Raw genomic sequence first — 72,089 nt, forward strand, 5'->3', positions numbered from 1 at the left:
GTTTATATTTTAAATTAGCTCTAAAATCGATGATTTAATAATCAAATCTATTTTGGTTATTTTATTTAAACTGCATTTAGATTATAACACCTACAACTAAAATGGCATGAAACACATTTTTTTTCTTAAAGGGGCAGTAAAGTCATAATTAGACAGCATACAATTTTAAACAACTTTCCAATTTACTTCTATTATTTAATTTGCTTTCTTTTCTTGTTATCCTTTGCCGAAAGGTTTAGCTAGGTAATTTTAGGAGCAGCAAAGAACCTAGGTTCTAGCTGCTGATTGGTGGTTGCATATATATATACACCGATTATCATTGGCTTACCCATGTGTTCAGTTATAAACCAATAGTGCATTGCTGCACCTTCCACAAATGATACCAAGGGAATGATGCAATTTTGATAATAGAAATAAACTGGAAAGTTGTTTAAAGTTGTATGTTCTACCTAAATCATTACGAAAATAATTTGGGCTTCATGTCCCTTTAATGATTCAGATAATTTTACACAATGTTCCAATTTACTTCTTTTATCAATTTAGCCTAATTTTCTTGGTATCTTTTGTTGAAGGAACAGCAAACCACTACTGGGAGCTAGCTGAACACGTTAGTAAACCAATGCAAAGAGGCATATATGTACAGCCACAGATCAGCTGCTAGCTCCCAGCTCCTGAGCCTACCTAGGTAAGATTTTCAACAAATGATACCAAAGGAACTGAACAAATTAGATAATAGAAGTAATTTACAAATTTGTTGAAAATAGCATACTCTATCTTAATCACAAAATATTTTTTTTGCATTTCATGTCCCTTTAACTAAGATGGTAGCAGTTGTTTTGGTGAGAAAGCAGCCTAAATACTCATTGTTTTGAAAAGTACTACTTTGTAACAAAGTAGACTGCAAAAAAATTGTCATATTCAAAAAGTGCATTAATAAAGTATTTTTTAAATCATCTGTTAATATGGCAACATTTACTTAGATTTCATAAAAAAAATGTAATAGAAATCTGTAAAAATATGCTTAAAAAATGGTATTGGAGTTACTAAACCATTGTTTTCATCAGTACATTAAATCAATTGCACCTAAACTTGTATCCAGTTCTTTAGATTTTGAGAAAGGAAATTCAAATCCAGCGAGCCGAATAAGGAAAACATTTGAAAAGTGAACAAGTGTGCAAACCAAAATAATCCAAAAGGAGTTTGTAAAGTGTTCTTCTTGAGTTTTAAATGTAAAACTTCCTTCTTTATAATTAGCAATTTTCTCCGAAAGATTGTGCATTTTCACTTCTGAAGCAAAGAGGATTAATACAAGGCAGCCACAGGAACCTAAAAGATAGGAAACATATTAAAATCTCATCTGCCCACCGTAGGAACTGTTGTTGCTAATTCTGGTAAATTTATGATCTTTATAAATTAAACTGAGAAAAAAGGTTATTTTTTTGCATCAACATTTAATTTTCACTGCTTGAAAAAAAGCGTTTGTCTAAGTGGAACAACATTTTTAATACTTTCAGGCTCAATATTATTTATCATCACTTTAATATAATTTATTTAAAGGCATTCAAGCCGTAACGCACCTTTTGGCTTAATGTACCTTCAGCTTAGAGTCTTCAGTTTGGTGTAGTTTCTGCTTAGTGCTCAAATGATAGGCAACATCAGTTTTTCAGCATGCCCCCATAGAAATCTATTATGTGCGGGATTTAGTGCACCTGCGCAATCTGACATCCAGATGTTAGAGCACCCTAGGCTTTTGCTTAAGCGCTAATTTATTACTTTGAACTTGTAATAAAAGCGCTATTGATTTAGAGATGTTAGTGCAAAATTACGCTTATATTTTTGTGCTCCACTTGTAGTCTAGGCCTTAATCAGCAAAAGCCTCAGTAAGCAGGCAGTTGATCTCTGCAGTAAAGGATATTTTCCTTCTATAACAGTTTTAGCTACTAGAGTATAAACAACTAAAACTCTAGTACAAATACACAGTCTGGGTGAATCTTCCTGGACTAAGAAAAGATCAATAGAGCTAATATTTGTGTGCGCTCCACTTGTAAGGCCATTATGTATAAACTAAAGGAAGATAAATTACTGCAATTTATTCCTATAAAGTATTCTTTCATTCAAATATGTGTGTGTACATTACAGGTAGTTAACTAAAACAGAAAACAAATAAAGTGGTCCAAAATTTAAAACACGGAATGCATAAAAACATATTCCAAAATATATTTTAAACTGATTCCAATTGAATAAGCCCTGAAATCACTGTAAAATATGTGTCTTAAATATACTCTTTCTGAGCCAAGCTTATCTAAATTAGTTTTCTGCATTATTATCAGACTACAGGATTTTTGCAGACGTATTTTGTTAGCTGGAGTAGAATTTAGCTTCTATACATGTGTTGATATATTAACCACACCTACTAAAGAAGTCTCTAGAGATAGTATGTTTAAATGAATGCAATTCTGAATTAATTTAAACAAAGCTCGGTGTTATATTGTATGCACTTGTTAATGCTTTCCCTTTTTTAAGTAGTTTCATGGCAGAGCTATATCTGAACACGTGCTGGTGTATTGAGTAATGAAGATCTTATTAAAAAAAGTCGTTCAATACTCACATGATATGAAGCTCCATAGATAGAGACCTACTGGACCATGTAATGTTTCATATGGATTCCCAAAGGCATTGAACATGAAGAATCCAGTTCCCACCAGAGCAAACACTATAAGTGCTGCAGAGAATATGACAACACTGACGTGCATACTTGCTGGGATAACATTTAACATATCCGGAAAAACTATGGGGGAAAACACGACATTTATCAGACATAATGTACTTTTTATGATTACTCAATAACTATAGTATTCATTAAAATTAATAAACTATTGTCATAGCCCAGCAATTTAATTTAACATATTAGTGACAATACATTTAAACAGCCTTAAAAAAAAAGAAAAATAGAAATTGACTGTAACTATGCATTGATCAAATGTAAATCCTATGTAAATCTCAGGAGGGCAATGAAAAGAGTCATAAAAATGGGGGACTTTGGAGCTTTTAAAATAATTTTCAGGGAGATAAGAAACTATTTCATTTAAAAAAGAATATTGGTTAACAGGCTCAGTTTTTATACTTTTGACAAAGTTATCTCTCTTATGGCACTTTTCTAAGGGTTTCTGGCCTTGTGAGATTAATTAAAGGGACATGAAACCATGATTCAGATAAAGCATGGAATGTTAAACAACTTTCCAATTTATTTCTATTATCTTTGTTCACTGACAAGAATTCTTTATTCTCTGACAAGATTTTCTCAGCATGCTCCCAAAGAAGTCTATTATGTGAGCGATTTAGCGCATCCACACTATTTGACATGCAGATGTAAGCGCGCCCTAGACTCGCGCTCAAGTGCAAATATGTAACTTTCTACTTGTAACATGAGCACAAATATAAAAGCGCTATTGATTTAACTCAAGCTATGTTAGTACACTATAGCACTAATATTTTTGCTATTCATGTGTAATCTACCTCTGTATTGGCTGCAGTATCATTCTTAAAGTGAGCAAATACACTATGGGCTCCATTTATCAAATGTAGAGTGAGCATGATTTGCTGTAGCTAATCATATTTGCTGGACATGTGCTGTTCGCATTTAGAGTGAATTTCAACTTTCACGAATAAAAGCCCTGTTATTAAAAATACTATTAAAAACAGAGGCACTTTTATTCATGAAAGTTTACATTGAAGCCGTTCTTGTAAAATACCTTTTATTCCTAGCTAGCGTGGAACACCGGAGCAGCAATTCCTCTCTTTTCTTACTTCAGAAATGATGAATACGTCTTCCTCCAATCACGGCCTGGCCTCAGGCAATGCTTACTCTGGGGGGGAAGCCGTTATTGGAGGAAGCCGGATGCGTAATTTCTGATGTAAGAAGAGACGACCTGGGGGGGGGGGGGGGGGGGAATAGGAATTGCTGCTCCGGTGCCGGTGTTCCACGCTTGCTAGGAATAAAAGGTATTTTAAAAGAACGGCTTCAATGTAAACTTTAATGAATGAAAGTGCCCTTGTTTTTAATAGTATTTTTAAAAACAGGGCTTTCATTCGTGAAAGTTGACATTCACTTTAACATTGCACAAGCATTTTACTAGAGATGCTTGTGTAATGCCACCCCTTGCTCGCTGGGGCTGTCAATCGTACCTTTTAGATGGAGAACAGGTTAAAAAGCAGCAGTGTTACGACAGGCCCCTAAAGCAGCAACCACTGAAAAATGGATCCCTATGTCTACTTACAAATATTATCAGAACCTGCACCCTTGGAAATAGCAAGGGTTCAAATGTGTCAAATTAATGACAGGCTGACTTTATCTTAACTTTCCAATTTACTTCTACTATCTAAGTTGCCTCATTCTCTTGATATCCTTTGTTAAAAAGGACTCAGTAGCTGCTGGTTGGTGGCTGCTCATAGATGCCTCATGTGATTGGCTCACCCATAAACCAAAAAGTAACAAAGTAAACAATACCTGCACACTCTATCTACATGGACCAAACAACAGTTAAAGGGACAATGAACCTACATTTTTTCTTTCATGATTCAGATAGAACAACAAATATATTAGGGTATATTGAGGATTTAGGGCTTTAAGTCCAGTGTAGAATTATACACTAATAATATCAAAATAAGAGAATTTAAAATTTACACTTTATTGAAAAAAGGACAACAACAACATTAATCTATTGTTGGGTAAAAGGAAGGGGAATGTCACATCCAATCCTTCTATTCAATGTGAACCCAACATTAATTTCAAAACAAGACAAAGAAGGGGCCAGGGGGCTAATGCGGAGCAAGTGGGTGTTGAGGTGTATTTAATATAGGGTTAACTTTGCTAAGTAAGTATTCAATACTGGCATTCCTATGCGCTCACAGGCGTCCTCCTGCCTACAAACTTCATGGGAGTTACCCAGTCAGCCGATTCCTGGCTAGAAACCCTAATTGAGTGTCAACAACACATCTTACACACACACAGTATACTCATTCGTTATATATCATTATAGTTACGGACCATAATCATGTCTTATTGAAATCTATGTCACCTATGGGACTTAATGAGGCTTTGTCTTTTAAATGCTTTCTATGAGACTACATGAGATAAAGTATCATAGAAATGTGGCTTCCTCACTAACCAAAAAACAGTTTCTTCCTCCTCCTAGATTTTTGGATATAAAGACTTTTTACTATGTTAATAATGCTGTAATTCTCTTCTGACAGTAAAAACATAAGAGCTATATAATACACTAAATTTTACTTAGGATGGATCTGAGACACCTATCTTTTGGTGATAATAAATAAGGTATTCTTAAGGTTTATGATGGCTGAAAGATTCCTTTTGTACAATCAAAATACTGTATACAAATAAACAACGTTTTTTTGAATACACTGAAAACTATGTCTTTATAGGAACTTTATAGTCAGAAAACTACTAATAGATGGTGACTGTTACATTCAAATTAGACATAGTTTTTGAAAATGATGTGTACATCATAATGTGTAATATTCATTTTTCTCTTGTTGCAATATGACATTAATGAGTATATAAGATAATTTTACTAACCCGTACCCTGATGTTGAGATGGGAAAAGTTATTAAAATTGTAAATCTAAACTGTATTTCTTGAGACAATTAATGAGTATTTTTAGATTGTTTGGGTACTTTTTGCAACCTTAAAGATCGCTGATTGAAACAAACGTATTGGAATTTCTTTTGCTACTTTTGCAATAATATGCATAATATCACAATAATCACTCTATGCTTCCAATGATGTTGATATAATTAATAAGCCGGAATATGTGGTTGACACTTCTGCAAACATCTAACGGTTACCATAACAACTAAGTGTATATAAGCCGTGTCCTTCGGCTTGGCCAGCCCTAAACCCTGATGAAGTCACGTTTGTTAGTGACGGAACGTGTCGGTGGGCAGGGCTAATGGGGCAGCATGTGTGACTATTGTTTGGTGCAATACACACAGTGATAATACCGATACTAAATATCTTTACCAGAAACAAAGTTGCTAACTTTTAAACAGATATTTTGACTACTGTTGATGTAAAAGACATATGAAACTGTGATAACAGCATATGAGATAAATAACCGAGCCTGATAAACAGTGGATCTTTATTAATGTTAGCGTTTGTTGGTGTAATATACACAGCGGGTTAGCACAATATTACTATCAAATTATAAAGTTTTGCAACTAATAGGGCATGATTATGGTCCGTAGCTATAACAATATCTAATGAATGATTTTATTGGTATTGTGTGATATGTGTCGCTGAAACTTATATAGGTTCTTTAGCCAGGAATCGGCTGACTGGTTAACCCCCACGAAGTTTGCAGGCAGGAGGACCTTTGAACGCATAGGAACGCCTGTATTGAATGTTTGATAAATTATGTTAACCCTATAATTTTCAATACACATTGATAAGACTAACACCCAATATCTTTATTAGAAACTAAGTTGCTAAGCTCTCACAGGTAGTTTAAACTGTGGTTGATGTGACATTCATATGAAACTGTGATTACAGCATATGAGGAAAATAATTGAGCCTCATCAGCAGTGTTTTTTAACTAATGATAACGTCTGTTGGTATAATAGATTTAGCGATCTAGCATAATATCACTATTAAAAGAACTGCATCTATTTTCTGTTACAATAGGACATGATTATGGTCAATAACTATAATGATATATAACGAATGAGTATACTGTGTGTGTGTAAAATCTTTTGTTGACACTCAATTAGAGTTTCTAGCCAGGAATTGGCTGACTGGGAACCTCCCACGAAGTTTGCAGGCAGGAGGACGCCTTTGAGCGCATAGGAATGCCAGTATTTAATACTTACTAAGCAAAGTAAACCCTATATTAAATACACCTCAACACCCATACGCTCCGCATTAGCCACCTGGCCCCTTCTTTGTCTTGTTTTTAAATTAGTGTTGGGTTCACATTGAATAGAAGGATTGGATGTGACATTCCCCGTCCTTTTACTCAAAAATAGATTAATGTTGTTGTCCTTTTTTCAATAAAGTGTAAATTTAAATTCTCTTATTTTGATGATTCAGAAAGAGCATGACATTTTAAGCAACTTTCTAATTTACTCCTATTATCAAATGTTCTTTGTTCTCTTGCTATCTTTATTTTAGAAGCAGGAATGTAAATCTTAGCAGCCAGCCCATTTTAGGTTCCGCACCATAGATAGCGCTTGCTTATTGGAGGCTACATTTACCCACCAATAAGCAAGCAGAACCCAAGTTCTTAACCAAAAATGGGCTGGCTCCTATGCATCACATTCCTGTTTTTTAAATAAAGATAACAAGAGAACGAAGAAAATTTGATAATAGGAGTATAATAGAAAGTTGCTTAAAATTGCAAATTGCAAAATTGTTAATGCCAAAAGTCCTTAAAAAATTATTTTAATTTTTAATTTTTTTAAAAAAGAAAATATGTGCATACACACTAATAAGCGCTTATCAGTATATACATATATTCAATAAAAATAACAAAACATTTAATACAAATATAAGAGGGTAAAAAATAATAATAGTAATAAGTCCCCGAAACAGAAAAGTCCAGAATCCTCTTGTTCACGTATTTTCCTAAGGGGATCCTCTCAAAGAAGTTGTAAAGACCCTTCAACATAAAGTACCTAGAAGAAAAATAAACACAGAGACCCCTCATGTGCAGGACGAATATATACAACAAACCAGCCTCCTGCGTATTAGATAAGTTGTTTAAAATTGCATGTTCTTGCTAAATCATGAAATAAAAAAATTGAGGTTTCATGTTCTTTTTATTTATATTAATTAATATTATCTCAATAACTGTATGTCATTGCTAGTTTGATTGAATAGGAAAAGCCACAGAGTAATTCTTCTCCACACAAAAGAATGTCCACACTATCAAACCTCCCAACATCTGCTGGATGATTTCTGGGATGTGAGAGGTTAAGAGCTTGTGGTATTTTGCAGGCAAGTTAGGTGTGGATGAATAGGTTTAAAGGTGGTCTATAGGGGTGTCTGGGTGGGTTATGGGTGTGTTTGGGAGGGCTGTGTATTACATGGCCAGTCCCTTAAACCTGGGACACATAGGGGCTCTTGGAGGGAAGTGTGTTACTTATAGCAAGCAATAGATTAATATTTAACCAAATAAGGGTTGGATTACAAGTGGCATGCAAACGTTAGCAAGTGTGCGGTATTAAAATATGGCGCCCGCGTTAACTTGTGCTTATTACAAGTTGAAAGTAAATGGGACCGCACAAGCTCAAACTAAATTTTCACTCGGGTTAGCATGAAACCTAAAACAAAAGTTGCATCAACTACAATATAAATACATTAAAATAAAGTGTTTCACTTTAATATAAATATAAAAAAAGTTATAAGGGCTAAAAGGTATATAACAAAGTACATATACACACACACATATATATATAACTCTGCTTGAAGTAATCTTTTTGCCCGTGTCACGTGGCGCTTGTATTGCAAGTTAAAAGTTTTTGCTTGCACGATAACCTGATGCACGCAAAAAGCCGAAGTTAGAATATTGCGACCGTGTTAATGTATTCACCCATAGAAGTCACTGGAGCAAGAAAAGTGAGCAATCCCGATTTCATATTCTCAAGTACACTAACCCGACATTAAAATATTAATATTTTACATTCCAATCTACTTCACATAGCAGAATATGTTCTATTTATTCATAAATACATATTTCTACTATATCTAATGATATGTTGGTACAATATCTATCTAAACATATATATATAACTATATATATATATTATATATAGGTATAGATATATACATAAATATTTACAGTAAATACCCAGTATAACACTTTATTAAAAATTAATATTACATAAATATACTTTAAATGAATATGAAACACAATTGTTTTTCATTCATGATTCAGATAGAGCATTCAATTTTAAGCAACTTTCTAATTTACTCCTATTATGAATTTTTCTTCATTCTCTTGGTATCTTTATTTGAAAAAGCAGGAATGTAAGCTTAGGAGCCGGCCAATTTTTGGTTCAGCACTTGGGTAGTGCTTGCTGATTGGTGGCAAGAGAACAAAGAAAAATTTATAATAGGAGTAAATTAGAAAGTTGCTTAAAATTGCATGCCCTATCTGAATCATGAAAGAAAAAAAAAATGTGGGTTTCATATCCCTTTAACATGTTTTCATCTACTTGACTTCAAAGATCTCCAATGCACTGTATACATATGTATTTATGTGTTTATATCTATGTGTATATGTCTGTAAATGCACATATACACATTTGAATACATATGTGCAGGGCTTTTTTTGTGGGGGTACTCACCGGTACTGAGTACCACCACGTCTGCAAACTCTGATCCAATCAGCCAATTGGATTGAGCTCACATTCTATTGGCTGATTGGATCAGCCAATAGGATGAAAGATCAATCCTATTGGCTGATTGCAACAGCTAATATGATTTTTTTCCCCTTTAATTCCTATTGGCTGATAAAATTCTATCAGCCAATCGGAATGTGAGGGACGCCATCTTGGATGACGTACCTTAAAGTTAAACTTCATTCTACGTTGACCATCAGAAGAAGAGGATGCTTCGCGCCGGATGTCTTGAAGATGGACCTGCTCTGCGCCGGATGAATGAAGATAGAAGATGCCGTCTGGATGAAGACCTGCTGGCTTCGATAAGGACTTCTGCCTGCTTGGATGAAGACTTCTGCTGCCTGGATGAGGATGCATGTCCGGTGTTTGAAAACTGTAAGTGGATCGTCGGGGGCTAGTGTTAGGTTTTTTTATGGGTTTATTGGGTGGGTTTTATTTTTAGCTTAGGGTTTGGGCAGTAAAAAAACTAAATGCCCTTTTAAGGGCAATGCCCATCCAAATGCCCTTTTCAGGGCAATGGTTAGCTTAGGTTTATTTAGATTGGTTTTTATTTGGGGGGTTTGGTTGTGTGGGTGGTGGGTTTTACTGTTGGGGGGTTGTTTGTATTTTTTTTTCCTGTAAAAGAGCTGATTTCTTTGGGGCAATGCCCTGCAAAAGGCCCTTTTAAGGGCCATTGGCAGTTTAGTGTAGGCTAGGGTTTTTTTATTTTGGGGGGGGCTTTTTTATTTTGATAGGGCTATAAGATTAGGAGTAATTCATTTTTATTTTTGATAATTTGTTTTTTTATTTTGTGTAATTTAGTGTTTATTTTGTTTGTAATTTAGATAATTGTATTTGATTAATTTAATTTAATTTATTTTATTGTAATGTTAGCTTTTAGTGTAAGGCAGGTTAGGTTTTATTTTACAGGTAACTTTGTATTTATTTTAGCTAGGTAGTTATTAAATAGTTAATCACTATTTACTAACTAGTCTACCTAATAGTTTTATGTACGTGGCGACGATGTTAGGGGCAGCAGATTAGGGGTGTTTAGACGTGGTTTTTATGTTAGGGTGTTAGGTTTAAACATAACTTTTTCATTCCCCATAGACATCAATGGGGCTGCGTTACGAAGCTTTTGTTTCCTTGATCGCAGGTGTTAAGCTTTTTTTTGGATGGCTCTCCCCATTGATGTCTATGGGGAAATCGTGCACGAGCACGTCAAAGCAGCGCTTGTATTTGGGGGAAGCATGGAGCTCAACGCCACCATATCGCCCACGCTAGCCTGCTTTTTGTAAACTTGTAATAGCAGCGCTATAGGGAGGTTAAATACCGCCGCTTTTGTGGCGGTCATTAATTTCCCTATAGCGCTCAAAACTCGTAATCTGGCTGTTTTTTACTGCTACAAGCATTGCTCCAGACTGCATAGTTAGCTTTCATATGAGATTTTTGTAAAACTTAACTATAGTTCTCAAATCTTTGTTCAAAGCTGCAAACCCTCATCCAGATTACGAGTTTTGCGTTATGAGCGGCTCGGTAATAACTTGCAAGTTATTTCCACCGCTCAGCTTTAATAGCTCTGCTATTACAGGTTTTCCAAAAACCTGCGTTAGCAGGCAATATGGTTGCGTTGAGCTCCATACTGCACACAAATACCAGCGCTGCTTTGAGCTGGTTTTACGTGCTCGTGCACGATTTCTCCATAGACATCAATGGGGAGAGCCGGCTAAAAAAAAGCCAAACACCTGCAATAAAGGAGCGTAAAGCTCCGTAACGCAGCCCCATTGATTCCTATGGGGAAAGAAAAGTTATGTTTACACCTAACACCCTAACATAAACCCTGAGTCTAAACACCCCTAATCTGCCGCCCCAACATCGCCGACACCTACATTACACTTATTAACCCCTAATCTGCTGCCCCCAATGTCGTCGCTACCTACATTACACTTATTAACCCCTAATCTGCCGCCAACAATGTTGCCGCAACCTACATAAATTTAACTCCTAATCTGCCGCCCCCAACGTTGCCGCCGCCACTATACTAAAGTTATTAACTGCTAAACTTCTGGCCTCCCACATCACTAACACTAAATAAATATATTAACCCCTAAACCTAACCCTAAGTCTAACCCTAACCCTAACTTTAATATAATTAAAATAAATCTAAATAAAACTTACTATCATTACCTAACTAATTCCTATTTAAAACTAAATGCTTACGTATAAAATAAACCCTAAGCTAGCTACAATATAACTAATAGTTACATTGTATCTAGCTTAGGGTTTATTTTTATTTTACAGGCAAGTTTGTATTTATTTTAACTAGGTAAAATAGTTAGTAAATAGTTATTAACTATTTACTAACTACCTAGTTAAAATAAATACAAATTTACCTGTAAAATAAAACCTAACCTGTCTTACACTAACACCTAACATTACACTACAAATAAATAAATTTCATTAATTAAATACAATTAACTAAATTACACAAAAAATAAACACTAAATTACACAAAATAAAAAAGAAATGATCAAATATTTAAACTAATTACACCTAATCTAATAGCCCTATCAAAATAAAAAAGCCCCCCCAAAATAAAAAAACCCTAGCCTAAACTAAACTGCCAATAGCCCTTAAAGGGCCTTTTGCGGGGCATTGCCCCAAAGAAATCAGCTCTTTTACCTGTAAAAAAAAAATACAAACAACCCCCCAACAGTAAAACCCACCACCCACACAACCAAACCCCCTAAATAAAATCCTATCTAAAAAACCTAAGCTCCCCATTGCCCTGGAAAGGGCATTTGGATGGGCATTGCCCTTAAAAGGGCATTTAGCTCTTTTTCTTTGCCCAAACCCTTAATCTAAAAATAAAACCTACCCTATAAACCCTTAAAAAAACCTAACACTAGCCCCCGAAGATCCACTTACAGTTTTTGAAGACCGGACATCCATCCTCATCAAGCCAGGAGAAGTCTTCATCCATCTTAGCGGGCAGAAGTCCTTAGCGAAGACGGGAGAAGTCTTCATCCAAGCGGCAAGAAGTCGTCCTCCAGGCGGGCAGAAGTCTTCATCCAGACGGCATCTTCTATCTTCATCCTTCCGACGCGGAGCAGCTACATCTTCAAGACATCCAGCGCGGAGCATCCTCTTCATATGGTCCCAGCCGTACACTGAAGGTTCCTTTAAATGATGTCATCCAAGATGGCGTCCCTTGAATTCCGATTGGCTGATAGAATTCTATCAGCCAATCAGCCAATAGGATTGAGCTTGCATTCTATTGGCTGATTGGAAAAGCCAATAGAATGCAAGCTCAATCCTGTTGGCTGATTGGATCAGCAAATAGGATTTTTTCACCTTTAATTCCGATTGGCTGATAGAATTTATTGCATCAACCAATCGGAATTCAAGGGACGCTCCACATCAGAAGGATGAAGATAGAAGATGCCGTCTGGATGAAGACTTCTGCCCGCCTGGAGGATGACTTCTTGCCACCTGGATGAAGACTTCTCCCAGCTTCGTTGAGGACTTCTGCCCGCTTGGATGAAGACTTCTCCCGGCTTGATGAGAATGGATGTCCGGTCTTCAAAAACTGTAAGTAGATCTTCGGGGGTTAGTGTTAGGTTTTATTAAGGGTTTATTGGGTGGGTTTTATTTTTAGATTAGGGGTTTGGGTAAATAAAAAGAGCTAAATGCCCTTTTAAGGTCAATGTTCATCCAAATGCCCTTTTCAGGGCAATGGGGAGCTTATGTTTTTTAGATAGGATTTTATTTGGGGGGTTTGGTTGTGTGGGTGGTGGGTTTTATTGTTGGGGGGTTGTTTGTATTTTTTGTTTTACAGGTAAAAGAGCTGAGGGTTTTTTTTATTTTGGGGGGCTTTTTTATTTTGATAGGGCTATTAGATTAGGTGTAATTAGTTTAAATATTTGATTATTTCTTTTTTATTTGGTGTAATTTAGTGTTTATTTTTTTTGTAATTTAGTTAATTGTATTTCATTAATGTAATTTATTTAATTGTAGTGTAATGTTAGGTGTTAGTGTAAGACAGGTTAGGTTTTATTTTACAAGTAAATTTGTATTTATTTTAACTAGGTAGTTAGTAAATAGTTAATAACTATTTACTAACTAGTCTACCTAGTTAAAATAAATACAAACTTAGCTGTGAAATAAAAATAAAACCTAAGATAGCTACAATGTAACTATTAGTTATATTGTAGCTAGATTAGGGTTTATTTTTATAGGTAAGTATTTAGTTTTAAATAGGAATTATTTAGTTAATGATAGTAATTTTTTTTAGATTTATTTTAATTAAAGTTAGGGGTGTTAGGGTTAGGGTTAGGTTTAGGGGTTAATAACTTTAGTATAGTGTCGGCGGTCACGTTGGGGGCAGCAGATTAGGGGTTAATTTAACTAGTGTTTGCAATGCGGGAGTGTGGCGGTTTAGGGGTTAATATGTTTATTTTAGTGGCGGCGATGTCTGGAGCGGCAGATTAGGGGTTAATCATTTTATTATAGTGTTTGCGACGCGGGAGGGCCTCGGTTTAGGGGTTAATAGGTAGTTTATGGGTGTTAGTGTACTTTGTAACACTTTAGTTATGAGTTTTATGCTACAGCTTTGTAGCGCAAAACCCATAACTACTGACTTTAGATGGCGGTACGTATAGGCTGTACCGCTCAGACAAAACTCGTAATACCGGCGCTATGGAAGTCCTCCGCCATCTCTGGCAATATTATGGACTAGGAAAGCAGAACATTTTGAGGGGTAGTTCTATGATATGACACCTTCCCATTCTTATGCTCTTCAAACATTTTCTTTCATTGTCATGATCCCTCAATTCTTACTGGGTGTAGAAAGTTCTCTACCACAAAAAATGTTCAGATGGAGTCGTTATTTCCTCAGAAATTCATAAATCTGCTGAGGAGATTACTTTGAGAATAGGATACTCTGAATGCTGAATGCCGGTCTTCATATTTAAATATAGAATATTGTACTCATGAAGGGAACAAGCTACTTTATTTAGAAAACCACTACTGGTCCATGCTAATAAGGAGCATACAAAATCCTCCCTGAAGCCTAAATGAGTTAAAGGAGCTCATGGTCTTGAGAACCTGTTAAGAGTTTAAGAATAGGCTTAGCCTTGGCAACTGGACTTTAAATCAGGACCTCTAAAATGTATTAACATTTGTATTTATCTAAATATGTATTTATCTAAAAAATAAATAAATACATTGTATAACTCCAAAATGATCTTACTGTAATATGTTATATTAGGAAGTACTAGTGATAAAAAAAATGTATTATGCACAGAATCTGTAAATGAATAACTTTTTAACATGACAAACTGAAATGCAAACATAATACTAAAATAAAAAATATAATAATAATTCAATAATAAAATATGTGTTAACTTTTCACACTCAGATTGTTCTCATAAATGTTGCCCAGATTCTGAATGACATTTTATTGGCACTGTTACACAGCAATTTCATTCACTGACAACATCAATAAATTGTCTTTATTAGGAATTCTGTACTCTACTGTGATGTTTGCAATAAAAACACAATGCACAATAAAGCATAATTGTGTGTTGTGTGTGAGATTGCCAGTGACCTTTAATAAAATTAACGGCTGACCTAGATATTGATGGGAATCAGATGGAGAAGTTGAGGCAGATTGATTTTACCACAACAAAACAGTTTGCAGGCTAAGCAAATTCCTGTATTAATTAAAAGCTAGTGGCCACTTGGGAACAAGTCTAGACCTGCTGTAAACTGTGAAATCCATTTTACAACCAATAACAGTTTGTATTGATATATTTTCAATGTATAATAAGCAGGGCTAAACATTATATAGAACAGAGGGCCAACAGAACTGAATTGGTTTCTTAAAAGCTGTGGACTTGGTTATAAAATGGGATGCACCCTTCCTTCCTGCAGCTTTGCCCTAAAGCAACCTGATTTGCTTTGCAGTTTTGAAAGGACAGATTGCTATTTACATGTATTTATAAATAATTTTATTGTACTCCATGTAATGACAATCAGAAAAAATAGTGATAACAGTATGGCGAGAATAAGTCCTGTAGAGCTCTCCACTGCCACTATTCTCCAGTATGTAAGTAAATTTTGCCTGTGCCTAGGGCAGCAGAATTTAGGAGGTGGTAGCAAATTTTGAGCTCTAGTTTTGTGACATAATACCTTCCCACTCAAAGGGCTAGTTTACAAGTGGCACGCTAATGTTAGTGTGGGACGAGATAACAGCACGACTACGCTAATGTGCATATTACATGTTGAAAGTAAACGGTTTTGCTCAATTTGCGTTCAAAATATTAGCGCGCCTTAAGATTTTGCGTGTAAAGTTTAAAAAAAATTGTTCACCAAACACACAATAAACATATAAAAATAAACAATTTCACTCATATATACACTTTCTGATACAATTTTTTTTATATAAATCAATATTTTAAAGGTATATTGTACATGGCAAGGTATTTTACTGGAAAGTGCTATTATGTATATTTACATATAATCACATATACACACATGTTTGTATGTATATATATATATATATATATATATATATATATATATATATATATATATATATATATATATATAACTTTTATGCCATTTCCAGTCAAATACCTTGGAACAGGAAATATTTTGAACAATTTTTAGCCCCTTAATGACCTGTATATCGTTGGTTGCTAAGAGGTTTTCAGGTCATAGTAGCACGGGTCACGCCGAGAGTGGCAGGACGGCACTATTATGACCTTCCTTTCCGGTGGCAGTATTCCGAGAATAGCGTGGCCAAAATAGCAATCCCCATTAAGGGGTTAATATGTTAAAATATGTTTTACTGTGTTTTGAATAGAAATATTTTTGACATTCATTTCTTTGTATTTTTAAATAGATATTTCTATATATATTAGTAGGTGCGCTAGGTCCTTTATCTTGTCTGACGGCATGAGATTGACGTACAAAAAGAAAGAAGATGATCCGGTAAGAGTCCCAAGGTGCAATAAAACATAAATTTTATTCAATTGTTAAGATCCAAGATACAGGAATAAGACCAGCAGACAGGTCTTTTCGGCTGTGTGCCGTATTCATAGACCTACAGAATAGTGTGTCTGCAACCTTTAAAAAGAGGCTGCCAAGCAGCCATTGGGCAAGCAATTAGTAATTAATTATTTTAAAGTATCAACACTCTTGTTTAAAGCATTACCAATACAATTGGATAAATGTAATGATACATGGTAGGCATTGACATATACCTATAAATGTAATGAGACAGAGGTATAAACAAACATTTCAAACGAAAAGCCATAATAGTGACAACATCACCTCATCAAAAGAAATACCAATGTGTCTAAAATATTATAATTAATGTTTTAAGATTTGCAGAAAATTCCTTTTCTAAGTGCCACGTTGAAATGCTATACCATATATTATGAGGTTAGCTAAAAATGTATGTTAACATAAGTACAAAGTTACACTACTGTTACTTACTTAACAACATTACATACAACTCTCATAACCACTAACCTAAAAACAAATCATAAACTTAAAAATATATGTGTAATATAGACTTTTTGGTGGATATTGGTGAGTTTTTAATGCTTATTATTATTACCTGTAAGAACTAATATACTGGAATAAGAATCTTGATTCTCTATTATTATTTATTTATGTATTAATAGTTCTTAGGCTGCAAACTATATGCCCGTTTGCAAATTGTAATAACAATAAACAACAGCAAAAATCACTGTTAAGGCTTTTTATATGGTACCTATCTCTCTCTCAATACTCCTAGGTACTATTGAATGATTGGTTAGACATATAAATACTCTGGAGTGTTAGGTTGTGATGAAACTAAATGTATGTATCCCCATGTAATTACAAATAGTTGATGACATCAAATTCCGAATTAAAGCCTTTGGGTACTTGAGTATCCAATTTGAAAATCCAATAAATCTCCTGTTTGTAGAGGAGTCTATCTCTATCGCCTCCTCTGCTAGGATTTTTCACATGTTCAATTGCTCTCCATCTGAACGTGTTGGTATTTTGATTGTGTACATCTAAGAAATGCCTTGATAGAGCTGAACATCTCTTTTCATTGGTGATATAACCCAGATGTTCTCTTATGCGGGTTCTGACATCACGACTAGTCATTCCAACATATTGTAATTTATGTTCGGTGCATTCAATCAAATAAATTACATATGATGTGGAACAAATGACACAACCCTTAGTAGGAAAAATATGTCCTGTGACACAAGAGTAGAATTCTTTACCTGTTGAAAGAAATTCACAGGATTTGCAACGTGCATGGCCACAACGATATGTGCCATTTACTGATAGCCAAGAGCTATCTCTGTTAGTAGTTTTTAGATAGCTTGGTGAGAGAATGTTACCCATGGTTAGGTTTATCGAGAAGACACATTTACAGCCATCTTCAACTACTGCCTTTAGTTTCTTATCTCCATATAGAATTGGGAAGTACTTTTTAATAATACTGCAAACCTCAGAGAACTGGGATGAGTATTTAGTGATGAAGATTGGCTGTTTAGTTTGCGTTTTCTTAGGCTTATTGAACAAAGTATCTTCCCTATCAATATTGTCCACTTCTTTAGAAATTTTGTTCACTTGGTTTTTGCAATAACCTCTGGCTTTAAATCTTTTCTTAAGATCTGTACTTTGTACATCATAGTCAGCTCTATCAGAGCAAATTCTCTTTGCTCTGATGAACTGGCTTTTGACAATCCCTTTAAAAACATGTTTTGGGTGTGCACTTTTAGCGTGCAATAAAGAGTTGCCAGCAATCTTCTTGCAGTACAAATTTGTTTTAATCTCTTTAGTCAAAGGTGACTCCAAAAGTTCAACATCCAAAAAACATGTTTTTTCTTTGTTCCATTCATATGTAAAGCTGACTCCTGTGTCTTGTTCATTGAGGTACTGAACAAATTGTTCAGCATCTCGTTCACCTGATCTCCAAATGATCAAAAGATCATCTATAAATCTTTTATAAAAGGTAATATTGTCTCTCATTGGGTTAGTGTCTGAGTATACATACCTGGACTCAAGCAAGCCCATAAAGATGTTCGCATACGAACATGAGATTGAGACTCCCTTTGGAGCCTATGTAAGCGCGCTCTTATGATCGCAATGCTTCCAGGCAAGGCAAACGCGACGTCACATTGCGCCTAATTTGTAATACCAGCGCACATTTACGTGTGCTGCCATTACTGAGTGGAATACAAATAACCCGCTCACGAAAGCACATTATTGCGCCCCACTCATAATCTAGGCCATAGTGAGGAAAATTACACAAAGAATTGTCATTTGCTGTAGAGTATTTTTTCTGAAAGTGTGTGAGCGACCCAGGATCTAAATCTCAATTTTCCTTGAGTAGGAAAACGTATGCTTTTGCTGGATTGTGGGTAGAGCGTATAAACTTTCTGTTGTAAATTTTTTTCTTCTAAAAATTGTATTGCAATTTGAATCTTTGTATGTTTTTCTGTAATCTTGTTAATGTTTATGCACTGACATTTTTATCATAATAAATATTACTTATTATAGTTTGGCATTCGTCTTAACATTTGAATTCACGTTACCAAAGAGACTTGTAATAACAGTACTGTGTTTTTTAGACTGATTTTTGTCAAATTGTGTCTTAGGGTTTTTAATCAATTAGTCTGGGACTTTCCTTAGCGATATTTGCGCTCCACTTTGTAATACCAGTGCACACAAATGTGCGCTGGTATTACAAGTTAGGTGCAATTCGATTGCAAATGAGAGCACACTTCCATAGGCTTCAATGGGAACCTAGCGCAGTGAAGGGGGTAAGTCATACAGCGATGGGCAGCAAAATGTAAATATACAGTATATGAATATATATATAATTATGTGTTATATTTACAGGGAGCACAGTCCCCATAGACCGCTATGTACAGGGACTTTTCAGTGCCGTTTTTTGTCTAACACCCCACATCTGCTCACTTTTAACCCGCTTTGTGCAGTTGTTTTTATATTTAAAAAATGCTGCATTTTTAAAAATAAAAAAACTAAAAGATCTGATTTCTGGTTAATTTTATGAGCTCTAATTGCTACCGCAAGCTCACGGTAGCAATAACCAGCCACTTGTAATGGCTGGTTAATGATCTTGCGCCTGTAAACTGCGAATTTGTTAATTTACGAACATGCAATAAATTAGCGCTCCACTTGTAAAGTAGCCCATAATAATCTTAATGTGGTGGTAGCATTTATAGATGCAATAGTAGTTGGCAATAAAAGGGATTTTTGTACTTTCTGGAGCTAGAATAGTTTAGAAAGGATTTTGTCAACACTTTCATCCTCTCATGTCAGTCACATTCTCACCTGCACAGTCTGATCAGAAGAGGTGGCTGAGACAAAATAGTGGTTGTAAAATGTAGTCACTTAAAAGCTTTATTTAATAATTGTATTACAAATGAATCATCCATGGTTATCTAGCCAGGGTGGATGACCCCTTCTGACCCCTGGTTGTGAGACATTTATTAGGCAAATATGAAGTCATTGTTAGTTGCTGGGGGTTAGAGGAGTAGCAAATTTACTAGTGCCTAGAGCAGCACTAAAATTAAACAAACTGCTGATTAGAAGATAGTTTGAAGTACAAAAAGTGCACGTATTGGAAAACATACAGAGCCGTATTCAAAAACTGACCCTGTTTAGAGAGCCGCCACTAGTTTACTAATACAAGTGTAACTAATGCTTCTAATCATAATGAAATCCTATGCACTTCAGTTTTAACCGTAATGCTCCTTAATATATAAGTAACAGGAATTCAAAAATATGATCTTACTTTAAAATGTATTCTCCAAAACATATACATATATAGATAGAACATAAATACATTCAAATATAAAAGTATAAAACTAAAAGGTAAACTGCAATAAGTTACATTTAAACATATACAAAAGCATACATTAAATGGCTATGAAACCAAAACATTTTCCTTTCATGTTTCATATAACGTTAGCGCTTGACGAAATATATCGCAACCACGATAACTAACAAGTTCTAAGTAAACGTTTGCGCTGAAAGTATTAGCACATCTGAAGACCTGGGGTAAAGTGTAAGGGTTAAAAAAAAAGTTTTAAACTGCTTTCCAATTTACTTCTATTATCAACTTTGCTTCATTCTGTTGATATAATTTGTTGAAAGAGCAGCAATGCACTTCTGGGAGCTGGCTCAACACATCAGGTGATCCAATAGCAAGAGGCATATATGTGCAGCTAACAATTAGCAGCTAGCTCCCAGTAGAGTATTGCTGCTCCTGAGTCTATATTGGTAGTCTTTTCGACAAAGTATATTAAGAGAACGAAACAAATTAGATAATAGAAATAAACAGGAAAATCGTTATAAATGGCATATTCTAGCTGAATAATGAAAGTTTAATTTTGACTTTATTATCCCTTTAACCAAAGTTGACATTTCTTAATAACTGTAAACAATGACCTATACTCAATTAAACTTGTTCATAAAACTAATAAATAGCTGAAAAAACTTGCTGCTCTGAGTTCAGCGAGAAATGCACAGAGAAGTGAGTTGTAAGATCAGCTTCATTGAAATCAATGGAGCTGCATCTATCTTGTAAATGTTAAAGGGATGGTGTACTGTAAAATTGTTTCCTCCTTAATTTGTTTTTATATGAGCTGCAGAGTTTAAAATGTATGGGGAATTGCTTATTAAGGTATATTTTTGTTTAAAAATATTTTTGTGAAAGTTTATTGTGTGAACCAAGATTTATTGGCCCATTTATCAAGCTTTACCTGCTCTGAGCAGGTGGACAGACATCGCCGAAAATCAACCCGATCGAGTACGATCGGGTTGATTGACACCTCCCTGCTGGGGCCGATTGTCCGTGACTCTGCAGGGGGCGGCGTTGCACCAGCTGCTCATAAGAGCGGCTGGTGCAATGCTGAATATTGAGAGCGTATTGCTCTCCACATTCAGCGAGGTCTGGCGGACCTGATCCGCACTGTCGGATCAGGTCCGCCAGACCTTTGATAAATATCCCTCTTCGAGTAAACCCACACAAGAGAGTGTGGAGGGTGTTCAGTGCTAATATAATATAATATAATAAGTAAAGATAGACAGAAGCACCATATAAAGCACTCACTTCAAAGAGGTATGTAGGTAGAAATAGTCACAACCTAGATCTCCTTAGAAATGAACTTTTATTAAATATTTACATAAAATGTACAAGACAAACACATTTATTAAAAGAAAAGGTGAAAAACCTGTGTGTGTTGGATAATACCAGTATACTATTGCCCAAATGTAAAGAGTAAGAAGGTAAGTACAAGGAACATATGTGTGTTCCCGCTAATGAGGAGTCTGTTATAATGTGCTTACTATAGAGCAAACAGGGACACAGTCCCAAAACCGTATTTATTTAAATACCCTTCACACTCCCCTCTGGTATTTATACTCTCAACAGTACCAGTTACAAAACAAATATATGTATGTGGAACAAATTTTAACACATACTCAAGGTAGGTGTTGAAAATAGTTCCACATACATCGATTTGTTATGTACATTTAGCTGTACTCAGTATGTGTCGAAATTTGTTCCACATACATGTACTGTATTTGCTTTGTAACTGGTACTGTTGAGAGTATAAATGCCGGAGGGGAGTGTGAAGGGTATTTAAATAAATACGGTTTTGGGACTGTGTCCCTGTTTGCTCTATAGTAAGCACATTATAATAGACTCCTCATTAGCGGGAACACACATATGTTCCTTGTACTTACCTTCTTACTCTTTACATTTGAGCAACAGTATACTGGTATTATCCAGCACACACAGGTTTTTCACCTTTTCTTTTAATATATGTGTCTGTCTTGTACATATTAGGTCCGTTTTGTTACGGACTATTTTATGTGAATATTTAATAAAAGTTCATTTTTAAGGAGATTTAGGTTGTGACTCTTTCTACCTACATACCTCTTTGAAGTGAGTGCTTTATATGGTGCTTCTGTCTATCTTTACTTACTATATTTTTGTATATGAAATAGCTGCATCTGTTTATTTCAACCACAACCTAATCAAGAGCTAGATTACAAGTGGAGCACTATTTTGCACTCCTGCTTGCGTGCTAAGTTGGTATTACAAGTTGAAAGTAATGTTAGTGCCCGTGCAAAACTCGACGAGCGCAAAAAGGGGAACTTATAATATTGCGAATGTGTTAAGGTATTCCCCCATAGACTTCAATGGAACACGAAAACTGGAAGAATAAAAAAACATTACCTGATCGTGTTTATTCAAGTGTGCTCAACCAGAATTATGAATATTTCACATTCCAATGTTCTTTACATAGAAAAATATGTTCTTTGTATTCTTAAATAAATATTTCTATACACACACACACACACATATATATATATAAATATATATAAGTGTATATATGTATATAAATATACAAGTATTTATAAGAAATATCTATTTAAAAATGCTTAGAGTAAATACATAGTTAAAATCTCTATTATATATTAATATTGAATTCAAATGCTTTTTTACTGGAAAGGGCTCAAATGCACACATACACACACACACACACACACACACACACACACACACACATATATATATATATATATATATATATATATATATGTGTGTGTGTGTGTGTGTGTGTTTGCATCAAATACATAAATACATCTGTACACACACACACACATATGTATATATAATTTATTATAATAGTAATAATTTAACAGAAATAATATTACATCAAATATATAAAAAAAAAATTCAAATATTAGATCGTTTTCAATAAGAAACATTATTTTTTTGGGGGCCCCTGACTTAACCATTGTTCAGGTCCCCCCATTTGACATGTGCAATTTTTGACCAAGTGACTAAAACGTATATGCACTTTATTCTTAAGTGTAGTCAAACTTGGAAATGTTGTAAAGGTAGTAACACACAAACACAGAAACACACAGACACACTCATTAACTGAAACACACACTCACACATAAGGATTCACATATAGACACTCTAGCAGACACGCAAAGAAACACACAAACACACTCAGACACAGACAAACACTCAGCACTTGTTTACATTGACCTGACAAGTAATGAGGTAGACTACAGTTTTGTCAAAAAAGGAGATTTACAAAACAAAATATGGAGTTCTGATTATCTTTTTCTCAAGGAAGATGCCAACTAAATGATGACAACAGCATGCAGTGGCTGAAAGGAAGGGCCCTGAACTGCCTAAACAATAATTGAAAGGTTAAATGGTGGATTGGTGACTTCCGGAAAGGTCTCATTAGTCTCAAAGTCTGTAGAAAGATGTGAATAATCAGTAGTAAGGTTAAAATGTCCTAAAAAGGAACAGACAATGGACACACACACAAACTCAAACACAAACTTGCACATACACCCAAGGAAACACCGACAGAGACAGCCTCAGAAAACACACAAAGAGATATACACACAGAGAGAGACACCCACAGAAAACACACAAAGACATACATACACACACACCCTCACTGAGAAACCCACAGAAAACACACAAAGACATATACACACCCTCACAGAGAAACCTACAGAAAACACACAGACATACGCACACACCCTCACAGAGACATCCACAGAAAACACAGACATACATATATACACCCACCCACCCTCACAGAGACATCCAGAGAAAATACACAAAGACATACATACACACACCCTCACAGAGACCCATAGAAAAAGCACAAATACATACACACACACACCCTCAGAGACATCCAAAGAAAATGCACAAATACATACACACCCACCCTCACAGAGAGACCTACAAAAAATAAAATACATACACACTCATAGAAACAAAAACAAAAACACAAAGAAATAAACACAGACACACAGAAACAGGAGGTAACATTTCTGCACATTGTATCCCCTAAATCAACAGTCTGTGACATGCATGATAAAAAATTGAAGAAATTAAGAGGTCACTTTTTAAAGTATCATATTTGTAAATGTGCAAACAAAAATAATTCTGTGAATTCAAAATTGTACTTTAATGATCTGGGTAGATGGCTAGATGAAGAAAAGTACTTTTGAAAGGCTGACATACAGTATGTTTGTTTTTTCCCCCCATTTTCCCCAACCAAGAGCACCATTTTAAATATGGGATACTAATTTTCCCATCTGTCAGCTGTACTTATGGATTTTGAAAATGCTGTACTCTATATGGTCTTGGTGGAACCATAAGCTGTGGTACTCAGTCTCATACCATTAGATCTGGTTAAATGCAGGATTTAGGCTTGTTTGTATGTATTTCAAAATTAAGTCAGCTGTAGTGTAAACTGAACAGTGCTAAGTTAACCTGTCTCATTTCAAACACTGAGCAATCTTAGTCTGAGAGTATAACATTTTATGCAGATGTAAAAATCTTAGATAAAATGCCTCCTTGCATCCGGAAAGTCCTTGCATAAAGGGGCAGTAAACTGGAATGTAATGAAAATATATATATTAATAAAAACTTATATCTGCCATTTGTGTATTGAGGAGGAAACATTTCTGCATGACCATCATACAGCTACTACCACACTGAAGTTACAATTCAAAATTGCACAAAGAATAAAGAACATTTACTAAGTAAGTCCTACCTCCTCTACACATGAAAGTGATTTGTCGTCTGACTCAGGCACACACTGTACAAATTTAAGTGCCAAGTCTGTCTCACACTGTGCATAGTGGTTTAGTGCACACTCAGAAATCCTCTCAAATGCTAATGCTTTACTCCTTGTATTAACATTTCCCAGGCTCAATAGCAGGGCCGACTCAAGATATTGTGCTGCCTGGGTCCAAGATTACAATGACGTCCCCCAATAATAACATTATTGATTAACATATCAACCTACTAGCCTTGCCACTGACCTTACTAAGCCTGCATACCTGCATGCAACCAATGCTTGTGCTCAATTTCAGCATAAGTGAGAAATAAGTTAGGGGGTTGATTCTGTGAGGCCTAGTTATCAACGTGTCAACTTACCTGCCTTCGCCGGCCCAATACGCCCGCCTAAGCTCGCCTACCATCGCCGCCGCGGACCTGCAAAATTTCGCCAACGTTATCAACAAATCTGTCAAAAAGCCACGCACCAAGTACGGGGCGATGAGCAGCGGACTGTGAGAGTTATCACTCATCCGATCTCGCTGCTCTTCGGCTTTTTGACAGCTTTATTGATACCCCTGTCACTAAGCACCCACACTAACTACACTGTTCTACCCCCTATACCGGTGCCCCCCGCAACTAAATAAAGTTATTAACCCCTAAACCGCCGCTCCCGGACACCGCCGCCACCTACATTATACCTAGTAACCCCTATCCTGCCCCCCCTATACCGTCGCCACCTATAATAAAGTTATTAACCCCTATCCTGCTGATCCCGGACCTCGCCGCAACTAAATAAATAGTTTAACCCCTAAACCGCCGCTCCCAGACCCCGCCGTAACCTATATTAAACTTATTAACCCCTAATCTGCCCCCCCTACACCGTCGCCACCTATAATACATTTATTAACCCCTATCCTGACCCCACTACACCGCCGCCACTGTAATAAATTTATTAACCCCTAAACCTAAGTCTAACACTAACCCTAACACCCCCCTAACTTAAATATTAATTAAATAAATCTAAATAATATTTCTATTATTAACTAAATTAATCCTATTTAAAACTAAATACTTACCTATAAAATAAATAATTATATTGTAGCTATCTTAGGATTTATTTTTATTTTACAGGTAACTTTCAATTTATTTTAACTAGGTACAATAGCTATTAAATAGTTAATAACTATTTAATAGCTACCTAGCTAAAATAAAGAGAAATTTACCTGTAAAATAAATCCTAACCTAAGTTACAATTACACCTAACACTACACTATACTTTAATAAATTATTTCTATTTAAAACTAAATACTTACCTATAAAATAAACCCTACGATAGCTACAATGTAATTAATAATAGGTAGGATGATCTTCAGGGGGGTAGTGTTAGGTTTTTTTAAGGGGGGTTTGGGTTAGATTAGGGGTATGTGGGTGGTGGGTTTTAATGTTGGGGGGGTTGTATTTTTCTTTTACAGGCAAAAGAGCTGAATTCTTTGGGGCATGCCCACAAAAGGCCCTTTTAAGGGCTGGTAAGGTAAAAGAGCTTTGAACTTTTTAAATTTAGAATAGGGTAGGGAAGTTTTTTATTTTGGGGGGCTTTGTTATTTTATTAGGGGGCTTATATTAGGTGTAATTAGCTTAAAATTGTTGTAATATTTTTTAAATGTTTGTAACTTATTTTTTTTATTTTTTGTAACTTAGCTTTTTTTATTTTTTGTACTTTAGTTAGTTTATGTAATTGTATTTAATTGTAGTTATTTGTATTTAATTTATTTAATTAATGTAATGATAGTGTAGTGTTAGGTTTCATTGTAACTTAGGTTAGGATTTATTTTACAGGTAATTTTGTATTTCTTTTAGCTAGGTAGTTATTAAATAGTTAATAACTATTTAATAACTATTCTAAGTAGCTAAAATAAATACAAAGTTACCTGTAAAATAAATATAATTCCTAAAATAGCTACAATGTAATTATTAATTACATTGTAGCTATCTTAGGGTTTATTTTACAGGTAAGTATTTAGTTTTAAATAGAAATAATTTATTAAAGTATAGTGTAGTGTTAGGTGTAATTGTAACTTAGGTTAGGATTTATTTTACAGGTAAATTTCTCTTTATTTTAGCTAGGTAAGCTATTAAATAGTTAATAACTATTTAATAGCTATTGTACCTAGTTAAAATAAATTGAAATTTGCCTGTAAAATAAAAATAAATCCTAAGATAGCTACAATATAATTATTATTTATATTGTAGCTATATTAAGGTTTATTTTATAGGTAAGTATTTAGTTTTAAATAGGATTAATTTAGTTAATAATAGAAATATTATTTAGATGTATTTAATTAATATTTAAGTTGGGGGGTGTTAGGGTTATACTTAGGTTTAGGGGTTAATACATATATTATAGTTGCGGCGGGGTCAGGGAGCGGCGGTTTAGGGGTTAACATATTTATTATAGCTTGCGGTGGGCTCCGGGAGCGGCGGTTTAGGGGTTAATCATTTTATTAGAGTGGCGGTGGGTTCCGGGAGCGGCGGTTTAGGGGGTAATACATTTATTTACTTGCGGCGGTGTTTACTTAGGGGTGTTTAGACTCGGGGTACATGTTAGGGTGTTAGGTGTAGACAGCTCCCATAGGAATCAATGGGATGTCTGGCAGCAGCGAACATGAACTTTCGCTATGGTCAGGTACGCTGGGCCGGAAAAGTGCCGAGCTTACCTGCTAGTTTTTTGATAATTAGCAAAAGTAGTCAGATTGTGCCGCACTTGTGTGCGGAACATCTGGAGTGACATAAGAATCGATCTGTGTCGGACTGAGTCCGGCGGATCGAAGCTTACGTCACTAAATTCTACTTTTGCCGGTCTCTAGCCTTTGATAACTAAGGCGAATCAGCCTCGCCACAAATACGCTGCGGAATTCCAGCATATTTGAGGTTGACGGCTTGATAACTAGGCCTCATTGTCTTTCTGCATTCCCACACGGAGACAGAAGACAGGTGTCTGACAGTGACTGACTCAGTCAATAAAGTTCTGTCCCTTGTCAAGTGCTGCCTGGGTCCTTTGGACCCACTTGGTCCCATGGTTGAGCCGGCCCTGCTCAATAGCATTCTGCTGTAGTACCCTTTGGTGGCAGCCAAAATTTAAATAAATAAATAAATACATTTTTTTTTTTAAATAAGTTGTTCTTGCCTCATGGGGCCCCCTGGCCCATTGGGCCCCTGACAGGAGTCACCCATGTCACCCCCTGATGGTAGCCCTAGGGGGAAATAAAATGCAGCTACATACTTACTTGCACTGTTCCAAATAAACAATAAATCTTTGACAATAATACATGATTCACTGTTTACTTTGGCGTGCCGTGTGTAAAATAAGATACAAAGCGCATGCGTTGTTGAAAATGAATGTGCAAAATCATTGTTGCTTTTTAATGCTCCTGATTGATTGGCCATATGCTGCAAAGAATGCAACACTGCGCTTGCGTAAATCAGGTTGCATAGAATTAAGCCTGTCTGGCGACAGGCTTACTGTGATTGGTAGAATAAGCTTAACAATCAATGTGACGTCACAGGGAGCAGGAGAAAGACGGCATTAGACGGAGCAATTAGACAAAGATTTGTAAGTGTTTTTACATACATACTATTACATGACATTGAGTGTGTACATTTAATGTAATGTAACAATAGTAATATTATAATCAATATATAAGGAGTTTACCATCCCTTTAATGATGGGGTCTCTTGGTAGCCTAACAAGCCTCCATGTATCTAGCACAGTGTCTCTGATGCTGAAACCTAATTTTGTCTTTCTTCTTTTTGTGTTTCCTTTATAGAATCCTTTTATAGGGGCTTGTAGCAGCTGTTTGAATGGTACAACAACCCCCTTATACATTAAATAAACCCTGTAATGTGGGCTAAAACATTTACTGAAGCATAAAAGCAATCGTTAACAATGATCTACAGTGATTATTAATAACATTCTAGCAACACTGTTATTAAGAACAGCGTATCATATGCCTGATGCGTAACAATGTATTTTATAAAGCAAGTTAAAAGCGAAGTTTTAAAAATAGGTGTTAACAGGTCTCTGCTAATATACTGATCCTATTAATCAAATGATATGTTAATTCTATGAACCTATAAAGCTCATAAATGCTCTCTACAAAATAAGGCATTCAGTTATATGACCATCATTTTTACATGTGATTTAAGTTGATACCTTGGTATTTTTTGGTTTAACTACATTTTTAGAAACTATGGGGTAGATTTATCATAGTGCGAGCGGACATGATACAATGTAGCGTATCATGTCTGCTGTACATCAATGCCGACAGTTTACACTGTCAGCATTTATCATTGCACAAGCAGTTCTTGTAAACTGCTGGTGCAATGCCGCCCTCTGCAGATTCATGACCAATCGGCCGCTAGCAGGGGGTGTCAATCAACCCGATCGTATTCAATCTGGTTGATTTCTGTCCGCGGCCTCAGAGCAGGCAGGCAAGTTATGGAGCAGTGGTCTTAAGACCGCTGCTTTATAACTTCTGTTTCCGGCGAGCCTGAAGGCTCGCGCGGAAACAGGGGCATCAAGCTACATACAGGGCTTGATAAATCGGCCCCATTGTCAATTTAACTGTAGGAATGTTGCTTACTTAGCATTTTACAAATCATTCGATGGTTCATTTTAATAGTTGAACATATTTAAAGATCCAGTAAGACTAAGAGTCATCTATTATTCACAGGGGACATTTATAATTATGAATGTGTTTAAAGAGTTTATAAAATGTGCTATTGTCTATATTTACAAATGTTCTCATCTATGTAAATATTCTAAGCCATGTAAAGTTAGTACACGTGCATTGTATGTAAGTTTCCTTTGTTACCTATCTGATGACAGCTTTATTTTCAGTGAAAGAGACCTTAGCTTTGTAAGGTAGGAAAACACCAATGAATAATTAATGTTGGTTTGGAAGAAAAAACTAATGAGATTTGTTACAAGGTGAATATGTTGAACAAAATGCAACCATGACTTTATGTAGTTATTCTGTGCTGAGTATGTGTGTGTGTAAGTGGTAAGCTCTCTACCTAAATGTATTAGTCATACCTATGTCTTTTGTATACTATTCATCTGTATTGGTCATTTAATTAAATGTGTAATGAAAGAAGGTATTTTATGTGCTCCTTCATAAGTCTATAACAATTAATATCTGTAAATCTGTTATCCTTTCCCTTATATGTTCTGTTTTTCCCCCACAGCTATTTACTATCTATTACCTCATTGTAATTACAACAGCATTGAATTGGGAAGTTGTATTTTTTTATCCATAGATTCTTTAATGGTTGGATCATATAAAGAAATCCTATATAAGTCAGTTATTAGTAATTATTTAATCCATACTTTTTTTTGCTGTTGCCTTTAAATAATATAATTATATAAAAATACTACAATAAACAATTACAAATTAAAGCTCTTTTCTTTTTCAGCATTCACACTTCAACAAAATATGTTCAGGTTAGAACTGAGATACACACAAGAACATAAAGGGAAATTCCTTCATGCATATAAAGACAAATCTAATTACATTCAGAATACTTACATGAAAACATTGTCGGTCTCCCCCCAAGACCACATTGCTTCACCCTCTGTCCATAGAAAAGACCATACTGTATTTCACCAATAAACTTTTGTAGCTCATCCCCTGTAGCATTTACCAGTAGGGCTCCAGTTTTACAAAGCATTGTTCCTCTGATCCACAATGGGGTTCCCAGAGCTGCTGCAATCCCAAGGGCACAAGCAAAGCTTAATATACCAGCTAGGCAAAATATAACTTTCTTCTGCAGATTTGTCATGACTTCACCAAATGTCTTTATGCCACACAAACCCATCAGAATTATAAATTATCTAACGTGCTTCATCGCTCAAGCATACAAAATAGTTTCCAAATTAGTGCTCTAAGCTAAATAGAAAACCTTTTCATATAGCTTTAGATTCCTGTGGCAACTCTATAGAAAGCAAACGCTCAATCATAAAAAATGTTAAGGATAAAATAAGTAAAATTCACTAAGAGCTATTCTTTCCTCTGACTTAATAACAAAGGCTCAGGGAAGCAGATGGAACATCTGTGTAATTTGATAAATGCCTCCTCTCTTCCAAGCCACTGCCTGTCTGATTGGTTTACATGAAATTTCAAGACAGAGGCATGTCTCCCATTAATTGAATTTGTAATGAAGATGCAAGTATTTCTCAGAATTACACGAGGGACCTATAAATCTTTATCTGTAGAGAAAATTCTGCATTGATTAATTAGGGGCATTCAATTGTAAGCAATTATGTTCTTGTTAACAGAATTAAATTCTGCCGTTTATTCGTTTAGGCATAAGTGTTTATTTTCACACATGATATCGCCATTAACTGCAGTCACATGTCAGTAAGCTGTGTTTATGTGTAATACCTGATCTGTCAGTTATAATATAATATGTTTTATGGTTTATAAGTACTCTCACTACTACACAGCTCTATTCCTTATAGACTATCGGCTAGATTTAGAGTTTTGTCGGTAACGACCCGCGTAGCTAACGCTGGCTTTTTTCTGGCCGCACCTTTAAAATAACTCTGGTATTGAGAGTCCACAGAAAGGCTGCGTTAGGCTCCAAAAAAGGAGCGTAGAGCATATTTAACGCAACTGCAACTCTCGATACCAGAGTTGCTTACGGACGCGGCCAGCCTCAAAAACGTGCTCGTGCACGATTCCCCCATAGGAAACAATGGGGCTGTTTGAGCTGAAAAAAAACCTAACACCTGCAAAAAAGCCGCGTTCAGCTCCTAACGCAGCCCCATTGTTTGCTATGGGGAAACACTTCCTACGTCTGCACCTAACACTCTAACATGTACCCCGAGTCTAAACACCCCTAACCTTACACTTATTAACCCCTATTCTGCCGCCCCCGCTATCGCTGACCCCTGTATATTATTTTTAACCCCTAATCTGCCGCTCCGTAAACCGCCGCTACTTACATTATCCCTATGTACCCCTAATCTGCTGCCCCTAACACCGCCGACCCCTATATTATATTTATTAACCCCTAATCTGCCCCCCACAATGTCGCCTCCACCTGCCTACACTTATTAACCCCTAATCTGCCGAGCGGACCGCACCGCTATTATTATAAAGTTATTAACCCCTAATCCGCCTCACTAACCCTATAATAAATAGTATTAACCCCTAATCTGCCCTCCCTAACATCGCCGACACCTAACTTAAATTATTAACCCCTAATCTGCCGACTGGAGCTCACCGCTATTCTAATAAATGTATTAACCCCTAAAGCTAAGTCTAACCCAAACACTAACACCCCCCTAACTTAAATATAATTTTAATCTAACGAAATTAATTAACTCTTATTAAATAAATTATTCCTATTTAAAGCTAAATACTTATGTCATGAATTACCGTTCATCGCCGTGTCGCCGCGGCTCCCGGATCTCTTCTGGGGTTCTACGTCACGTTGCTAGGCAACGTGACGCATTCTCTGACAACCCCTATGACGTGGCGGCCTCTCTCTGCCTTTAAAATCTCGGCGGGAGATTTACTCGGTGCCCGTTTGTTTTCTCTCTCTCTCTTCTGCCGGTCCCTGTCTGTGTGAGTACAATTTTGAAACCTGACCCTATCCTCCTCAACTTTGTTTTGCCAATGCCTCTTGCTTCCAAATCTTGATTGCCTGCTAACCTGCTTAAAAGGACATTATCTTTGTTTGCTTTAACCCTGCTAATAAGGACATTATCATTTCTTTGCTGACAATCCTGCTTAAAAGGACATTATCATTTGTTTGCTGACACCTGCTTAAAAGGACATTATCTTTGTTTGCTTTAATCCTGCCAATAAGGACATTATCATTTGTTTGCTGACACCTGCTTAAAGGGACATTATCTTTGTTTGCTTTAATCCTGCCAATAAGGACATTATCATTTCTTTGCTGACAATCCTGCTTAAAAGGACATTAACATTTGTTTGCGGACACCTGCTTAAAGGGACTTTATTTTTTTGTTTGCTTTATTTCTGCTAAAAGGACATTATTATTTTTGCTTGCTATCAACCTGCTTAAAGGGACATAAGCTTTGTTTGTTTCTATTTTCCTGAGAAAGGAACGCTATCTCCTGTAATATAATTCTATCCTCAAGAAGATATTTTGAATTAATATTCTTTTGGGAAGTTCTGATACCCTGCTTATTTTGTTTCCTGAGTGGGTCACGTCCTGGATATTTCTCAGTGTGCTAGCGTGTGTTTTAATATCCACGCTAGCAGTTGGGTTAAATCCTGAACTGACCAAATACGGCTGACATTACAAACGGGCCATAAATGGACCCCACTGAATTATCCATGGCCGTGACTCACCAGGGACAGTTACTGGGATCTCATGCTACCCACTTGCAATCCTTGGATACTAAGCTGGATCAAATCACTACATTATTACAGAGCTTGGTTGCTCCTATCCCTCCCAATCCTAACATTGAGGCATCCTCTCCTCCTATTCCCAACAACCAATCACAAGGACATTTGAGTCCTAGGATTCCTCTTCCAGATAAATATGATGGGAATCCTGAAGATTGTAGGGGTTTTTTGAATCAATGTCGACTTCACTTTCGTAACAGTCCTACCCTTTTTGCTACTCCCTCATCTCGGATTACATTCCTTATTTCCTTAATGAAAGGAAGAGCTTTGGCCTGGGTATCACCTCTGTTAGAAAAAGATGATCTTATACTTCAGGATGTGGATGCTTTTCTTTCTGTTTTTTCTAACGTGTTTGACAAACCTGGAAGGACTTCCGCTGCTGAAGCTTCTCTATTAGACCTACGTCAGGGTGGTCAATCAGTGTCTCAATATGCCATTGAGTTCCGCACTCTTGCATCTGAAACTAATTGGAATCAGGGAGCTCTTAGAGCAGCTTTTCGCAAAGGACTTTCAGAACGTCTCAAAGATGAATTGGTGTATCGGGAACTTCCAGACTCCCTAGAAGCCTTAATAAATCTTTGCATCAGTCTTGATTCTAGATACCGTGAACGCCAACAAGAAAGAGAAAGAAATCAGAGGTCCTCAACTCGAACTCCTTTTCGTCTGGCTCCTCGTTTTTCTAACCCGGTAACAACTGCCTCTCCTTCTCCTGATCAAGCTGAACCTATGGAAGTAGGAACCATAAAATTAACCGAAACTGAGCGTTTGAGAAGACGTTCTCTTGGCCTGTGTCTATACTGTGGCCTTAAAGGGCATTTATTAAGGGATTGTCCTACCAGGCCAGTAAAAGCCAGGGCTTAACTTCTGTCCAGGGAACTAAGTTAAGCCAAAAACATGTTCATTCCCTCTTTAATAAACTCTTTGTTCCTGTAACCCTTCAATTGGGTGAAAACAAGATTCATACCCAAGCTCTTATTGATTCTGGTGCTGGAGGAGTGTTCATTGACTCCACTTTTGTGTCCACTCACACTATTCCCTTACTAAGAAAGAAGTTTTCAGTTTCCGTCTCTACTGTTAGTGGAGATCCTTTGGGTTCCGGACTCATCCAGTTTACTACTATACCCATACTTTTTTCTGTCGGAGTACTTCATTGTGAGAGGATATGTTTTGATGTGATTACTACTCCTCAATTTCCCATAATCCTGGGTCTTCCGTGGCTTCAGTTACATAATCCTACCTTTTCTTGGACCCATGGTGAACTCACCTCCTGGGGATTATCTTGCCATACTAACTGTCTTCAACCACTTACTAAAATACCACTCACTATTGCTCTTACTACCGATACTTCTGGTCCTCTACCTACGCAGTATCAAGATTTTGTCGATGTCTTTTCTAAAAAAGAAGCAGAACGTCTTCCTCCTCACCGTTCATTTGATTGCCCTATTGATCTTCTCCCTGGAGCTCCTTATCCTCGAGGCAAAACTTACCCACTTTCTAGGCCTGAAAATGTAGCCTTGGAAGAATATATCAAAGATAATTTGGCCAGAGGATTCATTCGACCCTCCTCTTCTCCTGTAGGGGCTGGGTTCTTCTTTGTGGGAAAGAAGGATGGCGGACTGCGACCTTGTATCGATTACAGAGGGTTAAATCAAATCACCATCAAGAACAGTTATCCTTTACCCCTAATACCTGAATTATTCACATATCTTCAAGGTTCCACCATTTTTACCAAGCTCGATCTCCGTGGAGCATACAATCTTATCCGTATGCGCAAGGGTGATGAGTGGAAGACAGCCTTTAACACTCGATTTGGGCATTATGAGTATCTTGTCATGCCGTTTGGGCTGTGTAATGCCCCTGCTGTTTTTCAACACTTCGTGAATGAGATTTTTCGGGATTTCTTGAATATTTTTGTTATCATTTACCTTGACGATATATTAATTTTTTCTCAGAACTACCAAGATCATATACATCACGTCAGGAAAGTACTTCAACGTTTAAGAGATAACCATCTATTTGCCAAACTGGAGAAATGTTCTTTTCATCAAAGGTCCATTCCCTTTTTGGGATATGTAATCTCTGAATCAGGATTTGAAATGGATCCAACTAAACTCTCTGCCATTTTGGAGTGGCCTAAACCTGATTCTCTTAAAGCTCTGCAACGTTTCCTGGGATTTGCCAGTTATTACAGGAAATTCATCAAAGGTTTTGCTACTATAACGTCACCTCTTTCGTCTCTCACTAGGAAAGGACAAAACTGTAAAGATTGGCCTCCTGAAGCTGTTGAAGCTTTTGATTCTCTCAAAAAAGCTTTCTCTTCTGCACCTATCCTGCGTCACCCAAATCCGGATTTTCAATTTATTCTTGAAGTGGATGCTTCATCAGTTGCTGCTGGGGCTGTTCTTTCCCAACGTATACCTGACACAGGAAAGATCCACCCTGTGGGATTCTTCTCCAAGAAATTTTCTCCTTCTGAATTAAATTATGATGTAGGTAATAAGGAGTTACTTGCTATTAAAATGGCACTGGATGAATGGAGGCATTGGTTGGAAGGCACTTCTTTGCCGTTTACTATACTCACAGATCATAAAAACCTTCTCTATCTTCAAACGGCCAAACGACTGAACTCCAGACAAGCACGTTGGTCTCTGTTCTTCTCACGTTTTCATTACAATCTGTCTTATATTCCCGGTTCTAAGAACATCAAGGCTGATGCCCTTTCCAGACAATTTCAAGACACTTCAACTCCTGAAACTGGTACCATACTTCAACCTCATAAAGTCTTAGCCCAGTTATCAACCTCGTGGTTACATGACTTACAATCTGCTCAAAAGGATCTTCCTTTGTCTTGCAAACCTCCTGATGGCCTACTCTTTGTTCCTAAACGTCTTCGTTCCAAGATTCTATATTGGGCTCATGACAGTCCTCTCTCTGGACATCCTGGCATCAGTAACACCGCTCGAAAGCTCAAGCAACATGTCTGGTGGCCTACTCTGTCTCAAGATGTTACAGATTATGTCTCAGTATGTACACAGTGTGCCAGCAATAAGACTCCTCGTCAACTTCCCTCCGGTTTGCTTCAACCGTTACCCATTCCTCATCAGCCTTGGACCCATTTATCCATGGATTTTATTACCGATCTTCCTCTTTCAGCTGGAAACAACACTATCTGGGTGGTTGTTGACAGGTTCACTAAGACAGCTCACTTCATTCCTTTACCTGGTTTACCATCTGCCAAAAGACTTTCCGAACTTTTTCTCTTACACATTGTGAGATTACATGGCTTCCCTCTGAACATTGTTTCGGATAGAGGAGTACAGTTTGTTTCTCGGTTTTGGAGATCACTCTGCAAACACTTTGGAACAACTATCTCTTTGTCTACGTCACATCATCCAGAGTCTAATGGCCAAACCGAGAGGGTTAACCAGTGCCTTGAAACTTATTTGAGGCATTATGTGGATCATCATCATTCTAATTGGACTGGTTACCTTCCACTAGCAGAATTGGCTCATAACACACGTTACAACTCCTCTCTTCGGACCTCTCCTTTTCATGCAGCCTATGGATTTCAACCCAGAACGTTTCCTCTACACACCTCTTCCACTGAAAATCCTGCTTCTGATCTATCCGCCAGGAGGTTAACTCGTCATTGGAAGAAAATACACCTTCTTCTTTCCAAGGCTTCTGAACGTTATAAGTTCTATTCTGATCTTCGGCGACGGAGGGCTCCCAAATATCGGCCTGGCGATAAGGTTTGGGTTTCTTCACGTCATCTTCGCCTCAAACAGCCTTCCACCAAATTGGGGCCACGATATGTGGGTCCTTTCCGAATACTGGGTCAAGTATGTCCTACTGCTTACCGAATTGCTCTGCCCAAGACCCTCAAAGCCCATCCGGTATTTCACGTATCTCTTTTGAAACCTGTATTATCTAATAGGTATTCTAAACCTCTGCTCAAACCTCCACCTCTTTTGGTTCAAGGCCTACCTGAATTTGAGGTCAGTCACATCCTGGATTCCAAACTTCGTGGGAAGAAACTGTATTATCTCGTTCATTGGAAAGGTTATCCTGTTGCTGAGCGATCTTGGGAACCTGCCCGGCAGGTGCATGCCCCTGCCTTAATTAAGGCCTTTCACAAGTTCCACCCTGCTAGGCCTGGTCCTGTCCCCCGGAGGGGTCCTTGAGGGGGGGGTGATGTCATGAATTACCGTTCATCGCCGTGTCGCCGCGGCTCCCGGATCTCTTCTGGGGTTCTACGTCACGTTGCTAGGCAACGTGACGCATTCTCTGACAACCCCTATGACGTGGCGGCCTCTCTCTGCCTTTAAAATCTCGGCGGGAGATTTACTCGGTGCCCGTTTGTTTTCTCTCTCTCTCTTCTGCCGGTCCCTGTCTGTGTGAGTACAATTTTGAAACCTGACCCTATCCTCCTCAACTTTGTTTTGCCAATGCCTCTTGCTTCCAAATCTTGATTGCCTGCTAACCTGCTTAAAAGGACATTATCTTTGTTTGCTTTAACCCTGCTAATAAGGACATTATCATTTCTTTGCTGACAATCCTGCTTAAAAGGACATTATCATTTGTTTGCTGACACCTGCTTAAAAGGACATTATCTTTGTTTGCTTTAATCCTGCCAATAAGGACATTATCATTTGTTTGCTGACACCTGCTTAAAGGGACATTATCTTTGTTTGCTTTAATCCTGCCAATAAGGACATTATCATTTCTTTGCTGACAATCCTGCTTAAAAGGACATTAACATTTGTTTGCGGACACCTGCTTAAAGGGACTTTATTTTTTTGTTTGCTTTATTTCTGCTAAAAGGACATTATTATTTTTGCTTGCTATCAACCTGCTTAAAGGGACATAAGCTTTGTTTGTTTCTATTTTCCTGAGAAAGGAACGCTATCTCCTGTAATATAATTCTATCCTCAAGAAGATATTTTGAATTAATATTCTTTTGGGAAGTTCTGATACCCTGCTTATTTTGTTTCCTGAGTGGGTCACGTCCTGGATATTTCTCAGTGTGCTAGCGTGTGTTTTAATATCCACGCTAGCAGTTGGGTTAAATCCTGAACTGACCAAATACGGCTGACAACTTACCTGTAAAATAAATCCTAATATAGCTACAATATAAATTATAATGATATTATAGCTATTTTAGGATTAATATTTATTTTACAGGTAACTTTGTATTTATTTTAACCATGTACAATAGCTATTAAATAGTTAAGAACTATTTAATAGCTAAAATAGTTAAAATAATTACAAATTTACCTGTAAAATAAATCCTAACCTAAGTTACAATTAAACCTAACACTACACTATCAATAAATTAATTAAATAAAATACCTATAATTATCTACAATTAAACCTAACACTACACTATCAATAAATAAATTAAATACAATTCCTACAAATAAATACAATGAAATAAACTAACTAAAGTACAAAAAATAAAAAAGAACTAAGTTACAAAAAATAAAAAAATATTTACAAACATTAGAAATATATTACAACAATTTTAAACTAATTACACCTACTCTAAGCCCCCTAATAAAATAGCAAAGCCCCCCAAAATAAAAAAATGCCCTACCCTATTCTAAATTACTAAAGTTCAAAGCTCTTTTACCTTACCAGCCCTGAACAGGGCCCTTTGCGGGGCATGCCCCAAGAAGTTCAGCTCTTTTGCCTGTAAAAAAAACCATACAATACCCCCTCCCCAACATTACAACCCACCACCCACATACCCCTAATCTAACCCAAACCCCCCTTAAATAAACCTAACTCTAAGCCCCTGAAGATCTCCCTACCTTGAGTCGTCTTCACCCAGCCGAGCCAAATTCTTCATCCAAGCGGAGCAAGAAGAGGTCCTCCATCGGGTAGAAGTCGTCATCCAAGCGGGGCAGAAGAGGTCTTCCATCCGATTGAAGTCTTCATCCAAGCGGCATCTTCTATCGTCATCCATCCGGAGCGGAGCGGCAGCATCCTGAAGACCTCAGATGCGGAACATCCATCCTGGCCGACGACTGAACGACGAATGACGGTTCCTTTAAATGACGTCATCCAAGATGGCGTCCCTCGAATTCCGATTGGCTGATATGATTCTATCAGCCAATCGGAATTAAGGTAGGAAAATTCTGATTGGCTGATCGGAACAGCCAATAGAATGCGAGCTCAATCTGATTGGCTGATTGGATTAGCCAATCGGATTGAACTTGATTCTGATTGGCTGATTCCATCAGCCAATCAGAATATTCCTACCTTAATTCCGATTGGCTGATAGAATCCTATCAGCCAATCGGAATTCGAGGGACGCCATCTTGGATGACGTCATTTAAAGGAACCGTCATTCATCGTTCAGTCGTCGGCCAGGATGGATGTTCCGTGTTGGAGGTCTTCAGGATGCTGCCGCTCCGGATGGATGACGATAGAAGATGCTGCTTGGATGAAGACTTCAATCGGATGGAAGACCTCTTCTGCCCCGCTTGGATGAAGACTTCTACCGGATGGAGGACCTCTTCTTGCTCCGCTTGGATGAAGAATTTGGCTCGGCTGGGTGAAGACGACTCAAGGTAGGGAGATCTTCAGGGGCTTAGTGTTAGGTTTATTTAAGGGGGGTTTGGGTTAGATTAGGGGTATGTGGGTGGTGGGTTGTAATGTTGGGGGGGGGGGTATTGTATGTTTTTTTTTTACAGGCAAAAGAGCTGAACTTCTTGGGGCATGCCCCGCAAAGGGCCCTGTTCAGGGCTGGTAAGGTAAAAGAGCTTTGAACTTTAGTAATTTAGAATAGGGTAGGGCATTTTTTTATTTTGGGGGGCTTTGTTATTTTATTAGGGGGCTTAGAGTAGGTGTAATTAGTTTAAAATTGTTGTAATAAATTTCTAATGTTTGTAAATATTTTTTTATTTTTTGTAACTTAGTTTTTTTTTATTTTTTGTACTTTAGTTATTTTATTTCATTGTATTTATTTGTAGGAATTGTATTTAATTTATTTATTGATAGTGTAGTGTTAGGTTTAATTGTAGATAATTATAGGTATTTTATTTAATTAATTTATTGATAGTGTAGTGTTAGGTTTAATTGTAACTTAGGTTAGGATTTATTTTACAGGTAAATTTGTAATTATTTTAACTATTTTAGCTATTAAATAGTTCTTAACTATTTAATAGCTATTGTACCTGGTTAAAATAAATACAAAGTTACCTGTAAAATAAATATTAATCCTAAAATAGCTATAATATAAATATAATTTATATTGTAGCTATATTAGGATTTATTTTACAGGTAAGTATTTAGCTTTAAATAGGAATACTTTATTTAATAAGAGTTAATTAATTTCGTTAGATTAAAATTATATTTAATTTAGGGGGGTGTTAGTGTTAGGGTTAGACTTAGCTTTAGGGGTTAATACATTTATTAGAATAGCGGTGAGCTCCAGTCGGCAGATTAGGGGTTAATAATTGAAGTTAGGTGTCGGCGATGTTAGGGAGGGCAGATTAGGGGTTAATACTATTTATTATAGGGTTAGTGAGGCGGATTAGGGGTTAATAACTTTATTATAGTAGCGGTGCGGTCCGCTCGGCAGATTAGGGGTTAATAAGTGTAGGCAGGTGGAGGCGACGTTGAGGGGGGCAGATTAGGGGTTAATAAATATAATATAGGGGTCGGCGGTGTTAGGGACAGCAGATTAGGGGTACATAGCTATAATGTAGGTGGCGGCTCTTTGCGGTCGGCAGATTAGGGGTTAATTATTGTAGGTAGCTGGCTGCGACGTTGTGGGGGGCAGGTTAGGGGTTAATAAATATAATATAGGGGTCGGCGGTGTTAGGGGCAGCAGATTAGGGGTACATAAGTATAACGTAGGTGGCGGTCGGCAGATTAGGGGTTAAAAAAAATTAATCGAGTGGCGGCGATGTGGGGGGACCTCGGTTTAGGGGTCATAGGTAGTTTATGGGTGTTAGTGTACTTTAGAGTACAGTAGTTAAGAGCTTTATGAACCGGCATTAGCCCACTACTGACTTTTTTCTGCGGCTGGAGTTTTGTCGTTAGATTTCTAACGCTCACTTCAGACACGACTCTAAATACCGGAGTTAGAAAGATCCCATTGAAAAGATAGGATACGCAATTGACGTAAGGGGATCTGCGGTATGGAAAAGTCGCGGCTGAAAAGTGAGCGTTAGACCCTTTTTTGAATGACTCCAAATACCGGCAGTAGCCTAAAACCAGCGTTAGGAGCCTCTAACGCTGGTTTTCACGGCTACCACCAAACTCCAAATCTAGGCCTATGTGAATACCTGCTTTTATGCCTCAAGATCTAATGATTATGTTTGTATCTTATATTATAATGTTAAGAGTTGAGGATAGAGACATAATATGGGTAATGGGGGCAAGAGTAATGGTTCTAGGAAGGGGCTCTGGATGACACTCGTTGGTGTATTTCCTGAACTTCTGAAGTGCCTGCTGCCTTGAATTTGCAGGTTACATGTCCAGTAACTGATAAGCAGCAGGAAGAGAAATTAAGGAGGGAGTAGAGGATTTTATTTATGCAACAAGATAAAGATAGGCATAGGCAGTAGATCATAAGGATTGTGGCCAGCACCCCCTGCTCCCTTGATAATGTTAGCGTGCGTGATATTAAAATATCACGCCTGTTTTAACTTGCATGCAGGCTATCCTACAAACTAAATAAGTTTATACTGTTAGGTAATATCGGGCAGACTTGCTGGGCCTATGGCTCTTATCTGCCGTCAATATCTATGTTTCTATGTTTCATATTGCAAATTGAAAGTAAACGCGACTGCACAAGTGCAAACTAAACTTGCGCTTGACGGGTTAGCACAACTGAAGACCTCGTGTAAAGGGTAGGGCTAAATAAAAAGTTGCATTCAACACAACATAAATACATTAAAATTAAGTGTTATACTCATATATACAATATCTAATAAAAAATATTTATATAACTATATATTTTTTTATAAGGGTTAAAATGTACATAGTATATGACAAGATGTTTAAATGGAAAGGTTTGTAATGGATATATACAGCCATATACATGTGTATGTGTATATATATATATACTGTTACACACTCAGGTACTAGGAAGAGACCTTGAAGTGGTGCCTGAGCTTGTCCCATTTGGCCAAATACGGTAACTAACTCTTCCAGTTTTGCTTTTATTCTTAGCTGAGAGCTTGTGAGCGAGTGCTGGACTTTTTTATGTGTGTGTAACAGTGTCTGTTTCTGTAATTCACCCTTTGGTTCCTGCACCCAGGCAGACCCGGTGTTAACTGCCTGTGACTCTGTAAATAGTGTAGCTTTATATAAGTGCTATAGCAACCAAAGCTGAGCCTGTTTATGGGTCATGGGATGTGTACCCAATCCGGTCTGGATGTGCTGTCCTCTCTCCTTGCTTTGCTTACGCCCAGGGTGATTACATAAGTCTGTGAACCCTGACTTGTTCCCAGTTTGTTTATTAGCTTGCATTTGTGTGTGTGGCTGCAGTTGTGTGGCTGTATTAGGGACTCAGGTACTAGGAAGAGACCTTGACGTGGTACCTGAGCTTGTCCCATTTGGCCAAATGCGGTAACTAACTCTTCCAGTTTTGCTTTTATTCTTAGCTGAGAGCTTGTGAGCGAGTGCTGGACTTTTTTATGTGTGTGTAACAGTGTCTGTTTCTGTAATTCACCCTTTGGACCTGCACCCAGGCAGGCCTGGGGTTAACTGCCTGTGACTCTGTAAATAGTGTAGCTTTATGTGAGTGCGATAGCAACCAAAGCTGAGTCTGTTTATGGGTCATGGGATGTTTACACGGTCCGGTCTGGATGTGCTGTCCTCTCTCCTTGCTTTGCTATATATATATATATATATATATATATATATATATATATATATATATATATATATATATATATATATATATATATAGATAGATAGATAGATAGATATCCAAAATTCCAGATCTTGACCACAAGTGGAAAACTGCCTGGGTGCAACTTTGAAAACAAACAATAGCCAAAAAGAAGTGCACTCTCAGGTCTTTCACAGCAAAAGTAACTTTTGCTGTGAAAGACCTGAGAGTGCACTTCTTTTTGGCTATTATATATATATATATATATATATATATATATATATATATATATATATATATATATAATTTCCATGTGTGTCTGCACTCACAATGCAATAGGGACATCAACCAGGGTGCCAAGTCAGGTATAACAATAATCCATTATAGAAGAGGACTGCACTCACTGGATTTGGTATATAAATCTGGTCTGATGAAGGGGTCTGCGTACCCCGAAACGTCACCTTAATAAAAATTTTTTATTTTATATACCAAATCCAGTGAGTGCAGTCCTCTTCTATAATGGATTATATATATATATATATATATATATATATATATATATATATATATATATATATATATATATATATAAATAAAACTATATATATATATATATATATATATATATATATATATATATATATAAAGAAAGAGAAGCACAGTCTCAGGAACGAACAACAGCTCAATAATTTGTTAGCTTGTTCTGTGGCAATTTACCACCTGGTTGCAGCTTCTTTTAGCCCAATAATGCTTTTCACAGAAAATACATTTCCTGAAGTATATCAGTCTTATCCAGCCTAGCAAGGGCAGCCCAGCCCTGAAATACCAGGAAGTCACTCTCTGAACAAGGAACATGGCAACCCCAAATGATTGTTTCAGGCTTCATTTGACCTATTCATTTAGGTGCAGTCATCCTTCTCAAAGCACATTGGGCACAAAGTCCACATCTGGTTTCCCCTTTACCTCTTAGGGAGTCTAAATACATACAAAAAGAGAAGTGCACTCTCAGGAATGTACACCAGTCCAATAACTTGTTAGCTTGTTCTATGGTGATTTACCAACTGGGTGCAGCTTCTGTAAGCCCAATACTGCTTTTACAGAGAAGAACTGTCCTGAAGTATATCAGTCTGATCCTGCCTAGCAAGTTCAGTTCAGCCTGAAATACCAGGCAATTCCTCTCTGAACAAGGAACATGGCAACCCTAGATGATTGCTTCATCCTTTATTGGGTTTCGTCAGTGAGGTCGAGCCATATTCCTCTAAGCACATTGGGCATGGATTCTATGTTAGGTAGACTAAATACATACAGCAAAAAAGCAAACTTTCAGGAACAAAACCAGTTCAATAACTTGTTGTCTTGTTCTATGTTGAGTATATATATATTTATACATGTGTTTGTGTATATATGTATTTGTACATAGATATTCCTATAAATATCTGTATATATATATATATATATATATATATATATATTTAAATATATATATATATACTGTATATATTTAAATGTATATATATATATATATATATATATATATATATATATTTTAAAATTGGTCACAGGCGCAAGACAGGGCCTACCACTGAAGATTAGTCAGTGCATATAAACAAAATGCAGTGTCATAAAAACATAAAATAAAACATAAAATATGTATATTTACAAATGATAATTACTAATCAAACGGTATAAGTGAAAATAATACCGCACTAGATATATATTCAACACTAGTTATCACCCTCTGAACCAAAAATATCAATATGGTGTATTCAAAATCAAAAATCAAACTCTTATTAAAAGGCTTATTAGATATTCAGAGTCATAAACTCCTGTACAATACTAATACACTTGGGCTAGATTTATTAAGCCCCTATGGCAGCAAGTTCTCTCAAGAACTTGCTCGCCGTTATTTATCAAGCAGCGGTCACCAGACCGCTGCTTCCCTAACATCTACGCCACCTCTATTGTGGCGAAATTCAATCTCCTCTGTCAAGTCCGACCGAGGAGATTGACAGCTCCTGCCCGTGCGTGATTGGTTGTGCGCGGGCAGGGGGCGGGATTGCACGCGAGCACAAAATTGCGCTCGTGTGCAATGTTAATTACCTGCGGGTAATTTCGCCCCGCAACAGGTGAGCTGAGGCATACAGGGGCACATATACGCGCCCCTGTACGCCTCAGCGTTGATAAATCTAGCCCTTAAAGGTGTTTTTCAGGGAATAAAGACTCCCCAATACATAAAGCACAATGAAGAAAAGTTCCCAAAAGAGATATATTCAAGACCAGTCTCAAAGTTCCCACGTGAATAAAATTTAGATCTAAAGTTCAGGTTATATGGTGTGCCCAAAAGACCAGTGGAAATAGGTGAACTTCCTACTTACAAAAAACAACCTCAATCAGAATGAGGTAAGTGCCGCCCAGATTGTCAAGTAGTTGGCTCTCCAGTAAAAGATGATCCGCTTTCTTGAACGCCTCTTGGTAAAAGATCTCCTCTCTTAAATTGTGATTATTATTTTTTATAGTTGTAAACAGTTGCTGGCCAAGTTGTGCTAATTTTGTCTTCTTTCTCTTGCAGAATTGTTCTTTGGACCCCCTCGCACCTTGCTGTGTTTGCCATGCATAAAGTAGGTTTTATTGAACTGTGTAATCTCTACACCAGATCTAGCCACCCTTACTGATGGAGTCTCTCACAAATAACTCCAAAAAATCATAGAAAATGAAATGGGGGTTGTGTAGGGGGTGCCACAGGCAATCTGGTTTGTTCAACAGTAAGTCTACAAATCACTAATTAGGAGTTTAATCAATATCACTATATCCTTTTATATTTACTCTATACAGCTTTATATTCCAATTTTCGCTATTAGTGCATTCGTGAATTTTCTTCTCTTGTATAACTGATTATGTGTAAGTCAAGTGTGATACTAGTTAAGTTGTACTAGATGACTATATATGTGAAAATGAGATATTATGTGGTTGTCTGTGAAACAACGAATATAGATGTGTTTAAATAAATATAATAATAAGTAAATTTGAGTGAGTTTAAGTGAACAAATACTTATGTGCAAATAAAAATGGAAATATGTATATAGTCAGTTTTTCAGTGAATATTTGATCTGTGTATTTATAAAGGACCGTCGTAGTGGCAGTAAAATAGTAATCTGTATCTGTTAGATACTATATAGTAGAAGACAACCTGTGGAGATAGGATAATGACCAAAGTGTATGTATATATATATATGATCAATATTTGAGATGAACTGACTTAATAGTGGTGATTCTATCAGTTTCTAATTAGATGCTGTACTTCAATAGTCTTCTTAGTGATGTTTCTTTGATTGAAAAACCTTCTGTATTAGTTGGTGTGATCTTCCCTAAGAGGAAACCTCTTTTGATTATTTCTAAATGTGTGTTTTGTAAAATATTTTGTAACTTTCGACACATTCAATAGCGGTAAAATATTTAATGTTGCAATAATAATAAAAAACAGGGATCGGTATATTGTATAACAGATATAAATATAAAAACTTCTAAAAAAGGTGTCACCGGTGTCACGGTAATGAAATAAAATGATATGCAGATTAATATACATTTAAAGTGTTATATGATATTTGCCTGGCACAACAAACAATAGTGGTACAATATATATGTATGTATATATATATATATATATATATATATATATATATATATTACTGCTCTATCTCTGTGAACATATAATAAACAGTAATTTTGTAGACAGTGGAAAATCCAAAACGCCAAATATGTTGCATATATGAATGTCATGTTTGTAGCAACTATCAATTTTTTTCACTTTGATAGCAATTTAAAGGTTTCAGTGATTTTCTCTTTCACTTTGTGTGATATCCTGTGTGACACTGTACCTTATTGCATGGTAGGAGAAATGTCTGTTGGTTCTCTTTTTTGTTGCGACGTCCTTAGCCATTGAAACTTTGTGTCCAAACAACCGGGTTTTGGTAACGTGGAAATCCAGGACCAATGAGGCCTTGGTTGGTGGTGAGTGCGCGCACTTCTTGAAATTTGAAAAGTATTTCTTTTTTTTCTCTTTTATGTTTTTCTCCTACCGCTATTCTCCCAAAGTCCCTCTGTATATGCTATATAATACGGCAGGTGTTATGGTTGCAGCAGTCCTGGGAGCTAGATGTAATAATCTTATAATTTTAAGCTATTAGGATGTATCCACACGTATCGGCTCTCCAAAGCCTTTATCAAGATCTTGATAAAGGTTTTGGAGAGCCAATATGCATGGATATATCCTAATAGCTCAAATTATAAGATTATTAAACCTAGCCCCCAGGACCGCTGTAACCTCTGACGAAGCTGGGAGGAGCCCGGTGAAACGTGTAAGGCCACGCCCATTTTTCAGAGGAAGTAGGTGAGCTGTGTGCAGCGGTGGATCTGAAGCCGGCATTTACACAGTACTACCGCTGCCCCAGTATTACCTCCTCCTTGCTTGTTTATAATTCCATACCCCCTTAGTGACTACGGCCCTGGACTTTGCATTGGGGAAAGACGCTACATATACAGTGGGGCAAAAAAGTATTTAGTCAGCCACCAATTGTGCAAGTTATCCCACTTAAGAATATGAGAGAGGCCTGTAATTTCCATCATAGGTATACCTCAACTATGAGAGACAAACTGTGGAAACAAATTCAGACAATCACATTGTCTGATTTGGAAATAATTTATTTGCAAATTATGGTGGAAAATAAGTATTTGGTCAATATCAAAAGTTTATCTCAATACTTTGTTATATATCCTTTGTTGGCAATAACAGAGGTCAAACGTTTTCTGTAAGTCTTCATAAGGTTGTCACACACTGTTGCTGGTATGTTGGCCCATTCCTGCATGCAGATCTCCTCTAGAGCAGTGATGTTTTGGGGCTGTCGCTGGGCAACACGGACTTTCAACTCCCTCCAAAGGTTTTCTATGGGGTTGAGATCTGGAGACTGACTAGGCCACTCCAGGACCTTGAATTGCTTCTTACGAAGCCACTCCTTCATTGCCCAGGCGGTGTGTTTGGGGTCATTGTCATGCTGAAAGACCCAGCCATGTTTCATCTTCAATGCCCTTGCTGATGGAAGGACGTTTGCACTCAAAATCTCACCATACATGGCCCCATTCATTCTTTCATGTACATGGATCAGTCGTCCTGTTCCCTTTGCAGAGAAACAGCCCCAAAGCATGATGTTGCCACCCCCATGCTTCACAGTAGGTATGGTGTTCTTTGGTTGCAACTCAGCATTCTCTCTCCTTCAAACACGACGAGTTGTGTTTCTACCAAACAGTTCTACTTTGGTTTCATCTGACCATATGACATTCTCCCAATCTGCTTCTGGATCATCCAAAAGCTCTCTAGCATACTTCAGTCGGGCCCGGACATGTACTGGCTTAAGCAGGGGGACACGTCTGGCACTGCAGGATCTGAGTACCTGGCAGCGTAGTGTGTTACTGATGGTAGCCTTTGTTACATTGGTCCCAGCTCTCTGCAGGTCATTCACTAGGTCCCCCCGTGTGGTTCTGGGATGTTTGTTCACCGTTCTTGTGATCATTTTGACCCTACGGGGTGAGATCTTACGTGGAACCCCAGATCGAGGGAGATTATCAGTGGTCTTGTATGTCTTCCATTTTCTAATTATTGCTCCCACAGTTTATTTCTTCACACCAAGCTGCTTGCCTATTGCAGATTCAGTCTTTCCAGCCTGGTGCAGGACTACAATTTTGTTTCTGGTTTCCTTCTACAGCTCTTTGGTCTTCACCATAGTGGAGTTTGGAGTGTGACTGTTTGAGGTTGTGAACAGGTGTCTTTTATACTGATAACAAGTTCAAACAGGTGCCATTAATACAGGTAATGAGTGGAGGACAGAGGAGCCTCTTAAAGAAGAAGATACAGGTCTGTGAGAGCCAGAAATCTTTCTTGTTTGTAGGTGACCAAATACTTATTTTCCACCATAATATGCAAATAAATTCTTTCCAAATCAGACAATGTGATTGTCTGGATTTGTTTCCACATTTTGTCTCTCATAGTTGAGGTATACATATGATGAAAATTACAGGCCTCTCTCATCTTCTTAAGTGGGAGCTCTTGCACAATTGGTGGCTGACTAAATACATTTTTGCCCCACTGTATGTAGCACTTATCATTTCTAAATACCCAGATTTTTCTTTAATGGGCTATCTATATTGTGTAGTCTCATAGTGTGACAGGGGATTTTTGGAACTTGCACGTATAACAAAGTGTGGATCTCTGCCTACATATGGACATCTATAATAAGTGTGCTGTTACATACCTCATATGTTTGAGGGTGAAGTTTGTAAGTGTACATCTTGCTGAACTATTTTTAATAATAAAGTGGAACATCTTATAATCTGCACTTAGATTGGTGAGGTAGCTCAGTTGGCAAAATGCCCTGACTAAAAAAGCCTGTCCAAAAGTCACAGGTTAAAATCCCAGCAGGGCCGACCCAGCCCTTCATCCTTTCCGAGGTCGGTAAAATGAGTACCATTTAATTGGGTAATAATAACAACTATTACTATTCAGCTGCGAATTTGGTTAATTCAGAGAGCGAGCGCTGAAAAAGCGCTTTGAGTCCCAGTGGGAGAAAGGCGCTATATAAATGCTAGTTATTATTATTATAGTTTATTTAATTGGTAGTTATTTTAGTTTTAGTATAATAGTTATGTTAGGTTAATTGTTAGTTTAAACTTAGGTTTTTTTTAATTTCACAGGTAAGTTTTTATCTATTTTAAGATAGGGATATTTTAATTTTAATATGAAGTTAGGGGGTTGTTAGGTTTAGGGCTTAATAGTTTAATTTAGTTTTTTGTGATGTGGGGGCTGGCGGTTTAGGGGTTATTATGTTTATTTAGTGGCGGTGATGTGGGAGGCCAGAGGTTTAGGGGTTAATAACTTTTATTAGTGGCGACGATGTCGGTGAGCGGCGGAATAGGGGTTAATAGCTTTATTATAGTGGTGGCAGTGTTGGGGAGCGGCGGAATAGGGGTTAATAACTTTATTATAGTGGCAGGGATGTGGGCAGGCGGAAGATTAGGGGTTAATAAGTTTTAAATAGTGTTTGCAAGGCGGGAGGGTCTCGGTTTAGGGGTTAATGGGTAGTTTATGGGTGTTGGTGTACTTTGTAACAGTTTAGTTATGAGTTTTGTGAAACATTTTTGTGGCGCAAATCTCATAACTACTGCTTTCAGATAGCGGAATGGATCGTGTCGGTAGAGGCTGTAATGCAAGCATTCAATCCTCACCGCACAACCTGTAATACCGGCACTATGGAAATCCCACGCAAAAACATTTTTTTTTTAGTGCGGGACTGACGTTGCTAACAGCCTAAAATGCTTGCGGTATAGCTATACTGACAAGACTCGTAATGGCTGCGTTACTGTTTTTACGATGACATGGCCATTTTTTAGCATTAAAACCGTAACGCACAACTCGTAATCAACCAATAATGAATAAAAGCATATGAAGCAAAGAAATTAATTTTTGGAGTCTTTGTTAAATATATATACTAAAAATACATAATATATATATAAACTCAACGGCCACTTTATTTGGTACACCTGTTCAATAAAATATTCAGTGAGCGGCAGTTATGTTATGTGGATGACAAAGGCTTGTTGATGTCAATGGTCAGAGGAGAATTGGCATACTGGTTTGAGATGATAGAAAGGCAACAGTAACATAAATAACCACTCCCAAGGTATGCAGAATACCATCTCTGAACACACAACACATTGAACCTTGAAGCAGATGGGTTACAGCAGCAGAAGACCACACCAGATGCCACTCCTGTCAGCTAAGAACAGGAAACTGAGGCTACATTTCGCACAGGCTCACTAAAATTGGACATTAGAAGTAGTGATGTCGCGAACAGTTTGCCGGAGAACAGTTCCCGGCGATCTTAGCTTGTTCGTGTTCGCTGCGGCGGGCGAAGATATGCGATGTTCGATCTGCCCCCTATTCGTCATCATTGAGTAAACTTTGACCCTGTATCTCACAGTCTGCAGACATATTTCAGCCAATCAGTAGCAGACACTCCCTCCCAGACCCTCCCAGCTCCTGGGCAGCAGCCATTTTAGATTCATTATGATCCTGCATTCTTAGTGAGAGGAGGGATAGTGCTGCTGCTCGTGATTTTATAGGGAAATTGATAGCTAGACTAGTGTATTCAGTGTCCACTACAGTCATGAAGGACTCATCTGATCTCTGCTGTAAGGACAGCACCCCAAAAAGCCCTTTTTAGGGCTATAACTTCAGTCGTTTTTGTTTTTTGTTTTTTTGTAATCTAATTGCATTTGCCTGCCTGTCAGCCTGTGTGTGAGGCTCATAGCATATACTGTGCCTACTTGCTCACTGCCACCACTCATATCTGGTGTAACATTAGTGTAAATTTAAAAAAAAAAACAACTTTTACATCAGTTTGCTAGTGTAATCTAATTTCATTTTCCATCAGGCCTGTGTGTCAGGCCCACAGCATATACTGTGCCTAATTGCTCTGTTTTCCACCACTCATGTCTGGTGTAACATTAGTGTAAATTTTTTTTAAAAAAAAACTTTTACATCAGTCTGCTATTGTAATCTAATTTCAGTTGCCAGGCCAGCCTGCCACTGCCAGCCTCAGTGCCACCACTCATATCTGGTGTAACATTAGTGTAAATTTTTTTAAAAAAAACTTTTACATCAGTCTGCTAGTGTTATTTAATTTTATTTGCCAGGCCATCCTGCCACTAGTGCCAGCCTGTGTGTCAGGCTCCCAGCATATACTGTGCCTACTTCCATCCTCAGTGCCACCACTCATATCTGTTGTAACATTATTGTAACTTTTTAAAAAAAAAACTTTTACATCAGTCTGCTAGTGTTATTTAATTTTAATTGCCAGGCCAGCCAGCCACTAGTGCCAGCCTGTGTGTCAGGCTCCCAGCATATACTGTGCCTACTTCCATCCTCAGTGCCACCACTCATATCTGTTGTAACATTAGTGTAATGTTTAAAAAAAAAACTTTTACATCAGTCTGCTAGTGTTATTTAATTTTAGTTGCCAGGCCAGCCTGCCACTAGTGCCAGCCTGTGTGTCAGGCTCCCAGCATATACTGTGCCTACTTCCATCCTCAGTGCCACCACTCATATCTGTTGTAACATTAGTGTAACGTTTTAAAAAAAAAAAACTTTTACATCAGTCTACTAGTGTTATTTAATTTTAGTTGCCAGTCCAGCCTGCCACTAGTGCCAGCCTGTGTGTCAGGCTCCCAGCATATACTGTGCCTACTTCCATCCTCAGTGCCACCACTCATATCGGTTGTAACATTAGTGTACTTTTTTTAAAAAAAAACTTTTACATCAGTCTGCAGTGTTATTTAATTTTAGTTGCCAGGCCAGCCTGCCACTAGTGCCAGCCTGTGTCTCAGGATTTCAGGTTCAAGGCTAGCTTAAAAGTGGAACGCTAAATTATTGCGGGCGCTTAATAAATAACCAGCCATTACAAGTGGCTGGTTATTGCTACCGCAAGCAAAATTACCGAGGGATTAGATCTCTGACTAATTTTCTAAAAGTGCCCTAAATGCCCTCTGTGGTGACATTTTATCACAGGGATATTGGAATATAGCTCACAGATTTTATAACTGGCAATTCACATACCTGGTTTATTCAAGTAGTTCTTTTGTCTAGTGTCTGTCTAGGTGGACACTCCCAATGGCCTGTGAGTGGCATTTGAATTGGGGTATAAAATACTGTAACACCAGAACCGCTCTCTCTTTTTATCTTGGACATGCTGTAAAGATGGCTGACACTCTGAAGAAATATGGCTAAGTACATTCCTATGATTATTTTAGCAGTATTGAACAAATTGGGGTTAGTGTAGTAAAGTTGCCCTGTATCTTAAAATGTGGACTGTATCTGTAAAATAGATATTATTAACATATATTGATTCCTAAATAAACTGTTTGGCAAATAATGGAGGCCCTCTCATAGAGTTTATTTCACAATTTATCTGTGTTGGTTTTAGTGGTTTCACCATAGAGATTTAGTATATTATATTTAGTAGAAAGTAAAGATATTTTAAATTAAGATATTAGTTTTTATTGTTAATAAATTGTATGAATTTGGAATTAGAGTTTACATTTGACCTGCATTTTATTTGAGAGTAAATATTTTTGAATTTTGTTTTCTGTAAAAATCTAATGAATTTTAGATACATATTTACTTGTTGACTTGTTCCCATACAGTACCTTGTTTTCTTACCTAGAAGATGGTTGGTTGCTGAGTGGACCTAAATAAATGTTGATTTAATTTTAGAATATTATTGCAGTATATATATATCTTTTAAATGTTTCTCAAGAAAAGCATGGTTTTAAAAACCTGTATTTCTGGTCTGTATAAATTTGCATTTGTATAGTTACATGGGGGAAGCACATAATGGTTGGTTTCAGCAGGCCTGTTGTTTATAGATTGTTTGTAGCTTGCTAAATCTTAAATAACCCCCACAGTGTTATCTATATGGCCCATGTGTACTTTCTGTCTCTTTGTGTTGAAAAGAGATTTTAAAAAAGCATGTGATAAGAGGCAAACCTAAAAGGCTTAGAAATTATCATATGAGCCTACCTATAAACAAACAAACACTTTGAAAAGCGCCAAACACATATGTCCTTAGAAAGCTACTGAATAAGCAAAATCTTAAAAATATTTCAAAACATACAAGCATATATAAAATGCATATAAATTCCAATGGTATTAAAACATGCAATACAGTTAAAAATGGATAAGTAATAAGGAAAACCTTCCTACTTTATTGCAGGTAGTGTCTCTTTAAATACTTGTGTGGCAATGTCCAAAAGTGAAAGCAATTCTCTTTTTCCTTGTGCAGCTCCTTTTAAATCACTGGTGTGATAGCGATGAGGTAGAAACTAATCATGCTCATGATTAAGGGATAACTTCCCAAAACGTCGCTGCTAACCTGTTTGTACCTGCAAGGGAGAAAGATGTCTCAATAAAATTGTTGAAAATTCATTGAAGGTTAGGAGAATCTGTTGCCGGCTACACTGATTGACCTACCGCATGAGGGAAATTTCTGTTTGAAGGACCAAAATCCTGTATCCTGACTTCCTGTAAGAAACACTGAGACTGGACGGTCACAGCCAGGTTAGCCAGGAGGGAGAAACAGAACATTGTGAGATCGTATAGCAACATCTATACAACACGCTGTCACATACCTCATATTGTTTGAGGGTTTGTTTGTGAGTTTGTTTTTTGTTATTAATAAATTGTTATTTTTATATTAATAAATTGTTATTTTTATCCAGGTATACTGCACTTTGATCTTTTCTCTGCTTTCTTCCTTGCGCTCCATGTTTTTCTTTTTTTTATGAGCCTACCTATGTTTGGCTTAAACTTAGAATACCAAGAGAAAAAAAGCAAGTTTGATGATGGAAGTAAATTGGGAAGTTGATTAAAATTAAAAGCCCTGTCTGAATAATAAAAATTTATACTAGACTGTCCCTTTAACTCTTGTATTTTTCTTGTTTTTGGAAACTGGATACTTTTTAATGTTGAGCCAGTTTTCTATCAGTTTTCCCTGCTAGACATGTATGTGTTTTGTTTTGTTATTGGTCACCACATGGATTTTAAACAATTAATTTGAGAGTAAAATAGTTTAGAATTTTTGCTTTCTGTAAAAATCTAATGAATTTTAGAGACATGTGTTGTGTTGGTCCCATCTAAATGTTTTTTACAAACAAAAGCTTTACAGTACTATTTAATAGCTGCCATAGTAAGGTTAAAGTGATTGACTTCTGCTCCTTTATAAATCGAATATAATGCCCATTTTATAAAGATTGTAATTTTCTTGCACATTTTTTTTTTTTTTTTTACAAAGGATTCATTTCTGTGAATGTGTTACACCCAGAGCTGTAGCTTGCCCTATACATAAATTTCATTTTGAATTGTATGGGAAATTGTGTAGAATTTAAAGTTAAGAAATTACAGTTTAATTTTGGGAATATGCTAAGCCATAAGCAGTTTAAAGCATATTTTGTTTTTCCCTCCTTCTTCTTCCATTTATTTGTTCAGATTTTTAATTAAGTTTGTATGGAATACAAAAAGGTGTAACCTTTGTTTTGGTAACAAAGTAAAAATTGCATTTCCTGTGTTTGGAGCAGATCCTGGAACCAAAACTACAGTTGAAATTAGCATTTCAGAAGTTCTATAGAATCTTCCTGTACTTAAAATATTTTTATAATTTTTCCTCAATTTGGGAAAATATCAGTAAAAAGGATTCCTTGCTTTGCTTTGTTCATTTATTTTATTTAGGTTAGTATTATTGATGGTTTACACCTTTTAAAAGAGAACAATATTTATTTTTTTAATTTTGTTCTGCTTAATTTCTGTTTAGTCTGGCAAACTATGCTGTGAGAGACACACTATTCTAGTATATAATATATATAGATATTTTTTTTTATTTTAGTTCTAACGGCTATCTGTTAAAAATGTCTGGAAAAAACTATATTTCACAGGAAATCTGTGATTACTTTAACAATTACATTCATAAATATAATGGTCCATTCCTCATCCCAGAAGCTAAAAACAACAAGTGTGAAAGTGTTTTAGATATACTAACACAGGTATTAACTCTTAAAAAGATTAATAATAATAAAAGAAAATGTATGATAGCGCAGGCAGTGATTTCAACAATAAAGGGATTAACAAAAATAATTGGAGACCTGACAGAGCAAAATAAAGACCTTAAATTAAAGGTAGATAACACACAGACTGACAGAGATTGTATTAAGCTTTCTGCTTTAACTAACACCATACAGATCAGTAAATTACAACGTCAATTAAAATTAACAGAACACAGCAGTAACGAATACTCAAACAAAATTACTGAGTTACAGATGCAGATAGTGATAACTTACTGCCACAAAGGAAAGTGCCAAAACAAGTAGTAAAACAAGATAAAATGCAAATGGGCCCCACTAAAAACCCAAGATCTGTTCCAATTGCCCCTGTCATAATTTCTGAGAATTTTAACAACCTGAAAGTTCCTACAGGTTTTTCAAATCAGACTAGGCCAATGACTGTAGCAGATAAAGACATTTTTAAGAAATGGTGGGGCACAATCCCCACAAACAGCTTTAATAACTTTTCACATTGGTTTCACAAGGGAACTGAAAAAGCCATAAAATTAGGTATGAGCATGCCGGAATGGACAGAATTGCTTCAAGATGCCATGGGCCCCTATGCCAACAGGTTATTAGGATTTAATTCAAGTATATGTGATCAGGCTGGCAGGATAGCTAAAACCTTTTTCAATTTTACTAGTCTGGAAAAATAGATTAGTGAAATTACCATGAGACCACTAGATGGGCCATTTGAAGTAGCAAAAAGAGTTTTATTCTGGTGTGTGCTGCGCCAGCCACAGACCCAAATAGTCTGGGGGTCACCAGCTCACATTCAGAGGGTACTTGAAGCTCTCCCCAGAAAATGTCAGGAGTTTGTAAAGCTGTATGATCCAAACTCCACAAACCTACATATGGTGCTCACTAGAGCTGAGAAGTGGTGGAATTATCACCCATACACCATTAAGGCAAATTCTGCAGTGAAGCAGTCAATGGAGAATAATCTGACTATTCACAGGCAGGAATCAGAGAGGGGTAATAGAAGGAATGTTTGTGGATATCAGAATAGTAGAGCATCAAATACAGGAAACTGGAGAGACAGGAATTTAAATGGCGATATTAACAGAGGAGAAAATTGGAGGCTGAGGTCAAATGAGATAAACAATAAGGCCAACTTAAGTTATTGGGAACTCAAACAAAAAAACAGGAGAATGAGAGATCAAATTGGGTTTCTAAAGAAGCAACTGACAGAGCTGGAGGGCTAAAATTAAATCATTCATTTTTGTTTATAAGCATTTTTGTTTGCAGTACATTTGTATCGTTTAATGTGTACTTTAGTTTTAAGTTCAATTAATAATTTTAAGTGTTTTTCATTATTAAGTTTTAAATGCCAATATTTAGAATGTATAGTTAATTGATGCATTCTCTTTTTAAAAAAACAATAACAGATACCTCCATTGTGATTAGTTTTGGGAGGCCACATGCAATACCATTTCTATGTAAACTGTCTGAAGTCTTATCTTGCAGGAAGAAAACCAATGAAGATAGAAGGCTTCTCACCTTTCCTTCCAGTTTTCCCCCAATAACACATATTATAGATTGTTGTTTTTTTCAGGTGTCTTCAGGACTGATCTTACCATGAAGCTATGATGGTGGCATTGGACAAATTAAATAAGTATAATGTATCACAATGGAGATGTAAAATGGTGCATTAGGCCAAAATATATATATATATTATAAAGGGGTAAATAATCATATAAATCAAGCAACATAAGTTTAAGTAAGGGTGCTAGTGGGATGGTGCAATAACAGAGGCACTTTCCAACTTGAAGTTAATAACTGTGAATGTGGTTTCTACTGCAAATGGAGTGTTGTAGTGTGAAGTAAATATATACCTGGTTTTAATCTTTTTTCATTCCTTTGAGGGTCTTGGAAAAAACAAAGTGGTTCAAAGAGAGAGATTTGGTAAAGCAAAAGCAAGAACCAGATGCCAAAAGCAAGGACCAGATGCCAAAAGATGACAACAAAGAACTTCAGTGAACCATTATAACTTTTGTTTTACAGGCACAATTCACACTTTCTTAATAAAGATTTTACTACACCCATACCCATCTAGTGTACCCACACTCACACACTCATACATGAACTTATCCCAATATTTAAGACCATTGTATAAATGTTGCTAATGGGGTTTAGCATAGGATTTTGTGTTTCTATGTATAATTTTAAATGCATTTTTTTTTATGAATTGTATAAAGTTAGACTAGGAATTGACAGTCCTAGGAAAGTACAGAAGAGCTCATATCGCCGAGTCTTAAAGGATGGTGGGAGAATTTTTCCTGTAAGGTTTTCGCTCCCACTGTGTTCTTCTGTACTAGTGGGTATAACTAGAAAACGGGGCAACATAGGAGAAGAAAAAGTGAGGGAATGTGGTGACATTTTATCACAGGGATATTGGAATATAGCTCACAGATTTTATAACTGGCAATTCACATAGCTGGTTTATTCAAGTAGTTCTTTTGTCTAGTGTCTGTCTAGGTGGACACTCCCAATGGCCTGTGAGGGGCATTTGAAAGGCCACTCCCTTTTGAATTGAGGTATAAAATACTGTAACACCAGAACCTCTCTCTCTTTTTATCTTGGGCATGCTGTAAAGATGGCTGACACTCTGAAGAAATATGGCTAAGTACATTTCTATGATTATTTTAGCAGTATTGAACAAATTTGGGTTAGTGTAGTAAAGTTGCCCTGTATCTTAAAATGTGGACTGTATCTGTAAAATAGATATTATTAACATATGTTGATTCCTAAATAAACTGTTTGGCAAATAATGGAGGCCCTCTCATAGAGTTTATTTCACAATTTATCTGTGTTGGTTTTAGTGGTTTCACCATAGAGATTTAGTATATTATATTTGGTAGAAAGTAAAGATATTTTAAATTAATAGATAACCACACCCTCAAAATAGAGAGAATTTTATTTTTTTTTTAAACAAAAAATTTAGCATTTTTTAAAATAAAAAATAACTGCACTGGGCAGTTTTGGGGTCTAAAGTTGGCGGGTGTGGGATGTTTGAAAAAACGGCACTGAAAATTTCCTTTACATTGCAGTCTATGGGAACTGTGGTGTGTTCCTAGTAAATATATATGTATATCCTTATATACATATATGTATGTGTTAATATGCGTATATACACATATTAATACATAAATATATATGTATATATTCATATACATATATATTTACAAATTGCTACCTTAGCTGTGCTACTTACCCCCTTCGCTGTGCGAAGTTCTCATGCCCTGTGTTACGGCATGAGAAAGAGGCTCCCATTTGAGCCTATGTAAGCACGCTCTCATGAGTGCAATGCTTCCCAGCAATGCGAACGCAAGCTCGGGTACGCATTACTGTGAGCTTGTAATACCAGTGCACATTAGCGTGCTAAGTGGAGTGCTAATATCGCTTTCAAGAAAGTGATATTTAGCTATCCACTTGTAATCTCGCCCTCAATGTCTGAATCCAACAAACACCAGCATTATTAAGTTTGGTTTGTCAAGGTGACCTACGTATATTTTTCTATAATTGTAGAATCAAAAGTTAAGAAATGTCAGTCTGCTGATCCAAAAAATAATTTTTTTTAAGTCATACAGTTGTTATCATTCTAAGATTTATAAATTCATTTTATTTGTATCTATGTTAACTGCTTTATTTTTGTAATGCTACAGTCGCATTTTTGCTTTTCAAGCCCATTCTAAAGTTCCATAATACCTTTAGCAAATGATTTGGTGATCTATAAAGTTTATAACTGATCAATAAGCAAGTTTGTCTTTTACTAAAAAGCTGGCTTTTTCTCATGTTATTGTTTTTTTTTTTAAAGAATACCTATTTCTTCTGTTAAGTGTGATCAGTCCACGGGTCATCATTACTTGTGGGATATTAACTGCTCCCCTACAGGAAGTGCAAGAGGATTCACCCAGCAGAGTTGCTATATAGCTCCTCCCCTCTACGTCACCCCCAGTCATTCTCTTGCACCCAACGACTAGATAGGATGTGTGAGAGGACTATGGTGATATATTTAGTTTTTATATCTTCAATCAAAAGTTTGTTATTTTATAATAGCACCGGAGTGTGTTATTCCTTCTCTGGTAGAATTTGAAGAAGAATCTACCTGAGTTTTTCTATGATTTTAGCCGGAGTAGTTAAGATCATATTGCTGTTTCTCGGCCATCTGAGGAGAGGTAAACTTCAGATCAGGGGACAGCAGGCAGATTAATCTGCAAAGAGGTATGTAGCAGTTTATTATTTTCTGACATGGAATTGATGAGAAAATCCTGCCATACCGTTATAATGTAAACTCAGCCTTGAATGCAGTAGATGTAGCTGATATCAGGCTGTCATGTATGTATATTTTACACTTCAGTTTTCTGGGAAATGGTACTTCTCTGGCTTTTAAACTGTATACATAGACTTAACCTATTTTGCAGGGACTTGCAATAGGTTTTAAATGACAATTAATTATTGAGGTAAAACGTTTTTTTGCTGGCATGTAAAAACGTTTTTTTCTCTGAGGTACTGGGTGAAAAAATGTTTTGGGCACTTTTTTTCCACTTGGCAATAGTTTTGATTTAAATTAGAGCAGTTCACTGATCCCTCTCACTGTTATGTGTGTGGGGGAGGGGCCATTTTGGTGCTTTCACTATGCATCAGAAAAACTCAGTCAGAGGTTCATTTTCTTCCTGCATGATCCGGTTCATCTCTACAGAGTTCAGGGATCTCAAGAGTCTTTTTTGAGGGAAGTAATCATTCACAGCAGAGCTGTGCTGATTGTATTGACTGTGATATAAAAAACGTTTATTTGTGTATTTTTTTCTGCTGCCTGGGTTAGTTATCATTTGCTGAGGGGAACAATCCTTTGCTAAAACTGTATATTCTGACAAAGATTGATGCTATAACTTAATTATTTTATCTGTTATAATATTTTCTGTGCTTCTTAAAGGCACAGTTCGTTTTCATATTATTTGTAAATTACTTTGAAAAGTATTTCCAAGTTGCTGTTTATTTGCTAGTGTGTTAAACATGTCTGATTCAGAGGAATATCTCTGTGCTATATGTGTTAATGCCAAAGTGGAGCCCAATAGAAATTTATGTACTAAATGTATTGATGCTACTTTAAAAAATAGTCAATCTGTACAAATTGAACATATTTCACCAAACAACGAGGGGAGAGTTATGCCGACTAACTCGCCTCACGTGTCAGTACCTGCATCTCCCGCTCAGGAGGTGCGTGATATTGTAGCGCCGAGTGCATCTGGGCGGCCATTACAAATCACATTACAAGATATGGCTACTGTTATGACTGAAGTTTTGGCTAAACTACCAGAACTAAGAGGTAAACGTGATCACTCTGGGATGAGAACAGAGTGCGCTGATAATGCAAGGGCCATGTCTGATACTGCGTCACAGTTTGCAGAACGTGAAGACGGAGAGCTTCATTCTGTGGGTGACGGTTCTGATCCAAATAAACTGGACTCAGACATTTCAAATTTTAAATTTAAGCTTGAGAACCTCCGTGTGTTACTAGGGGAGGTATTAGCGGCTCTGAATGATTGTAACACAGTTGCAATCCCAGAAAAAATGTGTAGGTTGGATAAATATTTTGCGGTACCGACGAGTACTGACGTTTTTCCTATACCTAAGAGACTTACTGACATTGTTACTAAGGAGTGGGATAGACCCGGTGTGCCTTTCTCACCCCCTCCTATATTCAGAAAAATGTTTCCAATAGACGCCGCCACACGGGACTTATGGCAAATGGTCCCTAAGGTGGAGGGAGCAGTTTCTACTTTAGCTAAGCGTACCACTATCCCAGTGGAGGATAGCTGTGCTTTTTCAGATCCAATGGATAAAAAATTAGAGGGTTACCTTAAGAAAATGTTTGTTCAACAAGGGTTTATATTGCAACCTCTTGCATGTATTGCGCCTGTCACGGCTGCAGCAGCATTTTGGTTTGAGTCTCTGGAAGAGACACTTCAATCATCCACACTAGATGACATCACACACAAACTTAAATTCCTTAAGTTAGCTAATTCATTTATTTCAGATGCCGTAGTACATTTAACTAAACTTGCGGCTAAAAATTCAGGATTCGCCATACAGGCACGCAGAGCTCTGTGGCTAAAATCCTGGTCAGCTGATGTTACGTCTAAATCTAAATTGCTTAATATTCCTTTCAAAGGGCAGACCTTATTCGGGCCCGGCTTGAAAGAGATTATTGATGACATTACAGGAGGTAAAGGTCATGCCCTGCCTCAGGACAAGGCCAAAGCCAAGGCTAGACAGTCCAATTTTCGTTCCTTTCGTAATTTCAAAGCAGGAGCAGCATCAACTTCCTCTGCACCAAAACAGGAAGGAGCTGTTGCTCGCTACAGACAAGGCTGGAAACCTAACCAGTCCTGGAACAGGGGCAAACAGGCCAGAAAACCTGCTGCTGCCCCTAAGACAGCATGAATTGAGGGCCCCCGATCCGGGACCGGATCTAGTGGGGGGCAGACTTTCCCTCTTCGCCCAGGCTTGGGCAAGAGATGTTCAGGATCCCTGGGCGTTAGAGATCATATCTCAGGGATACCTTCTGGACTTCAAATCCTCTCCCCCAAGAGGGAGATTTCATCTGTCAAGGTTGTCAACAAACCTAACAAAGAAGGAAGCGTTTCTACGCTGCGTACAAGATCTTTTATTAATGGGAGTGATCCATCCAGTTCCGCGGTTGGAACAAGGACAAGGGTTTTACTCAAATCTGTTTGTAGTTCCCAAAAAGAGGGAACCTTCAGGCCAATCTTGGATTTAAAGATCCTAAACAAATTCCTAAGAGTTCCATCGTTCAAGATGGAAACTATTCGAACAATTTTGCCCATGATCCAAGAGGGTCAGTACTTGACCACAGTGGATTTAAAGGATGCTTACCTTCACATACCGATTCACAGAAGTCATTACCGGTATCTAAGGTTTGCCTTTTTAGACAGGCATTACCAGTTTGTAGCTCTTCCATTCGGACTGGCTACGGCTCCAAGAATCTTCACAAAGGTTCTGGGCACTCTTCTGGCGGTACTAAGACCGCGAGGAATTTCAGTAGCTCCGTACTTAGACGACATACTGATACAAGCTTCAAGCTTTCAAACTGCCAAATCTCATACAGAGATAGTACTGGCATTTCTAAGGTCGCATGGATGGAAAGTGAACGAAGAGAAAAGTTCTCTCTTTCCACTCACAAGAGTTCCCTTCCTGGGGACTCTGATAGATTCTGTAGAAATGAAGATTTACCTGACAGAGGACAGGTTAACAAAACTTCAAAATGCATGCCGTGTCCTTCATTCCATTCAAGAGACCAGAAATTCTCTTCTATGGTGGCTTTATCGGCCACATCTGTCCAGGGGAATGCCATTCAGCAGGCCAGACTGGTCAATTGTAACAACAGACGCCAGCCTACTAGGTTGGGGCGCTGTCTGGAATTCTCTGAAGGCTCAGGGACTATGGAATCAGGAGGAGAGTCTTCTTCCAATAAACATTCTGGAATTGAGAGCAGTCCTCAATGCTCTTCTGGCTTGGCCCCAGTTAGCAACTCGGGGGTTCATCAGGTTCCAGTCGGACAACATCACGACTGTAGCTTATATCAACCATCAGGGAGGGACAAGAAGCTCCCTAGCAATGATGGAAGTATCGAAGATAATTCGCTGGGCAGAGTCTCACTCTTGCCACCTGTCTGCAATCCACATCCCGGGAGTGGAGAACTGGGAGGCGGATTTCTTAAGTCGTCAGACTTTTCATCCGGGGGAGTGGGAACTTCATCCAGAGGTCTTTGCCCAAATACTTCCACGTTGGGGCAAACCAGAGATAGATCTCATGGCGTCTCGACAGAACGCCAAGCTTCCGCGCTACGGGTCCAGATCCAGGGATCCGGGAGCGGTCCTGATAGATGCCTTGACAGCACCATGGACCTTCAGGATGGCTTATGTGTTTCCACCTTTCCCGATGCTTCCTCGATTGATTGCCAGAATCAAACAGGAGAAAGCATCAGTGATTCTAATAGCGCCTGCATGGCCACGCAGGACTTGGTATACAGATCTGGTGGACATGTCATTCTGTCCACCTTGGTCGTTACCTCTGAAACAGGACCTTCTGATTCAGGGTCCTTTCAAACATCAAAATCTAACTTCTCTGAAGCTGACTGCTTGGAAATTGAACGCTTGATCTTATCAAAGCGTGGTTTTTCTGAGTCAGTTATTGATACCTTAATACAGGCTAGGAAGCCTGTCACCAGAAAGATTTACCATAAAATATGGCGTAAATACCTATATTGGTGCGAATCCAAAGGTTACTCTTGGAGTAAGGTTAGGATTCCTAGGATATTGTCTTTTCTACAAGAAGGTTTAGAAAAGGGGTTATCCGCTAGTTCCTTAAAGGGACAGATCTCAGCTCTGTCCATTCTGTTACACAAGCGTCTGTCAGAAGTTCCAGACGTTCAGGCTTTTTGTCAGGCTTTGGCCAGGATTAAACCTGTGTTTAAAGCTGTGGCTCCACCATGGAGTTTAAACCTTGTTCTTAACGTTTTACAGGGTGTTCCGTTTGAACCCCTTCATTCCATTGATATAAAGTTGTTATCTTGGAAAGTTCTATTTTTAATGGCTATTTCCTCGGCTCGAAGAGTCTCTGAGTTATCAGCCTTACATTGTGATTCTCCTTATTTGATTTTTCACTCGGATAAGGTAGTTCTGCGTACTAAGCCTGGGTTCTTACCTAAGGTAGTCACTAACAGGAATATCAATCAGGAGATTGTTGTTCCATCCTTGTGCCCAAATCCTTCTTCGAGGAAGGAACGTCTTTTGCACAATCTGGATGTAGTTCGTGCCCTTAAATTTTATTTACAGGCAACTAAAGATTTTCGACAAACGTCTTCCCTGTTTGTCGTTTACTCTGGTCAGAGGAGAGGTCAAAAAGCTTCTGCTACCTCTCTCTCTTTTTGGCTTCGTAACATAATTCGTTTAGCTTATGAGACTGCTGGACAGCAGCCTCCTGAAAGAATTACAGCTCATTCCACTAGAGCTGTGGCTTCCACTTGGGCCTTTAAGAATGAGGCCTCTGTTGAACAGATTTGCAAGGCTGCAACTTGGTCTTCGCTTCATACTTTTTCCAAATTTTACAAATTTGACACTTTTGCTTCCTCGGAGGCTATTTTTGGGAGAAAGGTTCTTCAGGCAGTGGTTCCTTCTGTATAAAGAGCCTGCCTATCCCTCCCGTCATCCGTGTACTTTTGCTTTGGTATTGGTATCCCACAAGTAATGATGACCCGTGGACTGATCACACTTAACAGAAGAAAACATAATTTATGCTTACCTGATAAATTCCTTTCTTCTGTAGTGTGATCAGTCCACGGCCCGCCCTGTTTTTTAAGGCAGGTAAATATTTTTTAAATTATACCCCAGTCACCACTACACCCTTGGCTTCTCCTTTCTCATTGGTCCTTGGTCGAATGACTGGAGGTGACGTAGAGGGGAGGAGCTATATAGCAACTCTGCTGGGTGAATCCTCTTGCACTTCCTGTAGGGGAGCAGTTAATATCCCACAAGTAATGATGACCCGTGGACTGATCACACTACAGAAGAAAGGAATTTATCAGGTAAGCATAAATTATGTTTTTCCTTCACTTTTCTTGGCCATTAACTTCAAATGCCTTATTATTATTTTTGTTTTATAGTTTTACATCAACATGGTACACATTGCTATATATGGCTTTATTACAAATACAGCACAATGTCAAAACATATTTAAACCGGAACAATAAGAACATTAATCATCATTAGTAAACTCTTTTTTCTCATGTTAAGTGAGACAGCACATGATGGAAATGATTTAAGAAGATTGAGTTAATAGCTAGCCTTTCATTTAAGGATATGCACATATTTCAAAAAACAATTTTACAGAAGACCCTGATGCTTAAAGCAGAACTTAGAGCACATACATTTATGTTATGGAAGTTCCTGTTTTCCTATCCAAAAGAGTCTTTAAAGGGACATTAAACACTAAATAAATGTTAGATAGAATGAAGCATTCAAAGAAAAGATTAGTGTGACAATAACATGTAGGCAAATGTTTTAAAGTTTCATTAGTTGTTTAAATATTGACAAAATAATTGTAAAAGTTCTAATGTCTATAAAGCAATGGGAGCTGCCATGTTGTACCTTAGGCTACTTTCTCTGCTTTGGCCAATTAGGGACAGTTATAAATAGGTCCCTAGAGTGGGCAGCCAATGGCTGTGTGGAATATTACAGTGTTCAGCACTTCCATTTTTAACAGGAACTGGAATACTCATAATTTCAGAATGGAATTACAGGAATAGGGGACAAAATAAATAATGAAAGTATATTGTAGAGTTTTTTTATATATACAGTTTATCATTTTTTATTAACATCTCAAAGTGTTTAATGTACCTTTAAAGGGAAATGATACCCTTAAAGCACTTGAAAGTGATGCAGCTGCAGCATAGCTGTAAAAAGCTGACCAGAAAAAAATCACCTAAACATCTCTATTTAAAAAAAGAAGATAGTTCACCTCAAATTTCCTAAGTATTCACACCTGAGTGTAAAGATACTTAAATCAACCAGTCAGGCTGCTTGTCTCAGGACTAAGGTTGCCACCCATCCGGTATTTTACTGGCACCACCAGTAATCGTTGATTAGGAGCCTATGCCGGCATTAGTAAAATACCGGCAATGCAAAAGTTGCTTTTTTTTATTCTTACTGAAGTAATTAAACTGGCTGTCCTGACTGCCTCAAAAATAATTTAAAGTGACATCAGTAAGAGTGTCTCTACTCTGAGATTCTGCCTTCTCTGCGCCAGTCCGTGCCAGTGACATAATTTAATCGGGCAGTATTTTCACTCGCTTGACGTCATTTTCTGTTGCCGTATTCTTGTGTTGTGTTCCTGCGTTTTGCTTCTGTGTAGTCAGATTGTGCTGTGTATCTTCGTGTGACAGCTGGTAAATGTGCGGCTTCCTGTTTGTGCTACTGTTGAGTTATTAGATCTGGGCTTCTCAGTCCCATCTTTACTTAGCCCAGTCTTACAGGTTCTACTCCGTATCTTCCATCAGTCTCATATCGTCTCCCCAGAAATGCTCATCTTATACACCAGACACATGTGCCTCATTGCACTCAGTGCTCACTCAGTCTCTCACCTCCTTGATCCATATTCCCTCACTCATTTACCTCAGTTTTTAAAATTGTGACTGTGTATACTTTTATTTCTCACATTCAATATCAGTAAATCACAAAAAATACAAAAGGTGAGAGTTGCACACTAATAAGTAATTAACTAGAGAACAGGTGCTTCCTAGAAAGATACATATGAGAACAACATAGAAAAGGAAGTGGGGATTTCACAATAAGAAATTCCCAAAAGTCTAGGTAAATCCAGCACAACTGTAAAATTGAATAAAAGCGCTACAAAAAGCTTGTATGTCAAAAACAATGTAAATATTTATTAAACAAATGCACAATACACACATTCACATTCATACAGGGGATCCCACACAAAGCAGTATTAATGAAGTACTGGCCAAAAAATTATTATCTGGTGCACCAGGGGAAATAGACCAAAAACAGTCCATTTAAAACTTGCAGGTATTTGTAATCCAATAAGTGCAGCGTTAATGCAAGAAATGGATGCAGTTATACAGTCCCCGGTGTATAAAAACCAGTTACTTCAGACTTGAACCCCCAGAGTTACTGAGTCAAGGCAGCTCGGAGGAGCGACCGCGTGAACAAATACAGGTAGAATATGTTATACGCATCTGTACACCGAATATCACTGTCTTAAAGGAATACAGCACCTGTGAATAAAGACGCGTGTTTCTATTGCTCCTCCTATGCTATGTCTTTTAAGCACCAACCGACTCAGTAACTCTGGGGGTTCAAGTCTGAAGTAACTGGTTTTTATACACCGGGGACTGTATAACTGCATCCATTTCTTGCATTAACGCTGCACTTATTGGATTACAAATACCTGCAAGTTTTAAATGGACTGTTTTTGGTCTATTTCCCCTGGTTCACCAGATAATAATTTTTTGGCCAGTACTTCATTAATACTGCTTTGTGTGGGATCCCCTGTATGAATGTGAATGTGTGTATTGTGCATTTGTTTAATAAATATTTACATTGTTTTTGACATACAAGCTTTTTGTAGCGCTTTTATTCAATTTTACAGTTGTGCTGGATTTACCTAGACTTTTGGGAATTTCTTATTGTGAAATCCCCACTTCCTTTTCTATGTTGTTCTCAAATCACAAAAAATCCTTTGCTTCAGGATATTCACAGTGGTTTACGAGAACTTGTACCGAGGAGCCTTAAGCTCAGTCTTGTAGAGGCATGCAACATTGAGTACCTCTTTTTGGCTCTGCGCTTTTTTGGCTCCGCCCTCAGCCATGGCCGGTATTTTTTTGAGGAAATGGTGTCAACCCTACTCAGGACTTGCAAGGGAGTGTGCAGGCACAGTCATGTTATTTTCATATTCAGTTTAACTAAGTTCTATCACAGCAAAGGCACATCATTACCCCAGCACTGCTGATGCTGTTTAGCTATTGTGTTGTTTTTTTCAACTTGCAGCTGGACAGCAGCTGAAGTTTAAATGTTACCAGAGCACTTCCCTTAAAGGGACACTGTACCCAAAAATGTTCTTTCATGATTCAGATTGAGCATGCAATTTTAAGCAACTTTCTAATTTACTCCTATTATCAATTTTTCTTCGTTCTCTTGCTATCATTATTTGAAAAAGAAGGCATCTAAGCTTTTTTTGGTTTCAGTACTCTGGACAGCACGTTTTTATTGGTGGATGAATTTATCCACCAATCAACAAGGACAACCCAGGTTGTTCACCGAAAATGGGCCGGCATCTAAACTTACATTCTTGCATTTCAAATAAAGATACCAAGAGAATGAAGAAAATTTGATAATAGGAGTAAATTAGAAAGTTGCTTAAAATTTCATGCTCAATCTGAATCATGAATGAAAATTTTTGGGTACAGTGTCCCTTTAAAGGGACATAATACTCATATGCTAAATAACTTGAAACTGATTCAGTATAACTGTAAAAAGCTGACAGGAAAATATCATCTGAGCATCTATATGTAAAAAAGGAAGATATTTTACCTCACAACTTCCTCAGCTCAGCAGAATAAGTTCTGTGTAAAAAGTTATACTTCAGCTGCTGCCCATCTGCAGGTAAAAAAAAAATCAGCATCAACAGTGCTGAGGTCATGAATTCGTTTACTGTGATCTCATGAGATTTGACTTAACTCTCATGAGATTTCATAGTCAACTTCCTTAAACTGAATTGGGAAATAAGATGAGTGTGCACGAATGTTCGCTCCTTTCGCTGTCCTGGGACAGGCATACTGATTTGCTGCTTAGAAGTCCTTTACAATAGGATGTGGCTACTGAGGAAATTTGAGGTAAAATATCTTACTTTTTTACATAGAGATGTTCAGGGGATATTTTCTAGTCAGCTTTTTACAGCTATGCTGCATCACTTTCAAGTGTTTCAACATTTGGGTATCATGGCCCTTGAGGTTTTTATATAAAATGTTTAGTTCTGCAACAAATTTGCAAAATATTTTTGTTATTTATTTTGCCCCATTTTCATGTAATTAAGCTCTGTAAATTGAGAAATTTCTGATTTTCAGAACTTGAAATGCACCCTGCTGGATTCTCAAGGCTAACTCTGCTCTGCTACATTTCTGTCTCTTATTAGCTATAGCAGGTAACGACTGAAAAGCAATGCATTTTATATCAACTTTATGACAGCAACTAGCCTTGCTGTCTATGGACTTAGGCCCAGATTGGCCCCTCCAAATAAGGAAAATTTGGGGTGGAATTTAGCTATTAAAAAATATTTGTGGTAAAACAGATGTTGATTTGTTTTAAAAATGTTAAGACTTGGCTGATAATTTATTCTATTGCAACACAACATATGTTTTGTAATTGCAAGGATTTTAGTGTCCCTTTAAACATCTTACATATGCAGGCATAGGTTAGTCAGCAATCCATGTGCTTTTCTTGTTCATTAGCACCTCTAACATTTATGCTCATTACCTACCCGTAAATATAACAGCCTATAAATACCCTGCAATAGTCCTGCTTGTACTAAGCAACCAATGTAAGAAGTTGAAGAGTGGCTTGTGAAGTTTCATCTTTAGTTGACCTGCAAGATTGTTGCACCTGAGTATGAAGCTCCTTTCTTGTTTTAAAATAGACAACATTTGTACCTTGAATTTTTAATCTTGTTGTTTTGTTGAAAAACCACAAGAGGGCGCTATAAATAAAGAAATAAACCTCCTGCTAATCGTGACTATGAATGTGTTTTATTGTAGCTGCCTTGTTCCTTGAACAAGGCATGCTAGAAAGTATGTTACAGATTCTGGATGTTTAAGAAAAAGTTTGAGAACGAGTGCAACTTTCTCATTACAGATATAGGGCTAGATTACAAGTGGTGCAGGACGCAAAAAGCAATACCTCGACCTCGCTAGCGCGCATATTACAAGTCAAAGGTAAATGGTTGCACTCAAAGTATTAGTGTGATTGAAGACCTATGGGCCGATTTAATAATGTCTGCCACACATTAATAAATTGAATACTATTAACCCTTCATATGAGGCTGCTCATTTGTTAGATGAAACTTATGACTTTAAGGTTGCACAAAGCAACTATACTATGGGATCTATTCAATGTCACATTCATGTACGGTATTACAGACTCCGGTCCACAGGGAGGGCATATATTAAGGCTTTCTATGATATTGTATTATAAATTATACCAATCATATAAGGTTTGTTTAGCTTATTCCAGCATACTTCCACAATCACAGATAAAGTCGTTCCTCCCCTCGTCTATAGCCCAATACCTTGCTTTACTTTTATACTGCTCGTAGTTCTTCGTGTTGTTCAACAGACCCTCATATCACCTTCCTGGCTTCAGCTCGACCTGGATTCCAGGCAAAGTAAACAGAGTAATAGAAGACGTACCCAGGGAGCTGTATCTTAAAAACAATCACAGGTGCTCTGGCAGCGTCACTGGGTCAGCTGATGCGTTTTGGCTATTCGTCGTAGTCAAAGCTTTGACAACAGCGAATAGCCGAAATGCTTCGGCTGACCCAGTGACGCTGCCAGAGCACCTGTGTGTGTGTGCTAATTGTGGATACTATGTTGCCGCAAATCTTTTAAAGCTTTTGGAATAAAGGATTGTTTTTTATTACTCTGTTGGCATTTATCATTGCACAAGCATTCCTTGTGAAATGCTTGTGCAATGCCGCCCCCTGCAGATTCGCACTCTAGCAGGGGGTGTCTATCAACCCGATCATATCCAATTGGGCTGATTGCTATCCACCGCCTCAGAAACGGCGGACGAGTTAAGGAGCAGTAGTCTTAAGACCGCTGCTTCTTAACTCCTGTTTCTGGCAAGCCTGAAGGCTCGCAAGGAAACAGATGCATAGTGATGCATACAGGGCTTGATAGATTTGCCCCAGTGTAATAGGTAAAAAAAAGTTGCATTAAACACATCACAAACACATAAAAAAAAAAAATTACAGGTAGCCCTCAGTTTACGCCGTGGTTAGGTTCCAGAAGGGATGGTTGTAAATCGAAACTGTTGTAAGTTGAAACCCAGTTTATAATGTAAGTCAATGGGAAGTGAGGGAGTTAGGTTCCAGGCCCCTCTCAAAATTGACATAAGTAACACCTAATACATTATTTTTAAAGCTTTGAAATGAAGACTTTAAATGCTAAACAGCATTATAAACCTAATTAAATAATCACACAACAGACTGTATCATCAAATTAAGTTTAATGAACAAAAACATTTTTTACTTGCATTTTTCTGCAAACAGTTATCTGCATTGTTAGCATGTTAGATAATATTGGGTCTGCACCTATTCAATTTCAATCTGGAGTGATTAATAGGCAGTTAGGCACCCTCACCTCAAGCAGCTGGGCAGGAAGATAATAGGGAAATGGCTGCTAGATCTTGTTGCTCAATAGCTAAGGTCTGTTCTGTGTACACAGATGATTAATTTA

General features: G+C 37.3%; 1 protein-coding gene across 1 annotated transcript; it reads right to left on the reverse strand.

Moving 5' to 3' along the window:
* Positions 1 to 691: 691 nt before the first annotated feature.
* CLRN1 (clarin 1) lies at positions 692 to 30,892 on the reverse strand. Its single transcript, XM_053709008.1, has 3 exons — positions 30,640 to 30,892; positions 2,609 to 2,788; positions 692 to 1,326 (listed from the first exon to the last, which is right to left on the reverse strand). The coding sequence occupies exons 1-3, from the start codon at positions 30,890 to 30,892 to the stop codon at positions 1,061 to 1,063; spliced, it is 699 nt and encodes a 232-aa protein (XP_053564983.1). The 3' UTR covers positions 692 to 1,060.
* Positions 30,893 to 72,089: the final 41,197 nt, after the last annotated feature.

This window comes from Bombina bombina, chromosome 4 (assembly GCF_027579735.1).
Source record: "Bombina bombina isolate aBomBom1 chromosome 4, aBomBom1.pri, whole genome shotgun sequence".
Lineage (NCBI taxonomy): Eukaryota > Metazoa > Chordata > Amphibia > Anura > Bombinatoridae > Bombina > Bombina bombina.

Excerpts from the sequence above, each read along its gene's own strand:
- CLRN1 (XM_053709008.1), bottom strand. The coding sequence starts at position 30,892 with ATGACAAATCTGCAGAAGAAAGTTATATTTTGCCTAGCTGGTATATTA. Across the intron at positions 2,789-30,639 it reads GAGACCGACAATGTTTTCAT|TTTTTCCGGATATGTTAAAT; the intron begins GTAAGTATTCTG and ends TTTCCCCCATAG. Across the intron at positions 1,327-2,608 it reads TCTATGGAGCTTCATATCAT|GTTCCTGTGGCTGCCTTGTA; the intron begins GTGAGTATTGAA and ends CCTATCTTTTAG.